General features: G+C 36.6%; 3 protein-coding genes across 3 annotated transcripts in view; all 3 read right to left on the reverse strand.

Annotated features, from left to right (window-relative positions):
- Positions 1-1,949, reverse strand: part of LOC139138692 (uncharacterized) — a 7,506-nt gene extending 5,557 nt beyond the window's left edge. Inside the window, exon 1 of the mRNA XM_070707188.1 lies at positions 1,816-1,949. Within this exon, the coding sequence (XP_070563289.1) occupies positions 1,816-1,866 (51 nt within the window). The 5' untranslated portion in view covers positions 1,867-1,949. The remainder of the gene's footprint in view (positions 1-1,815) is intronic.
- A 24,739-nt stretch (positions 1,950-26,688) lies between these two features.
- Positions 26,689-35,978, reverse strand: LOC139138691 (uncharacterized). The gene is made up of 5 exons (XM_070707186.1): positions 35,844-35,978; positions 29,981-30,023; positions 29,038-29,664; positions 28,109-28,168; positions 26,689-27,715 (listed from the first exon to the last, which is right to left on the reverse strand). The coding sequence occupies exons 1-4, from the start codon at positions 35,892-35,894 to the stop codon at positions 28,146-28,148; spliced, it is 744 nt and encodes a 247-aa protein (XP_070563287.1). The 5' UTR covers positions 35,895-35,978; the 3' UTR covers positions 26,689-27,715; positions 28,109-28,145.
- Positions 35,979-48,738: 12,760 nt separating this feature from the next.
- LOC139138693 (uncharacterized) lies at positions 48,739-60,454 on the reverse strand. Its single transcript, XM_070707189.1, has 5 exons — positions 60,298-60,454; positions 58,678-58,720; positions 51,018-51,647; positions 50,080-50,140; positions 48,739-49,725 (listed from the first exon to the last, which is right to left on the reverse strand). The coding sequence occupies exons 1-4, from the start codon at positions 60,349-60,351 to the stop codon at positions 50,118-50,120; spliced, it is 750 nt and encodes a 249-aa protein (XP_070563290.1). The 5' UTR covers positions 60,352-60,454; the 3' UTR covers positions 48,739-49,725; positions 50,080-50,117.
- Between the last annotated feature and the right edge of the window lie 494 nt (positions 60,455-60,948).

Here is a 60,948-nt window from a genome sequence, read left to right on the forward strand (position 1 = left end):
CAAAACACTAAGATGGTGAGAATTGTTTCTTACACAATAGCTTTATAATAATCCACCACCAGTGGTATATCGAAAGAGAATTGATAAAATTTGAAAGCCCGAATATCTGTCCCCGAGGCACGTTCTATGCCTTAAACCCCGGTTTGAAAGGCCCGGGATCGCGATTAACTGAGGTGTTGAGGAGATTATGAGGCGTTTCTGTCTTTTGTCTTCTTTTGAAATTGGAGTCATAATATTAATAAATATATTTTGCTAGATTTTTGGATAAAGTCAGCAGGGGGATTTAAGTCTTTCTAACATCACGTCTTACGAGTCAGGTTTTAACAAATAAGCAAACATGATTTGTAATGATGAATATTTGTTATCTGCATTGATCACTACACCCCTGCTTTGTGGCAAACTTTGAACATGAAAAGTCAGTCGTTGTCATTCAGTTATTTGCTAAAGCGCATACATAGGTTTGTGACACTAAATGCAGTGGTGTTTCACCACTTTGTCATCCGGGATAATAACATCATTAAACCCACTGGAAATGAAATTAAAAATGTTTCAAAAATCACAAAACTATTTACAATATCACCATATCAAGACTCGTCATCTTCTTAAAATATGTTGCATAAAGTAATAGCACGATGTACTGTATGACAAATCACAGAGTTTAATTAAAGGGCTTACATGAAGTTAACAATTCTCGGGGGAGATTCAATTTGGAAACAATCCTCGCTTCCAACTTCAGGATAATGCTGTTGAAATTGTCCTTGTATCCCTTGTAATATCTTCTTTTTACTTTTACGAAGGCGAAGTTCTGAAGGCAAATCCACATATCTTTATAACGAATACTGCTCACACGTCATAACACTTTCCTGAAGCAATAGTCGGGAGTCGAAAGTCAAGATTAAGTCCTTAACTTGAAATTTGGCGTGTCACAGAGGTTAAGCCATGGCGTGATAACAAAAGTTGTGTTCACCTAAAAGCTAACATCACAATAGACTGAAGGAACATGTTGTATCGTTTGAGTAGTTTTGAGTGAGTGAGTGAGAGCTTGGTGACGTCGAAAGAAGCACTACTAATCTCCGAAAAATTCTTAATGTATGAGGGATTTTCAGTTTCTATGAAATGTGCATCTGATAAGTATTTAACCTTGCATCCGCATTATAACCCTAAACATATGTACTGGATTACAAAGTCAAAAGATATGCTATTAGTTCCTTATCCTCATCTCTGAACATTACCGAGCGGTTTTGACTGTGGCGTCTTTGCAAGGTAACTGGATACCGTACGTTGTCAGTTCGAACCAGATGTAAAATTTACTGTATTTCACAATCGTGTTTATGGAACTTCCTTATAAAATAAAGACGGAGAGAGTACCTTATACTTTTAATGGCATCTTGTACCCTTGAAACTGATCCGCTATATGGTTGTAAATCCATTGTCCAAAAAACATCCCGTTTTAGTCAGAATTATTTCAATTATAACACGTTACATTAAGAGAAATGATTTCCGAAAGGCGAGGAAATGTCTTTAATTCAAAACATACAAACTATGCACAAAAAAGCCATTTCAAAACGGCTGACGCTTACAATCTTAAATGTGACAGGCAAAAATTAGTTGCCGTATTCTCAAATGTACTATCCATCCTTTGGATAAAACCAACATTTCTGACAGGATGACGTATGTCGTGAGTTCGAACCCGATTGAAAACTTACCATATATTCTAGTGAGGTGAAAATTATGAAAATACGAACCGATATTTGAATAAATATATAAACAAAAACAGGCAAAAAGCAAACAAGTAAGGTAATATGAACATTTTACCTTTTGGAAGAAACAGATCACTCCAAATATCAGCAATGTGGAGACTTTCATCTTCGGTGTCACGGCCGAACAACGCTGTACATATGATAACAAACCGGTTCAGTCGTCGCTAATGAATAGAAAACTGACGCTCATTTCATTTAATAGGCATTAAGGAATCGATAGTTACGCCCCATTAGCATGTGTTATATGTAAGCCAACAGGTTTATCACACACCATTGGTTCATTACACGATCTGCGAGCCGTTATGGACGTCTTTTAATTCTTATTACCAACTGTTTAATGAACGGGGATAGTATGTTAAACTTAAAAATAATTTCTTTTTTTCAAATTACAAACTGTATTCAATTTAACTAAAGGAAAGGGCTCCATATGGCTATTGTCGATGAATTTCAGATACTTTGACCCAGCGATTAAAAGAAGAGGGGTCTCTATCGGTTTTCTCTTCCATGTGAACAAAGTGCTTAACTCGATCCGACTTCGAAAGCTAAGCTAAGGACGAGCAGCATGAACGGAGTCACAGTCAACAAGACGCGAGTTCCAGGCATAGAGAGCAGTGACATATAACTTGACAGGCCTTTTAGTCTAAGCGTACCAATATCGGCAAGGGCACGGCTGTGCTATATTGGTAAGCCGATGCTATAACGTAAAGACTGCCTAATTTCGGTAACATTTTGCGACATCGCAAAAAAGGGCGACTCCTATTAGCATATTGTTTTGTCGAGTATTTTCTACTCCTTAATAAAGTCAGGCAACCTTACACGCACCTTTGATCTCAAGGGTGTGCTGGAGAGTGTTGCTAATAATTGTGTGTTGACTGCGAGAATACAGTTTCAAACTTACTGCTGAGTACGAGGGATTACTATTTATTAGATCACTCTGTTTGTATCGGCTCTTAAACACGCAACGCTTCTATTAACACAACAGTATGGCCGGCAAAGGTTAATTTTGTTCATACTATGAATGTGAGAAAGCAGCTGTATTTAAAGAAGTGTACAAGAATATGCATCTGCTAAAGTATTTTGTTAAAGTTTACTTTTTTATTGATATCTTGTAAAATGTTGCTCCTTAATAATACGTTACTTCAGTTGCACTATCATTATCTAAGACTCTTGCATCTTACCCTCTTTTTATAAGTTTCTTTTCAATCCCCCATAGAGATGCTTTGTGAATATTTTCCTAGCAGCTCTAATCATTAAAGTAACATGGTCTTACACTGTGTTATTTCTGAGACACAATTAACAAAAGGCTTCGGTTGTAGAGTTCAAGTCCCCCCGTGGGGAGTACTCCCATAGAAAATGTGTACGGGCATTTGCCGCCCGAATGAGTCACTTTTTCACGAAAATCTCTAAACATCAGTTTTTCATCTCCAAACAACCGAAACATAGGTCGCTAACAAAGCAAATATCCGATGCTTTAGGAAAACCTTCAGATGCAATAGAATAAAGGTGGAAATTCCCCAAACTTGTCAAGCAAATCCCTAAGAATGTGTCATATTTTTGGAATATACATGGGTAGATGTTTGCAATTTGTTCGGTACCCCGCCCCACGAAAATTTCAGGAGTACGCCCGGGCTTCAGATAGATACATGTTCGACACGATCACCAACATCGCGTTGTACTCTCACAAAATATTACATACAGTCATATTTCCTCCACGTGGACAGACGATAATATCTTCTCCTGTTTGGAAAATTTAGTGATCCTGAAAAGTTTCGTTCGGCATCTAGTCCGAAGAAGACCTGTTTCATGCCTATACTTAGCGATGTCCGACGTCGGTTGATCTTGGGTTTGTCGGGTTACCGGAAACACAATCTTATACGAGTCTCTACATGGATTCGAATAGTCAGCAATCCAAGAGGACAGAATTCAACTTGCGACATGCATCATTAGGCCTAGGCCCTGTGTAATAGTAGTAGCAGCTGTAGCAACCTCCCAGTTGTGTGGGGAAATCGTCAGACCTCGTATCCGTGACCGCATAAACCTTTCAATTTGAAGCACTTCAGCAATACCAGACACAAAAGCTTTCGACAACACGCCATTCTAGCAAAAACAATAGAGACATCGCAGTGTAAGTTTGCGTTCGAAATCGTTCAGATTTTCCTCTATCTGTGTCCAAACATGAAAGATCATAGCATACAAATTCAATGTACACAGTGATTATCATTTCTGTTGAATTAAAATCAAGCTCTTTTGTTGTCAGACGCAACGTCTTATCAGAGCGAACTCCGATAGCTCTTTTCAGCTGCGGGCCTACTTGGCAGCCTCCGGGCACAGGTGAGTGTCCCTTAGACTTAAGTCAGACCACAGGGCGTGGCAGGAATTATTAGTGTAGAAGTTATGAATATGATCAATAAATGTCTTGTATTAAACCATTTTTCATTATACAAGCCTTACCTGTGTCTAGTGTGTGCCTATATATATATATATATATATATATATATATATATATATATATATATTATATATATATATATATATATATATATATATATATATATATATATATATATATATATATATATATATATATACAGGACAAGTGGATATCGTTACCTGGTCACCCACAGTATGCCATTTTTCAGTTTTGTAAATGGTGCTCTTTCTTTCATTGCTCAGTTAATTGCGTTTATTAAGCTACCCTAAATTTTGTAACGTATATGATGATCTGTGCAGTGTGTCCCTTACATTCTAAAAAGCTAACAGCTCGCACCGCAGAAAAGTTTTGCATCTGAAACTTGCCATTTAAGTGCTTAGAACGTCAAGGGTTGTTCTTTCTTAAATAACGGAAACAAATGAAAGCCAATTCACGTCTGATCCTGGACAACCGTCCTCATTATTTGCTCATGTGCATACGTAGCTTCATTAAAAAGCGAAAGCTGTAATCAATGATAACTTTGTCATCCGGGATAATGACATCACCTAATCCGCTTAGAAACGTAATGGTTTATGTTTTGTGGGTCTTATCTAAACCAGCCTGCTCATAAATAATTCGTCACTTCTGAAAAGTAAAGCTGAATGTATTACACGTGTCTCGACAAAAATTGTTTTACTAGTCTAAGCTTTCAGTGTTTGGTGCATGTGTAAATTCCAATGATTTTGATCACATCAGCTCAAATTATTGATTGAGAATATTCTAACAACAACCACCAAGGTTCGAATCTGGTCAGTCATCCTTTAGCTATCATCTAGGTAAACATTGGTATTCAAAATAATACGTTACATTCTACACATCGCGACGTGAAGTGGATTTATTCATTAATTTAGCAATCTATTGATTGATTGATTGATCAAGCAATAAAATAAATTACTTACTTACTTAATTAATTCAGCAACTGATTAATTTGCAAATTAACGCAAATTCGTTTTGTTTTACTTGTCTCGCTTAATTAATTAGTCACTTAATTAATGTGATGTCTAGCCATGCTTCCCATTATTATGAAACTGCATTGATCTACTCACAATACTGTATCGCTAACAAAGGTATAAACGATGTGTGATATTGCCGTAATTAATTAATTTTTTCATTCATGACGGCTACTTCACTCACAGGTTCTACCTTTGTTAGTGATATGGTATGTTGAGTAGATCAATGTTGTTTCATAATAACGGGAAACATGGCCAGAAACCGGTTATATTCCTCCTATTAGTAATTCGTAACCAATGTGGAGTCACTTCATCTGTCACTCGGATCGTTTTTCTATTCCCAATGTGTTTACTTTGATGGTAACCATTGTTCATCAAAGAGAGATGCTAAAATTGTTATATTGTGGTCTGGCTGTTGCGTGGATTTTGGCTGAGAGCATGGTATTTAAATTAGTATCGTGTTTTATCTTTACTTGAATAAGGATGTCTTTCATGTTTTGCATTCGATTATATACTATGATATGTTTCTCTAGAAAAACAGCGACTTATGGTTGGTCGCCCTTTATCACTTTCCAGTTCCTTATTAGACATTGTTTGAGAAGGATGGTTTTGATAAATGGACAAAAGGTCGTCGCGTAGGCAATTGTCGTTCCGCCATAATTCCTCTTATGAAGTATAGCTAACATATATATATATATATATATATATATTATATATATATATATATATATATATATATATATATATGGAGTCTACGTTGTTGTTGCATATGCGCGCATATCTGAGAAAATTATCTTCGACGGAGTCTTTGAAGGTGTTGCTTGGGTGGTCTTCTTAACAATTGTTAGAACTTGTCAATTAGTTTTGTCGGGGTTTAAATTTTCAGCCTTCTCTCTCGATTATACCTCTTACCTCATAAATTACCAGGTAAAGTTATGAGATTCTTTCGATAGAATGTTCGAATGTGAATTATAACGCATAATGTAGGTGTTGCACTCCTCGACAAATGTCTGTAGTTCATGTTCTGTTCCTGTGTAAACCATGAAAATGTCGTCTCTGTGACGTTTGCATAGGAATGTGTGTCTGAAGTGATAGGTGAGCCAATACTACATTCACGGATTAGTTTGCAGTGTTCTCGGTTGAATTTAAATGTGCTATATTTCAGAATAATCGGCAGTAGGGCTTTCATGTACTTTGTTGGTGGTTTTTTGATGTCATGTTTGGGTAGTACTTTTTAAGAGTCCAGCGCCACTGTGCTTGTAGCTTTATTTTGTGGTGTGTTTGTGTACATTGATACAACGTCTATTGTTACCAGAAAGGAGTTTTCTGGTGGATGTATTCTAGCTTGCTGATGTAGTCTTTGCGTCCTTCACAAATATTGTGGTCTTTCTTTGGCCGGTTTGTTCAGGAAATGGTCTAGAAATTCCAATATTGTTTGTTGGGCTGCAACAGCCACTATTCATAATATTTTTGGTTTCAGGTACCATCATGGTGTGAGCATTAGTTTTTTTTATTGGATTAAGGTCTGCAAGTCAGCTTCTCAATGACTTTCTAGTCAAACATGTTTTAATGATTTCACGTGCCATTTCCACCTTAATGATTAATGTAACCCTGTGTTGCTTGAAAGTCGTAATTTTCATTTGGTAGCTGTGTATTACTTTCTTTGCTGTAATCTAGCGTTTTTAGAATTCCTCTGCCGCTTCCTTCATCGTAGGGTTTTCTTGTTAATGTTGTTCTCATTCCTATCTTGATTTAAACGTCAACAATCGTCTTTATGGAACGTGTTCGTGAAGCGAAGATGAACAATATAATATACCTTATATCACATCTTGGGCCTGCGAAGTTATGGGATTGCTGCAGCATAAACAAATCAAAGACGACTGAAAAAGGTAACTAAAAGAGTCAGAGATTTAGTCAAATGTATATCAGTTATGGTACCTTACATTAGGAATAATTACCGAAAACAGCTGCAGGTTTAACGTTTGATCAATTACATACATGTTACACAATATACTCAAATGATCACGTCAAAGCGTGTGCAACTGACAAGCATGAAATGCAACAGACTAATATAGTTTCAATATAGTCCAATTTACTGTCTATTATTGAAACAAAAAACAAACTTGTATTCAGATCAACGTGTAAATTTAAGAATAAGTACAACTGTATTAAACATTTCAGCCTTCGGAAAAAGAGGTCACTCCAAATATCAATTACATAAAGAGTTTCATATTGTAATTTCAAGGCCGAACTATGCAATTCATAAGAAACGAACCTATTTCTATTGTCTTTAATGAACAGAAGGGGCTTCCTGGTTACTTTTAATAGGAATAAGTAATGGAACGCCACACCCATTTGGCATATGTTACATCTAAGTAAACAAATTCATCACATACCGTTGTTCATTAAGCAAATTTCGAGCTATTACGGCCATCTGTGACTGTCCGCGTTTCGAATGCTGTAAATAGTTTCAGCGATTGAATGAAATTAGTCATTTTTTTAAAAACAACTTGCAATCATTAATAACATTCTGTTTTCTATACACATTACATTTAATATTAAGTGCCTATGCCTGTTTTCAATGAAATTAAGATATCTTGACGCAGCACTTGAAGACACAGGTTTGTTTATCGGGCTTTCTCTCCTCCGAACAAATTGATTAACTTGCTCAAACTTATGTAAAGGACAGCTTGCGCGAGATTCTGAGATTGGCAGTTGTGGCTTCGAGCACTATAGGAGTTTTCGATCAAAAATACCAGTGTTGCCTTGGGCACTACTGTCACACTTTAAGTCACGTCTACTTTACGTGTAGGTCATCGCCATTGGGAGAATATACAGTGTGAAGACAGCTTTAATACTAGATAGTTTGCGACATTATATATAAACTGGTGGCCCACTTTGATCGTTTTGTTTAGTCAATCGCCTTCATTTCCTAGTTCTTCGTGTAGAACGATGAAAAACATTCGCGTCACGATTTTGCACAATGCTTACTAAAGTTGTACTAACGATCTGAGTCATGGGTTAAACAGTCGTTAATCACTCCTAGCGAGTATAGCAAGATCAATGATGATTGAAATAGCTGAAGAATGAAGTCTGATGAAAGCATGAAAAACATTTTGACAACATCGCGCAGTTTAGTTTGTGATGGATTTTCAGAAAGTATGCGCTTTTACTCGATATCAAAATAAAGTGCATTGTATGGCTGTTTTCTAGTGAATTGAGATATCATCAGGAAGTGCTTCAGAGGAGCAAGCTGTTGATTAGATTATTCAAGGTCTGAGAGGGTTTTTTAAGTGTAGTGAAAAGTTTCGTTTGGTATCTTGTCCTGAGAAGACCTGTTTCATGCCTGTACTTAACGATGTCCGACGTCGCGTTGATCTTGGGTTGGTCGGGTCACCGAAAATACAGCTCTAAATGGATTCGACTTGCAACATGAATCATTAGGCCTAGCTCCTGTGTAACATCTTTCCAGTTATGTGTGGGAATGCGCCAGACCTCGTAACCGTGACCGCATAAACCTTTCAATTTGAAGCAGTTCAACAATACCAGACACAAAAGCTTGTCGGCAACACGCCTATAGCCAAAACAACGGAGACATCGCAGTGTAAGTTTGCGTTCGAAGTCTTTCAGATTTTCCTCCATTTGTGTCCAATCATGTAAGATCGTTTCATACAAATCCAGTGTACAGTGATTATCATTGTTGTTGAATATAAGTCCAGCTTCTTTGATGTGAGACGCAACGTGTTATCAGAGCGAACTCCGATAGTTTTGTCCGCTGCGGGTCGATGTCATGACGTGCCTACGTGGAAGCCTCCGGGACAGGCGAAGCCTGATGGGCCTGAGCCAGGCCACACAGTCCATCTCCACACAGCCTTCGGGAGTCGCTTCAGTATCTGGGCGAGACCGCGTCGGTGCGCGAACGTTACAAATGTAAACCTTGCAAATACTGTGATTCTGTTTAAAGTAAGTCCGGGGCTTACTCTTGATAATTTCATTTGAAAACGTCTACCCATGTATATTCTAAAATCCCCGTTATTAGGAATTTGCCTGACAAACGTTGGGAATGTTCACCTTTATTATGTTGCATGTGAGGTTTTCCTGAAGCATGAGGCATTTGCTGTTATCGACCAATGCATCGGATTTTTTTGGAGGAAATATCAACAATGTTTAATGATTTTTCCGTGAAAAATGACCCATTCGGACGGCACATGCTCATACACCTTTCTATGGGAGTAACCCCCGGGAGAAATAGCACAGATGAGAAACGTTTGCGATAAATTGTGTATCTAACGTTAGAGCAAATCAAAACATTGCAACCAACCTAGTGTTTGCCTGGGAGGAGAACTCACTGATGCAAGACCCGGCCGAAGGGAGTAAGAAATTGCGGCTTAAAAATATAAGAGAATGCTGTTTTTCAGATGTTTGCTTCAGATTTTCAAAAAAGTGAAGCAAAAATGTAGAGTAAAAAGGGACTGCGATGAAAAAAAATAGTTCATATTTGGTGCTTACATATACTGGACAAGGGACTGGTCACGCTTAGTTTGAAAAGTTTGCAGTTTCGTAAATGGTGCTCTTTCTTTTATTGCTTAGATAATTCAAATTATTTTTATTAGGCCACCCTAAATTTTGTAACGTATATGATGATCTGTGCAGTGTGTCCCTTACATTCTAAAAACCTCACAGCTCGCATCACAGAAAAGTTTTGGAAAACTTGCCATTTAAAGGGTTATTCTTCTTCAAAAAAGAAAGCTTCGTGCTTTTCCGATTACTGTATTTGTGTTTGTACTGTGTCTGTGTGTCGTCTGCTCCATGCACACTGTGTTGCTCGGTCGCGCACAGGATTGTAACATCTAAGTCGGTTGCTGTGACCAACCTCTTTTGGGTTGGAAACGGTAGCCGACTTGTTTTGTGTGAGGCCTAGCAGCTAGGCGATGTTGCCGTGAGTGTGTGGGGGTTCGAATCCCGTTTGGGTTATAGTAAAAAATATATTTCAATAACGTAAATAACTAAAAGACAATTCACGTCTAATGCTGGACACACTCATTATTTTCTCATGTGCATAAGTAAGGTCGTTAATAAAGCGAAAGCTGTGATCAATGATCACTTTGTAATCCGGGATAATGGACGTCACCAAATCCGCTTAGTAACATAACGGTTCATGTTTTGTGGTTAATATCGAAACCAGCCTGCTCGTAAACAATTGGTCACTTCTGAAAATTCAAGCTGAATATATCACAAGTATTGGTTTTACTAGTCTAAGCTTCTAGTTCTGGTGCATGTCTAAATTCCAATGACTTTGATCACGGCGGCTCAAAGTATCGATTGAGAATTCTCTAACAACAAACTGGATTCAAATCTGGTCAGTCATCCTTTACCTGTCATCTATGTACACATTTGTCCATTTTAACGATACGTAATGTTTTACAGACCGTGAAATGAAGTAGATTTATTCATTATTTTATCGATCTATTTATTTATTGATTGATTGTGATTGGAGACTCGAAATATACACAGTGATCTCCTAAAAACATCAATAGTGACATCGCTGACGTATTTTTCAACAATTAAATCACTTTTAAAAAAGCGATAAATGTCTAGCTTTGAATATGTTTCCAAGTTCGTTTTCCATTGTTGAATGTCTATATCAATTGTTCTCTGTTTGAATTTAGACAAGAAGATAGACTAATTGCCTATACTGAATGCATGTTGTAAATTATACCCAAATCGTATGAAAATAAGAGATCTTTGACTTTTTTGGCCCAGCAATTAAACCCTTTCTCTGCCATCTCAAACTGGTAATTGTAGCATTGCTTAATGTACCTTTTATTTTCTACATGTAACAATTTTAACCAGTATTTGATAATGCTAGGAAATCTGTTTGTTTTTAAGCAATGACTATCAAGTTCACCTAAGACAGCAGAGTTGCATGTGGTATAGCTAACCTGGAGTAAGTATTTACAAAACGATATATGGACCTGTTCTATATCATTACCACGGTGAAACCCCCAGATTTCACTGCCATACATCAATATTGGGAGGATTTTTCTTAAAGATATTTTGATATAATTTTAAATTTTTAAAAATACTTCTCAACATTGTAAGTGGCTTTTTTTACCTTGTCTGGCAAGGTTTTCTTGTTCCATTGACCAGATCCCAATTGAAGACAACGTTATGCCAAGGTTATTAAAGTATGAAACTGTTTCAACTCTCTCCAAATTCCATTTTCATAGTTTTTTAATCTGCCCCTCTTCTGAAAACAACATTTTTGTCTTGGTATCATCAATTTTTAACTTCCACTATTTTCAGTACAAAGAAAATTTATCAAGTTGTCTCAGTAAACCAAATACCGTACTACTCGTGAGTGAAAGATCATCGGCAAAAGAAAGATAAAATAATTTTAACATACCTACGTAAACACCATCATATAAGCCACTTTTAAGTCTTTCCCCAATGTCATCAATGAAAAGGTTGAATAAAAGAGGAGAGAGAACGGAACCTTGTTGTACACCATAAGTACAGTTAAAGAATTCAGTGGTGCCATGAGGTGTTCTTACACATGACTTAAAATTTGTATACATAGACTTTAAAACTGTTAACATTGTTCCCTTAATTCCTAACTTTAACAATTTATAAAAGATTGAATTGTGATCTATTTTATCGGAGGCTTTTTCAAAGTCAACGAATGCACATTACAAACGTGATTTGTATTTTGACAGATATTTCCATATTGCTGGATCTAATACAAAAATATTATTAATCGTACTAAAATGCTTTTTAAAACCAGCCTGGGCTTCCACAATAGGACAGTGGATTTCTACATATGTCGATACGAGGGTAGACATGATGTTACAGAATATTTTACTGATAATTGGAAGCAATGCAATACACCTATAGTTACCAACAGAATCTCTGTTCCCATTCTTAAACAAAAGAACAATCATTCCTTCCACCCATTCCAAAGGAAAACAACCACTGTTAAGAATATTTAACAGAATCTGTTGAAAATCTTTACTACTATACTTAAAAAATTCTACGGGTATTCCATCAACTCCGGCTGTTTTCCAAAGTTTAATTTTATCAATTGCAAAATTTCACCGGATGTTATCTCTCTTTCTGAAATGTTAATATCTATATCAACAACCACTATTGAAATATCACTCATAGAGTCTTGTAACGAAAATGACTCGTTAACAAAGTCATTGACTTGAGAGCAAAAATCATCAAGACCTTCATCAACATTACTGGAAGTGTTAAACAAAGAAGAAAAATAAATAAACCAATCCTCTGAAGTTGTAGACTGTGATGGTCCTGGAGTGTAAGTTTTCAACATGAACCAAAAACGTTTTGAATTTTGGTCTTCAGCAGCTTCCTCAGACATTCTTTGCTTCTGTACATCATGATTTTGTTTCTTCATTTTAATAACTTGACGGTAATGTTTTGGAATAACTTTCAAGTCATCATACAATGTAGTAGTAAATACAGACTTATTGATCTTCAGTGCCCGTTTCACTTTAGATTGAATTTCATTGCACTCTTTATCCCACCAATCACTTTTTCTTAACCTTCCTTTCTTCTATTCGGTTTACAGATTTTCAAAGACACTATGGATTGAGAAATTGCATCATTCAGAAGTATAACAGCCGCACCAATATTACCCTGAGTGATAAGTTGTTGGATCTTTGTTACAGTGACATGGACAGATAAATTATTCCAAAAACTATTTACATTATCAAGAAGGTCGTTGTTCTATTTATAGCTTAACAAATTATTACCTGGCGTTACAGTCTTCTGAACACAACTATCAGGCTGGCAAAGCAAATCTAATTCAAAAACAAGTGGTTGGTGGTCAGATTCGACTTTCGTATCAACAGATATATCTTTTAAAAGGTATATATCACAGGAAGGCAACAAGAGGTAATCAACAACGCTCCCACCATTTCTTATGATACAAGTAAACTTGCGACTTCCGTGGTCTTTAAACTATGTGCCATTCATTATTTTGAAGTTGGTACTGTTACAAAACTCAAATAAAAGTTTACCATATTCATTGACAATAGTATCACATGACTCGCCTGATGGCAAGTCATAATTTTACCATATTCATTGACAATAGTATCACATGACTCACCTGATGGCAAGTCATAATTTTACCATATTCATTGACAATAGTATCACATGACTCGCCTGATGGCAAGTCATAATTTTACCATATTCATTGACAATAGTATCACAGGACTCACCTGATGGCAAGTCATAATTTTACCATATTCATTGACAGTAGTATCACATGACTCACCTGATGGAAAGACATTATTTTACCATATTCATTGACAATTGTATCACATGACTCACCTGATTGCAAGTCATTATTTTACCATATTCATTGACAATAGTATCATATGACTCGTCTTATGGCAAGTCATAATTTTACCATATTCATTGACAAAAGTATCACATGACTCACCTGATGGCAAGTCATAATTTTACCATATTCATTGACAATAGTATCACATGACTCACCTGATGGCAAGTAATAATTTTACCATATTCATTGACAATAGTATCACATGACTCACCTGATGGCAATTCATAATTTTACCATATTCATTGACAATAGTATCACATGACTCACCTGATGGCAAGTCATAATTTTACCATATTCATTGACAATAGTATCACATGACTCACCTGATGGCAAGACATAATATTACCATATTCATTGACAATAGCATCACATGACTCACCTGATGGCAAGTCATAATTTTACCATATTCATTGACAATAGTATCACATGACTCACCTGATGGCAAGACATTATTTTACCATATTCATTGACAATAGTATCACATGACTCACCTGATGGCAAGTCATTATTTTACCATATTCATTGACAGTAGTATCATATAACTCGTCTTATGGCAAGTCATAATTTTACCATATTCATTGACAATAGTATCAATGACTCTCCTGATGGCAAGTCATTATTTTACCATATTCATTGACAATAGTATCACATGACTCGCCTGATGGCAAGTCATAATTTTACCATATTCATTGACAATAGTATCACATGACTCGCCTGATAGCAAGTCATAATTTTACCATATTCATTGACAATAGTATCACATGACTCGCCTGATGGCAAGTCATAATTTACCATATTCATTGACAATAGTATCACATGACTCGCCCGATGGCAAGTCATAATTTTACCATATTCATTGACAATGGTATCAGATGACTCACCTGATTGCAAGTCGTAATCGAGATCGTTATTTGCACCAGGCAAATGTTTATCATTGTGTATAGCATCGGAAAGAGAGCTTGTTCGGGCGTTGAAATCGTCGAAGATGATTACAGGAATATTATATGTTGCAGAATAATTGGCTAACTCATCATCTAACACCTGAAACGTACGTTTCGTTGCTTGAATAATTTGAAGAGCCTTGGGAACACAAATAAATATGCAACACAAATTAACAATTAATTAATTATACAGTCACCTTTAAGGTGAAGGGCGACGAATTCGGACGCGCACACGCTTTAGAACGTTTCTGCGCAGATTTAATTCCAGCCTGCCGCAAATGGGCTATTTTGTATCGCATGTATTTAACATCACCTGTCATTGTTGAAATTGCGCTTTTACCTAATTTTTTGACCCAGTGTCTTAGAAATGCATGTAACCTATAACCTTGTCATATTTTGACCCCCTAGGAAGCTGGTTTTTATTCAATATGAGCGAAAAATTAACATTTCTCTCCCATTTAGATGGCGCAAATTACCCATTCACCTGGAGATATTGTAAAAAGTTCGAAAATTATATAGTGATATAATTTCGATATCGTCATTTTGTAAACGATACTTATGTTAAAATTTCTTCACAAACATCATGAAAACTATACATTCAATAAATATGGATCTTAAGTCTTGGTATTTATTAAAATTAACTCATTTGCTAAGCGTTTTATAATTGCTTTCTTTAGTTTAAGTGAATTATATCATTTTTATTTATTTCTAACGACGCCATTTTAACGTCCGTTTCCATGGAAACAAGCGTGGTGACCCCCATTTTTTATATCATTTTTGCACTTGCACAACTTCCAAGAATATTTGTGCAAAGTTTCAAGAAAATGACACCACAACTTAATTTTGACGTAATTCGTAGTACTTCACCTTAAAACATATTTTCACCCACAAAAGATCGTCTGTTCTATTTGCCAGTTGTTTTACGCTTTCACAAATGGAATGCTTTGCAAGCAGAGAGAAAACCACCGGAGTATCTCCCAAATTGCATACGCTTTTTCCTGGCCAGGTTTACTGAACAATAATTCGTCAGATCAAAATCAACAGTACTACGAGCCCACGTTTTGGTCAAGCAAATAACATCACATATTGATTTGAATAAGAAAGAAAATCCACATAAGAAAGTTTAGACATGATTCCATTTATGTTCCGACAAATAAAAGGAGTTAAAGTTTTATTTATACTATGTTCTGCCTCAAAATATCAGTATTCACTGGGACAGTAGTGTGGTACTCTTAAGTCAAGTTTACTTTTCAATCTAGGTCACCGACCATTGGAAGAATATAATGTTAAGACAGCTTTAATACTGAATTAAGATATTTTGCGACATTACATATTAACTGGTGGCCCATTTGACCGATTGTTCAGTCGATTGCCTTCATGTCCTAGTTCTTCGTGAAGAACGATGAAAAGTATTCGCATCAAGATTTTGCACAAAGCTTTATCCGGCTGTAAACATAATTTTAGTCATTGATTATACAGTCGTTAATTACTCTGAGCGAGTATAGCAAGATCAATGATGATTAAACATAGCAGACGATTGCAGTCTGATCAAAGTGTGAAAAACGTTTTGACAAGATCGCGCAGTTTAATTTGTATAAATATTGAATCATCCAAATAAGACCGATTTTCAGAAAGTTTCTGAAAACCTCCTTTTTACGATACTAGTATGCACTCTTGTTCAATATCAAAAGACAGTGCATTGTAAGGCTGTTTTCCGAAAGAATTCAAATATCATCACAAAGTGCTCCATAGGAGTAGGCTGTTTGCTTGCTTTACCTTGGTCTAAGAGGTTTTTAAGTGTAGTGGAACCTTACATTTTGTTAAGGTAGAACGCGCCTTGGGGACAGATTTTCGGACTCTCAAACTTTCAGAGTTCTTTTCTGATATACCACTCGTTGGGGTTCATTTTAAAACTCTTGGTGATAGAAAAAGTTTGACCGGCTTAGTTTTCCGAATTCCAAAAGTTTATTTTTCTCCATAGAGTTAATACCGGGATCGCGGCCATTTTAAATTTTAAATATGGGTAAATCTTGAGTTATTTGCTTTTCTATAGTGCCAAAAATTGCGGGGTGACCCCCGATTTTTCATTCTTGAATTCGAAAGTGAATCATTGAAAGAGTCCTTAAGGAAAGTTTGAGCAAAAGTTTAAGTCTTTCACTTTCGAGGTGCATACTACCTTAATTAAATCAATTTAAAGAACACGTGTTTGAAATCGATGAATATTCTTTGGTGAATTGTTAGGTATACTTTTAATTTTTCTATTCAATCCATTCTGCGTTTTCGTTTTGATGGTATCATATCTCTTTACTACCGTAAAGGATGGGCAAGGAATTGCATTTATTTTTAGTAACTGCAATCAACATCGTGGATGATAGGAAATACGGTTGCTCCTGGCGCGACATGAAACCAAAAATGCGAATATTAATGAAGCGAAACGATCAGCGAGTGTGCCAGCTGCTGTTGCGGTAGTGCGAAGAATTACATAAGGGATGTGTGTCGATTAAAGCCAGAGTAATGTACCTAATACAATACTGTAGTGAATGCTTACATGCAGATGATTTTTCATGCACCAGCTTCGAAACCACTTTTAATAATCATAAGTCTTCGTCATTCCTGGAGATTCAATTGTTTTATTTTCGTTGCTGAATCGAAGTCTTCTCCATAGATTGCGAGTAGCATTGCCTATCTCTTAGAGGGATGCAGTCGTCGGAACTGCACTGAAAGGTCGTATTGGGCCCATGCGACCAATGGAAACACATTATCCAAGGTACGATGGTGATTGATGAAAGTTTAAACATGTCTATCATAAATTACATCTTGTAATTTAAATGTTGCCGCTATGATGATGAGGTGCATCTAGACATCGTGCAAGAAATACATTGTTTGTAAACAATAAACTCGCACAGGCGCAGTTCTGACGACTGTTTCCCTCTAAAGATGAAGACAAGTCATGTAGTATAGTTATATTCCCGTATTTTAGTCAGAATGAAAATCTAGGGTGTCAAGCTTACAGCATAAAAATACATGATGTTTAAGGTTGCAAACATTGGATCTATCTCATGATTACTAGTTATCACAAGTCAAAAGTTATTTGAACTTGCTGTTCACATAAATGGAATGCGTTTTTATGGTTACATGGTTGCAACCACTTTTTTAAAGGCCAATAAGCTGCAACTCTGCGAAATTTGTCCAACCATCAAGGTACCTCCAATTTCCTCGGATATTCATTGCAATATGCAAATTGAAATATATAGTCATTAACTATGCCTCAGCAACGTTTGCTTGTGGAAAAATAGGCAAGAAATTGAACCGATTGTTGTTCATTTTAATTTCCTGAAATCTTGCCATGTTATGTGAAAAACGGTGAACCTTTTGCCAAAGTGAAGTGAATCCCTTTCCTGTTCTTTCAGTGGGTCGCACCACGTTGTATTTGTGAAGATTCAAATGTGTCAATGCACCATTTATGCTGTTTATGATGACATGTATGGAAGCGGCCATATTTGAGTGCGGCACGCGTTAATTATTTGTCGTACTGAAACCTCCCCATGAAATCACACTTAGTGGAGAAATATATTTGAGTAAACACCTCTGAGTAAGAACATTACTTTGAACTAATTTTAATATAAATATAGAATTATGAAAATATTGCCAAACGATGCAGCTCGTGCCTTTAATTTTGTTAAACAACAACTTGAATATTCATAAATCTTACAGTCAATTTTCACTAAATATACGCCATACACTTACAAATGGGTTAATTTGCATATCTAACTCTGCTAAATGACCACGAGGTGGCGCTTATGGCACTTATTCCACATATAGAAAGATAACTATATGCCCCATTCTGTCCAGTCACGTCAAGGCACGCAGACATGCTCTCCAACTTCCATAGGATGGGTATTATTGTTTGTGAATCTGTGCTCGCTAACCCAATACATGCAAATGCTTTGACAAAATGTGGCGCTGTACCACCTGTTGCAATACAAATATCTTGTCATGTAATGTAAAGCGATCAAGTCTGACAGCAATATAACAAAGGTAAGAACAGGTTATTTACCACAAGCAGCAGTATTACCTTTCTAAAATATAGCTTACAGGCACCTTTGTATTTGTATTTATTATACAATGAAGAAGACTGATTTTAACTTGTGTTTGATAATCAAATTTTCTTTTTATTTTATGAAGATCATACGATAAATAATTACTACAATTTCCTGTAGTGGTAGTTTGTTATAGAGTATTACTGTCTCTATAACTTTCTGAACTGAGATAACTTCACACTTTTATCTCTCAAATTGCATACGCTTTTTCCTGGCCAGGTTTACTGAACAATAATTCGTCAGATCAAAATCAACAGTACTACGAGCCCACGTTTTGGTCAAGCAAATAACATCACATATTGATTCAAATAAGAAAGAAAATCCACATCAGAAAGTTTAGACATGAGTCCATTTTTGTTCCGACAAATAAAACGAGTTAAACTTTCATTTATACTATGTTCTGCCCCAAAATATCAGTATTCACTGGAACAGTAGTGTGGTACTCTTAAGTCAAGTTTCCTTTTCAATCTAGGTCACCGACCATTGGAAGAATATAATGTTAAGACAGCTTTAATACTGAATTAAGATATTTTGCGACATTACACATTAACTGGTGGCCCATTTGACCGATTGTTCAGTCGATTGCCTTCATTTCCTAGTTCTTCGTGAAGAACGATGAAAAGTATTCGCATCAAGATTTTGCACAAAGCTTTATCCAGCTGTAAACATAATTTTAGTCATTGATTATATGTCGTTAATCACTCTGAGCGAGTAAAGCAAGATCAATGATGATTAAACATAGCAGAGGATTGCAGTCTGATCAAAGTGTGAAAAACATTTTGACAAGATCGCGCAGTTTAATTTGTATAAATATTGAATCATCCAAATAAGACCGATTTTCAGAAAGTTTCTGAAAACCTCCTTTTTACGATACTAGTATGCACACTTATTCAATTTCAAAAGACAGTGCATTGTAAGGCTGTTTTCCGAAAGAATTCAAATATCATCACGAAGTGCTCCATAGGAGTAGGCTGTTTGTTTGGTTTACCATGGTCTAAGAGGTTTTTAAGTGTAGTGGAGCCTTACATTTTGTAAAGGTAGTACACGCCTTGGGGACAGATTTTCGGACTCTCAAACTTTCACAGTTCTTTTCTGATATACCTCTCGTTGGGGTTCATTTTAAAACTCTTGGTGATAGAAAAAGTTTGACCGGCTTAGTTTTCCGAATTCCAAAAGTTTATTTTTCTCCATTGAGTTAATACAGGGATCGCGGCCATTTTAAATTTTAAATATCGGTAATCTTGAGTTATTTGCTTTTCTATAGTGCCAAAAATTGCACGGTGACCCCCGATTTTTCATTCTTGAATTCGAAAGTGAATCATATTGAAAGATTCCTTAAGGAAAGTTTGAGCAAAAGTTTAAGTCTTTCACTTTCGAGGTGCATACTACCTTAATTAAATCAATTTAAAGAACACGTGTTTGAAATCGATGAATATTCTTTGGTGAATTGTTAGGTATACTTCTGCGTTTTCGTTTTGATGGTATCATATCTCTTTACTACCGTAAAGGATGGGCAAGGAATTGCATTTATCTTTAGTAACTGCAATCAACATCGTGGATGATAGGAAATACGGTTGCTCCTGGCGCGACATGAAACCAAAAATGCGAATATTAATGAAGCGAAACGATCAGCGAGTGTGCCAGCTGCTGTTGCGGTAGTGCGAAGAATTACATAAGGGATGTGTGTCGATTAAAGCCAGAGTAATGTACCTAATACAATACTGTAGTGAATGCTTACATGCAGATGATTTTTCATGCACCAGCTTCGAAACCATTTTTAATAATCATAAGTCTTCGTCATTCCTGGCGATTCAATTGTTTTATTTTCGTTGCTGAATCGAAGTCTTCTCCATAGATTGCGAGTAGCATTGCCTATCTCTTAGAGGGATGCAGTCGTCGGAACTGCACTGAAAGGTCGTATTGGGCCCATGCGACCAATGGAAACACATTATCCAAGGTACGATGGTGATTGATGAAAGTTTAAACATGTCTATCATAAATTACATCTTGTAATTTAAATGTTGCCGCTATGATGATGAGGTGCATCTAGACATCGTGCAAGAAATACATTGTTTGTAAACAATAAACTCGCACAGGCGCAGTTCTGACGACTGTTTCCCTCTAAAGATGAAGACAAGTCATGTAGTATAGTTATATTCCCGTATTTTAGTCAGAATGAAAATCTAGGGTGTCAAGCTTACAGCATAAAGGTACATGATGTTTAAGGTTGCAAACATTGGATCTATCTCATGATTACTAGTTATCACAAGTCAAAAGTTATTTGAACTTGCTGTTCACATAAATGGAATGCGTTTTTATGGTTACATGGTTGCAACCACTTTTTTAAAGGCCAATAAGCTGCAACTCTGCGAAATTTGTCCAACCATCAAGGTACCTCCAATTTCCTCGGATATTCATTGCAATATGCAAATTGAAATATATAGTCATTAACTATGCCTCAGCAACGTTTGCTTGTGGAAAAACAGGCAAGAAATTGAACCGATTGTTGTTCATTTTAATTTCCTGAAATCTTGCCATGTTATGTGAAAAACGGTGAACCTTTTGCCAAAGTGAAGTGAATCCCTTTCCTGTTCTTTCAGTGGGTCGCACCACGTTGTATTTGTGAAGATTCAAATGTGTCAATGCACCATTTATGCTGTTTATGATGACGTTGTATGGAAACGGCCATATTTGAGTGCGGCACGCGTTAATTATTTGTCGTACTGAAACCTCCCCATGAAATCACACTTAGTGGAGAAATATATTTGAGTAAACACCTCTGAGTAAGAACATTACTTTGAACTAATTTTAATATAAATACAGAATTATGAAAATAATGCCAAACGTTGCAACTCGTGCCTTTAATTTTGTTAAAACAACAACTTGAATATTCATAAATCTTACAGTCAATTATCACTAAATATACGCCATACACTTACAAATGGGTTAATTTGCATATCTAACTCTGCTAAATGACCACGAGGTGGCGCTTATGGCACTTATTCCACATATAGAAAGATAACTATATGCCCCATTCTGTCCAGTCACGTCAAGGCACGCAGACATGCTCTCTAACTTCTACAGGATGGGTATTATTGTTTGTGAATCTGTGCTTACTAACCCAATGCATGCAAATAATTACTACATTTTCCTGTAGTACTAGTTTGTTATAGCGTATTATTATCTCTATTATTTTCTGAAGTGAGATGACTTCACACTTTTAATGGGTTTTTCTTTTACTATGGTGATATTTTTAATTTTTTACCTATAAACTAATAAAGATAACATTTATTGTAATAATTAGGCGTTTTCAATGTATATTTTTTGTTTTTGATATTATTTGATGTATCTCGAAACAAAAGTAAAGCAAATTAATAAATTGACCATTTCTGTAATGTCGTCTTCCGTTTTCGATTTGATTAATATCGTTACGATTGTGATGCCCTGCACGACACTGGCTCATATTGAATTTATCTGAAATATAATAATCAAATTTTCTGATAAATATTGAATAGATACAAAATCATGATTAATCAGGAAATGTTGCTGAGTTAAAGGAACATAAGCTGTAACTTGTGGCAAGGTTTTCAGTATTCTTCTTCTGTATATCAACCACCGTGTCCGACCCCAATCCGTTTGTCATGCTGAAAATTCGAGTATTCCTTTTGTCAACACAGCTTGTATGTGTGTAGTGATCATTGTGTACTGTTTACAAATGAATTCTAGTCCGGACTTGAATACAATTTTCAACAATACCAATGGAGATTATACTCATATAAGCTGTGTTGATATGCTAAATACGTGGCATTAAATTACAGTTTTTGGATTCAACAAAAGTCCTAAAAAAACCCCAAAAGCTACAGCTTATTGAACTTTAATAAACAAATTAAAAATATAATCTCTGCGATAAATACTATGACAAAACACCACTACTTGATTGCATGATTTTTTGGGTGCAGAAATTATGTTAATTAGTGTTGCCGTGATATTCTAGAGTTGACTTTCAGGAGCCAGGGAAAATAGCTTCTGTACCCGACAGATAGCGGGCTGAGGTCGTGGCATTATTGCATACGTTCCTTCAAATTAGATGAAAATGGACATTTCGGCTGTGACCACTACAACAAGTGCCTGAATAGTGATACATCACCATCTTTATTCATGAGGCTTAATTATTGTGATGAAAAGTAAGATCACTGATCAGAATTGTTTGTGTATAAAAGCCTCTGTGAATTTTAAGTTTCCTACACCGCTTTTGTTTGCAGTTATACACTTTGTAAGCTCAGCTCTATAAACAATTCTATTTCCTTCTGATTTCGTTTGCACAGATTCCTCAATATCCCCGGAGTTATTTACAAAAGCGTAAGTCTTCCTAGTATTATGTCTTCGGTGTTAACGTTGTAATAGACGTATACTATTTAGGACATAAGTTTGTGTCCTAAAACCAAGCGTCGCTCACGTTGATTGGTAGGTCTTATGTCCCTATGTCCCATCTGCGTTCATTCATTGGCTTCCTATATGTCCTCAAGTCTCATTAATATTTACTGTTCCGAATCCAGTTCATTCATTGGCTGCCTTATGTTCTTTTCCCTGCCTCACTTTCGAGTGTTACTTGTCTCGCTCTGCCATGTGCTCATCACTGTAATGTACAAATGTATCTGCGTGCTTAGCAAAGCAGTCCCAGACTCCAGGTGTATCATTCATCACTTTCAAACAATGACTCACAGTAACCTTTGTGAAGCCGCCAATTATGATGGATTCAAACACAACGTATCGCCATGACACACTTAGGTCAAATACGCACCTCTTTACGATTGCTAAATGGTCATATAATCCACCTCCCATCTCCTCTACCAAAAGCATAGTCAACATAGAGCTTCAAGGGAAATATATAGGGTTCATTATATAATTCAGTAAGCCGTTTACCATGTTCCAAAGATCGAAAATAGTGACCGTGTGACAACAGTTGTTCGCAGCCAACTGACTGCAGCTGGTGCCAGCCGTCATAGATTCTTGTGGGTCAGTCGTACCGGTCGTAACCTACATATACCTATCTTTGGACAGACATGTATGAATATTCTTTCTCTCAAACTCTTGGAGAAATGCAAACTTGACTTGATCAAGAAATTTATCAGAGCCATTTAGCTCACCTGGGAACTATGTGCTGGTTCGTTTAAAGAAGTAAAATTGAAAACAAATAATACCTGTAAAGCAACTAATGAAGTGACCAAAGCAATGCTATTCTAAGATTTATTTGTTTTGATCGAATGAATAACACAGACTCCCTATTCAGCCAGGTGTTACACGAAGTGGTGCGGGAAAGGCATTACGTAACAAAAATTACGTTAACGGTTTCAGGCGTCAGTAGCTCATTTCAACCAACTACCGCAGGGAAAAGGACAACATTTTTTCTGGCAATATATAATTTATGTATAATTCACAATATCCTATAAAATGCCATGAATAGTGAAGGAACTCTCGATCACGGTCAAATCTAACTAGATTTTTGACAAATACTCGGCATGAGTACCTAGGTGATTGGGTACCGTACGTTGTGAGTTCGAACCCGATTGAAACCATCGTATTCATATACTGGGATCGAGCTGCGACCACGTGCAGGCATCATCGAAAAGTACATGGGCTCATTGCACAATGAGGTAGTGAACACTGGAGGACCGGACCTACACATTAACCAATCAGGAAGCTGTAAATTGAATAATACATAATAATGAGACCTAACACATGAGGTCCCTCCAATGACTGCTCCGGAAGTGGATCTTAGAGAAGAGGATTAACCGATCGGGAGCATGCAGTACATGTGTGTAGGACGTTTAATGTAGGTCATTTTGAAACAGGACTAATTGGCCGTCACCGTGACACTTTTGCTCGAAAGGTAAAAACAATTTTACCACTACGTAGTCTGAAATTATATTCTCTGCCTCTTTTCTTCTTGTCAACTCAGCCTTCAGTTGCTCACTGGTTTTCAGTTCTTGCTTGGTTAAATCAGGTGTTACATCAATTTTCTGAAATTCTGAATTCACGCTGCCTTTCAGGGTGTTGTACTGGCTCTCTGTGACACAGTATAATGTTACTCTCTATCATGGAGTTGCACCTGAATAGTTCTTGCATAGTTACTACTAACTCACCTTTTTTAGCTCCGCTGTCAGCGACGCGGAGATAATCAAATATGTTGATTTTCCGTCGTCGTCCGTCGTCGTCCGTCGTCCATCGTCCGTCAACAATTGCCTTCTCCTCTGAAACCGCAAGTCCGATTGCTTTGAAATTTTATATACAGTTCACTTGGGGTGACCTCTCTTAAGTTTATTCAAATCGTGGTGAAATTTGCACATTGCGATTTTTGGTAAAAAATTCTTCTTCTCTGAAACCGCTATCTGATTGCTTTGAATTTTAATATGCAGTTTATTTAGGGTTACTTCAATTAGATGTGTTCAAATCGTGATGAAATTTGCATATTTGTATTTTTAAGGCAAATTTTGTCGTTTTTGGGAAAAAAAATCTTTAAAAATCTTCTTCTTCAAAACTACCCGTCAGATAGCATTGATATATGATACATAGGTCCCTAAGGATGATCGATTTCAGATTTGTTCAAATTGTGCAGAAATATGCAAATTTGCATTTTTTGGGCAATTTTTGCCATTTTTGGTCAAAAAATGTATTTCTCAAAAAGTACTGGTCTGATAGCTTTGTAATTTGGTATACAGGTTTCTATAGATGAACTAAGTAATATGTATTGAATTTCTGATGAAATCTGTAATTCTGTATTTTGGGGGCAATATTCGCCATTTTTGGTAAAAAAATGTGTTTCTTAAAATGTACTTGTCTGATAGCTTTGAAATTCGATATGCAGGTTCCTACAGATTAACTAAATGTGATATTTTGAAGTTATGATGAAATCTGTAATTTTGTATTTTGGGGCAATTTTTGCCATTTTTGGTCAAAATAATTTGTTTCTTAAAAACTGCAAGTCGATAGCTTTGATATTTCATATACAGGTTCCAAGGAATTATTTTAATGTATGATATATTGAAATTATGGTGAAATCAGCAATTTTTATTTTTGGGGGGATTTTTTGCCATTTTTTGGTCAGAAAATTTCATTCTCAAAAAGCTACTCGTCAGATAGCTTTGGTTGACATGTTCTTAGGGGTTATCCAATGTGATATATTCAAATTATGATGAAATTTTCAATTGTCTATTTTTGCAGCTATTTTAGTAACTTTTTTCTGGCCACTTAAATGAGCTATCAAAGATTTCCACCTTCTTCATCAACATGTATTAAAAATAATTATTCTCTACATGAACACAGCGAAGCTATATCGGCCGTTAGGTCGCTTGTTGTAAATTTCAAAATTCCCTGGTGCTACACAAGCATTCATGCTTTGAATCTCAAAATTCCCTGGTGCTACACAAGTATTCCTGAAAATATTTTCAACAGTTTCTCTCTCATTTTTGGCCAATTATTCCCTGCGATTTCTCATTGCCACTTCATCTTTCTTTACCTAACCCTTTTTAAACACTGTCAACATTACTTCTCTCATGTCTGATACACTTTACTTCATATCTTCGAAATTTTATTTTAACCTTGACTGACAGCACTGCTGATGTCTTTTGTCTCGTCTTGCATTTTGTTCTATCGTTTCATCTATCTTTGTAACTGTGGCCAGTGTATTGACACCACGCACGATCGTAACACTCAAGTTTCAATATTTAGGAGTTATGTCTTCACACGTTTTAGAAAATAGAAAATTGAAAACTTCCAACTTAACACTTTTATCGAAAAACTTAGTTCCAAACTTGACGAATTCTGAACTTCAAAGCGGCAAAAGGATACTGAACATTTTGCAATAAGAACCACAAACACAAACTGCACCTTTTTCTCTTCATGATGACAGCAACGATGGCGATGAGGATGCTGGTGGTGATGATCATTATGAGGATAATGATCATCATCATCATCATCATCATCATCATCATCATCATCATTATGATAATAATGAGAATGATGTGATGGTGAAGATGGTGAGGAGTAATCGCAGGAATAGGAAGGTAAGTAAAATGGCTATTAAAAACAAACTTGTACGCTGCTGATGCTTATTGTGGAAGTTTTATTTACTATTTTATACCATTCAAATACTTACAGGAATTTCTCAAGTTTAAGTCTATTCGTCACAAGGAACACCGGTTTCTAAATCTTACGTTCGGTTTCTCATTTCGTGTTTTATCATGCGATCAAACATATCTGTCACCCAGTGGTAGGTCAGAGTAAATGGGTACCACTGCGTGGTCCCAAACTCAAGAAAAGGCTGATGTTGTTAATCAGCACGTTTTAATCAGAGGAATGATGTTTTCCAAAAACATGGTTCGTGAAGGGATAAGAATACCCATCGACAACACAAACTCGCAAAAAATAATTTGCGGTTTGCCAGTTTTAGAACTTTTCAAGACCCAGTTCGTTGAAAGCTGGCAAAGGCGACACTAATATGACACAGTACGATATCATTGAAAAGAGTGTTCTACTCAGTTGAAAAGAGTGTCTACTCAGCATTGACTTTGCTGAAATTGTACCGTGAAATTCTCTCTCCCTTTCCTACATTTTGTAAATTAGGTCCCGGGGTGTTCCAAGCTCAAATTTCTCGAACATGTATCGAGGGGGTAGCTTGTTTGGTTGATATGGCCCGAATAATGGTATTTTTTACGAAAATGGCACGAAAGCCCAGCCTTCCGAGAGTGCCATTGCCGGGTGCTATAACCAATGAACAATTATTGTTTGAGCATGGGGATTGATTAGATTGGTGGGCGATGCTATATTGTTAGGGGTCAACAAAAATCCATACCACCTTTCCTTAGAATACATGCATAACCTCTGTGGGCCCAGGGTAAAAATCTTGTAACTAATAATATAGTTTTAAAAAATGACAATCCATTCACCCTCATACGAGCCAATATACTTCTACAATAAAGTGTAGACATAATGTCAATGTGCACCTATATCGTTGAAGGCCTTGGATTCAATATGAATGTATGAAAGCGTATAGGTCCAATATACATCCAGAATATAGTGAGGTCCGATACAACTAGAACGCAGGTAGGTCGAAGTCCGTTATATATCAATCTAGGGGAGGAAATAGAAAACAATGGGTACTTGTAAACCATGTTTAGTAGTCCAAGAGGGTTACATGTACGGTGATAATGATTCAGCGGAACAAGGTGGACGTTATATTCATTCTTGATCCTTATATTTGTCACATAAAGTTTAAGTGAAGTATCCCTTTATACAAATTTAGAGGCACAATATTGTCGGATTAAATTTCGTTTTGTAAAAGAACGTACGTACCATGTAACATTAAATTTTCTTTCTGTGATATACTGTAGTCATTCAATTTTCACTCAAACATGGGTGACGATTCCTTAAGATTATGGCAAAGTGAAATGTGCAAAATGAGCAGCTGATTTTCCTGAGGCAGTCATCTATTCTACAGGACTGTAAGCGCAGAATGAAACTCACCTTTGCGTTTTCATGTTCAATTCCTTTTTACCATGAATCAATTCTCTTGCAACTCAATAACTGTGAATAACAAAGAGTAAAGCAAGCAAGACAACATGTGAATATGACCTTCAAACCAAGAAAATCACCTTTTATATGTAAAACGTATTTGCTGTCAATCATAATAAGGTTTAAGTGTCTTTTTTTTCTGAGGGTTTCTTCAGATTTTACAATGCAGAAGTTGAAGATATTGCGTAAATTCCAGAAGTAGAATATGCCTTCTACATCGGGAAGGTTAACCGTAGACAACTCACTCATGAGCGTTTTCAATTTCGAGAAAATTATTCAAATCTATTCAGATCGTCGATATTGTGCAATTCTGAATGAAATAAATTAACAATCTCTATTGAATTACAAACAGAAAGTTTTTGACCAGGCGCTGTTGTATTTTGACAGTTGCGTTCGTCTATTTTGTGTACTGTTCTATATCAAAGGTCATTTAAAATCGAACAATACCCATGCTTAACTTCTTTCTTCCGGTATCTTATTTAAAGTGTCTTAATCAATGATACACTTAAAATAATCGTTCAAAAACCAAGGACTTTGGATCAGATTTCTCACGCTCATTTGGGAAATTTTGTCTCTCACAAATAGTAACTTGTGTGATAAGTCTGATCCCAGGTCCTCGATTTGTGAGATTCTATAGATTTTCCATGTAGTGTATTTTCACATGGATTTTATACCCTTATTTTAACTGAACGCCTTAATTCTTCCGACGAAAAATTTGCGTGCATAAAGAGAAACATAATTATCTTTATTTGTGATTGATAGTGATGTTTTACTTTACCTAGGGGCAAATTTCAATTCACAAGATCAGTTCAACGACGTTCTCGATTTCATAATTCGTATCAGTGTAGAGACAAAAAGAGAAATTGAATACCGGTACCAACCTGGATCTTCACCTTCGCCAAGTGATATTAGACAATTATCGTTCAAACTCATGTAGGGTACCCATGACATAGTACCATGGTCAAGTTGGTAGATTTCGCATCCATCCACAGAAAGACCAATTGAAATATCGTCTTCATCCAAATGAACGACGTCTCTGACTAGAGGCCCTTCAATTTTGAGAGTTTTCCATCTTCCGGTGAAAATATCAGTCTTCACTTTAATCTTGTTGTTCCGGTTGACGCCATATATCCGACCGTCATTGACGATCTCTATGTTTTGGTAGCAACAACCTTTGGGTAGTTTTCTCCACGCTCCTCCCCTGAGCGTCGACCTAACAATGAGCCTATCATCAGTGTTGACCCCGATCAATTGTCCTCTTGTGCCCGTTCTGACAGATTTCACACAACAGGTGTTTTCTACAGGGCCAACCCATGACCATTCACCACCCCTGGACTTCCACTCATAGAGCTGGTTGTCCGTACCGACTCCGATAACGATTCCACCAGGTTGTACCGCCACGTTAATAACACAACAACTGTTTTCAATCGGATCAGTCCACTCACCGTCTTCATCTTGCACGACCATTTCATTGTTCTCGGTAACCCCAAGTAATGTTACATGGTTGTCTGTCAATAAAGAATTCGAAAGACTCTTCCTAATTATAGCAAGTTATCTGTCTGTCTACTAGACTAAGTCTGTCTTTCTGTCTTTCTGTCTCTCTGTGTCTATCTGTTTGAATGCATGTATGTATGTATGTATGTATGATGTATGTATGTATGTATGTATGTATGTACGTACGTACGTACGCACGCACGCACGCACGCACGTACGTACGTACGTACGTACGTATGTATGTATGTATGTATGTATGTATGTATGTATGTATGTATGTACTTCCGTTTTATTGATGAAAACGTCGTTTACTCTGTATATGACACTTACCGTTTCCATCTCTTCTTAATAGTCCAACACTTGATGTTCTCGTCTGTAGTACAAATAAAAGCAACTCTGGTAAACTATTTTTAATCATGTATATGTAATTCAAGTCAGAAAAGGTAATGAGAACGATTATCTCGCTGTTAATAGCATAACTTTCAGTACTACTTTATTGTTAGTCCTTTGGACCCTGTGGGGTCCAAAGTACTAATGTGATGGCCTGGCGTATGCCGTTTACAGTGTGCCGTACGCTGTGGACGGAGGTATCTCAGGAACGCTTCAGTAACTTTTTCTGAAATTTGGTCTGATGGTCACTCTGGCAAATATCTCAAACGGTTTTTTCTTTTTTTTTGATTGAATCATTTTAAAGTCACCTTTTTAAGCTATTTTGTGAATATCAGTATTTTCAATTTTACCTCAAAACCACTGATTTGATCATTTCGTTGTTTGGCATGGGTGTTCGTATGGTTGAAATGTGATCAGAAACTTTCAAATTGTGGTGATGTATGCCTTATTTTATTTTTAAATACTATTTTTATCCATTTTACTTGATTTTAGTTTATTTTTAGTCAATTTTGCTAAAGCTACCATGTGCGCTTTCACTGAATGCAAGAACTAAATCAGAGTTGAGGAATAAAAACCCACGCCATCTTGTTTTTCGGTCTCGTCCGATTTATTAGGTTGAACTTTTTCATGTGTATTTCATTGTGCCTCGTAAATATGAAGTTAACAGTGATGGTACTTTCGTCACCGTCGCTTTTTTGTACTAAAGGCTACTTTAATCGACGGAAGAACGATGGCCTCCGTAGACCCTGCTCACCGGGTACTGGCAAATCCATTTCTTTGGCGGCAGAACTGTCAGTTCTACCGTAGTCTGGTTCCCTGACCCATTTCCCCGGTAGAGGGCGTGGGGAAATATAGGGTCAGGTACCGGGTAGCCATCTTGAACAGAATTTTGTTCAAGATGGCGGAGGTTAGTCACCTGACAGAACATGCTACAACAAATATGGCTGCTACCATGAAAACGCCGGTCAAAATTCGACTGGATCAGAAGTATATTCGAACACTGGTATCCGAACCAAAAACATTGGCACACAAGACGGGAAACATAAACTGAAAGGATTAATCCAGAAGTACGGGTAAATAGAGGTGATCGAAGGCTGGCTGTGATATCGCAGCAGTACTTGTTGCGTGTATCGAACGCGCTAGGGTCATTGAGGTCATCGCGGATTGTGGCGTGACCCCAATGACCCGAGCACGTTCGATACACGCCACAAGTACTGCTGTGATATCACAGCTAATTGAAAGCAAACTTTGTTGGATTTGTGAACGACGATTGACTTCGATGGATAGAATGGTGTCCGAATTTCGTGAAAAATGCCAGGCATCATGTCGACGTTCTAAAAGTATTAAGAGGTGTGCTAAGTCACAGTGGCTAAATCATGGAGGTAGAAAGTCTTTCTTTCTACCTCCACGGCTTTGTGGTACAAACAAGAAGTTAGTGTCAAGTGAGCCTGAAAGTGCGAAACCCAAGAAAAATGAGAAAAAGTTACAGGTGTTACTTTCATCCAATCACAGCTTGTTTTATTTTAACCCAATAGCGTCCATGTTTATATTAGCCGGTACCTGACCCTATATTTTCCCACGCCCTCTACCGGGGAAATGGGTAAGGGAACCAGACTAGTTCTACCGAGGAAGGCAATCCCACTGGCTAGTCTGGTTCCCTGACCCATTTCCCCGGTAGAGGGCGTGGGGAAATATAGGGTCAGGTACCGGCTAATATAAACATGGACGCTATTGGGTTAAAATAAAACAAGCTGTGATTGGATGAAAGTAACACTTGTAACTTTTTCTCATGTTTCTTGGGTTTCGCACTTTCAGGCTCACTTGACACCAACTTCTTGTTTGTACCACAAAGCCGTGGAGGTAGAAAGAAAGACTTTTACCTCCATGATTTAGCCACTGTGATTTAGCACACCTCTTGATACTTTTAGAACGTCGACATGATGCCTGGCATTTTTCACGAAATTCGGACACCATTCTATCCATCGAAATCAATTGTCGTTCACAGTTCCAACAAAGTTTGCTTTCAATTAGCTGTGATATCGCAGCAGTACTTGTGGCGTGTATCGAACGTGTTCTGGTCATTGGGGTCACGCCACAATCCGCGATGACCTCAATGACCCTAGCGCGTTCGATACACGCCACAAGTACTGCTGCGATATCACAGCCAGCCTTCAATCACCTCTATTTCCCCGTACTTCTGGATTAATCCTTTCAGTTTATGTTTCCCGTCTCGTGTGCCAATGTTTTTGGTTCGGATACCAGTGTTCGAACGTAATTCTGATCCAGTCGAATTTTGACAGGCGTTTTTATGGTAGCAGCCATATTTGTTGTAGCATGTTCTGTCAGGTGACTAACCTCCGCCATCTTGAACAAAATTCTGTTCAAGATGGTTACCCGGTACCTGACCCTATATTTCCCCACGCCCTCTTCCGGGGAAATGGGTCAGGGAACCAGACTATCCCACTGGCCTCGCTCTGGCCCAGCTCATGCCAGAGCGAGGCCACGCTTAGTATGCGCATGTTACCTGTTGTATCGGTTTTTTGCTGTCGGGGATATGGGTGATTTCAACATAGCGATAACTTTTGAATTTTCCGTCTCTTATTTTGGTAATTTCATAAGTTGTGTGATGATTTTGACGTCACTGTTGACTCCAATGACGTAGAGAGTTTATGCTTATATTTAGATCGATTTATGTAGGCAGAAGGTGCATGTCAGACTATGAGACAACGAATCGTATTTTCGCCAAAAGACCATCAGAATTTCCTCATGGCTACTTGAAATCGCGCACCAGCATGCATGTTATTGTCAACATCACAATGCTTGAATGTGGTAGACTATCATACTTTGTATGAATACGTCGACTGCATATGTGCACGTCACTCACTCCGTATCATATCAAAACATTTTAGTATCGCGACGTTAACTTTGTGATATCCGAAGCCAGAATTTACAGTTAACGCGAAAGTTATCTTAAAATTTCTACGGTGGACAAAAGTGCAAGCTATGTTGTATGACTCTCGTGAATAGCCGTATATTATAGATAGTTTTGTACTGATCACTGTATCAGAAAATCAGAAGGAAACGAACCAGTCATAGCATTGATGTACAAAAATAGACAGAGTAACAATGGTCAGGATAATTGATGGTATTATTTATTCCCAATATTAGTATTAGTCTCTTGGCACACACCAGATACCTATGCCTGTCAGACAACATTTCCATATCATTTCATTCATTTTTTATTATATTTAGTTCGTTTTTCACAATATTTTATGTTGTTCCTTGCGTTACGTAATTCAAAATTAAATTTGTTTTTTTCCTCTACACACTTGAAGAGGGGTAAGCTTACTTATATTTATTCACATAAATTAAGATGTACTGTTGACTTGCAGTCTCTTCCCACAACTTCTTTTGTCATTGAACATGCATTGTAGATTAAGTGTATGCTCCAGATATACATATGCCAAAGTACATGTAAACTGTGTAGGAACCAAGCAAATGTTTTTTATCAATGACCCAAATTTATTTTCTATGTGATGGACGATAGATACATTTGTAATAAATGCCAATAATCAAGTTTAAGGTGAAGTACTACGAATTACGTCAAAATTAAGTTGTGGTGTCATTTTCTTGAAACTTTGCACAAATATTCTTGGAAGTTGTGCAAGTTCAAAAATGAAATAAAAAACGGGGGTCACCACGCTTGTTTCCATGGAAACGGACGTTAAAATGGCGTCGTTAGAAATAAATAAAAATGATATAATTCACTTAAACTAAAGAAAGCAATTATAAAACGCTTATCAAATGAGTTAATTTTAATAAATACCTAGACTTAAGATACATATCTATCGAATGTATAGTTTTCATGATGTTTGTGAAGAAATTTTAACATAAGTATCGATTACAAAATGACGATATCAAAATTATATCACTTTATAATTTTCGAACTTTCTTCCTGTCGCTTTGAATGGTGTCATTTTGACCAAACTTGGTGAATAAACTCCTGACATAATACCATTTAGTTTACACTTTTAATAAAAGGGTGTCACCATGCTACTTTTTACAATATCTCCAGGTGAATGGGTAATTTGCGCCATATAAATGGGAGAGAAATGTTAATTTTTCGCTCATATTGAATAAAAACCAGCTTCCTAGGGGGTCAAAATATGACAAGGTTATAGGTCACATGTATTTCTAAGACACTGGGTCAAAAAATTAGGTAAAAGCGCAATTTCAACAATGACAGGTGATGTTAAATACATGCGCTACAAAATAACCAATTTGCGGCAGGCTGGAGTTAAATCTGCGCAGAAACGTTCTAAAGCGTGTGCGCGTCCGAATTCGTCGCCCTTTACCTTAACACCAATTTTTATTATGTGCACGTCTACCCTCAGTTCAGGTAGGGCAAGTAATTTGGTGTAGATAAGCCATTGTCCATTATGATACAATAGTTTGAGGCCAATTTTTCTACCCTTCTGCGTTATAAAACTTCACCATTTTCCGTTTTAGATATTTTTCACCATGTCGAGTCCCATGTCTTAATTCACTTTCACAAATGTAAAGGCTATTCATACTTAGATTCCACACTTGAATTTATATATTTCAGCTCCTGACAATAAGATTATTTGTCTGTTATGCTGGAGCAGTAACCAACCAGTTCAAGAAACTTTCATTCATGCCAAACAATTTGACTTTTTTCAACAAACTTCACATTTATGTCAAATAATAAACACTGAGGAGGTACAAAGGACGTCGGTGCCCCCGGGCCCCACGTTAAATGAATGTCATTTGTAGCAGTATTATGCCTTCTGCATATCATAGTCTTACAATCCATGTAGATGCAATCATGCAAGTAGTCAAATTTGTGTGAAATTGCTAAATGTGTGAGTGTCTGCTTTTTGAGACATGAATATACAAAAATGGTATATTTTTGGTACTTTTGCATATCGATAATGATGATTGTTGCTACAGAGGTCATTCAGTAGACATCAATTATGCATAAAGGCTAATAGTCAGGTTAAGAATTGTAAAAATGAAAAATCAAACAATTAAATAATTGTTCTGTATAAGAAATAAACGGTGTTAACTTTTCTTTACTAAAAGCTTCATCTGTATACCCCGATGCTCCACCGTATATTAAAGCTAACCGTCTCCCTTCGGGGAATAACTAGCGAAAGGACGTGCCCCAATACGAGCGATCCCCAGTGCGAAGGTACGCTGCAGGACGTATCTGGAGGTGGCCATCATTGACGCCACAAACTGCGCACAGCGTATCGAAAAAGCTAAATATTTGTTTTGAAGCAAGTTTTCCTTAGCAAGTTGCATGATATATTCAATAAAATGTCATTTAACAAGAAAGGATCCATAAGGTAAGGGTGGGTACAATTGGCGACAGGAGAACATGAAATATTGGGGTCGAAACGGACAGGGACCGAGGTGACTTACTCTGAGTCCTACCGCAGCTAACATTATCGCTCTGTCTCCAAAAATCTCCAATCTTCCAGAGAAGCGCAAACCGTGCGGGGCCATGTGTAACATGCACTTCCACTGGAAATTGGAGCTTTTTGAGACAGAGCTCGCTTTTCTTGTGTTCAGTTGTCCTTTGATCTTTCTTGTGGAACCAACAGACTTCAAATACAACCGAGAAACATTCGGCTGTTTTGTGGTACTTCTACCGTCAACGATTGGGACAAAAGCCAACATTTCGACTTCAGTGCCAGAAAATGGCGAATGACAAACCCAAATTCGAATAAACACGTGAAGATGAACAGCGAACAAGTGAAAGTCATGGGGAACACTTTACCTGTTGGAAGAAACAGATCACTCCAATTACCAACAATACAGAGACCTTCATCCTTGATTTCAAGGCTGGACAGAGCAGTAGATGAGATTATGAACCAATGCACTCGTCTTTAATGAACATGAAGTGTTTACTAATTGCATTTAATAGGATATTAAGAAATCGAACGCCCTGCCCACTTAACACGTGTTACATCAAAATCAACAGATTTCTCCAACACCATTGGTTAACTACATAACCTGCAATCCGTAACGGGCACCTGAGAACTTTTCAGTTTCGAAGGCAAATTCCAAAAAAGTGGATGACACCGATTGTTTTTTTTAAATTATCCAATCATAATTTCTTGTTTTATATTTTGTTTGAAGATAAAGCTTTATTAAAGTAATGTTTTGTCACACCAATGATAATTTACTAACACGTTTTTATTTTCTCTGTTAGCGGAAGGATTTTGTTTTTCCAAAAGGCTAAAATTAATTGGGAAAAAATTGCGTAAATTATGGCAAAAGATCTATCAGCTGTCAATGTAATTTTATTCAAGGGGTTATATAATGAATAATCGCTATTAGTGACATGTGTGTCAAGATCAATGTTGATTGCACGAAGCCAAAAGATTATTATGTGATAAAAATCGGACAAACATCCTAAACAAGCCTTGCAGTTGTCAATATGTTAAGTAATAGGTACATGAACTTGTTTATTCTGTTGACTCATCTGATAAAAATATAAGTTCGACGTAAATATTTCGACAGGGTGAGTTGATCCCGGAGCATACTGACAGAGATATCCCCATCATTTTCTAAGGAATTGGTAGATCTACGTACGTTGAAATTTAGGTGAAGGATAAAAGGTTAAGTTGTGTGAAAAAAAATACACATGACCTGTCAAGTGCCAGCAACAATATGTTTCTCAGGTAGCAAATAGACTAGATTCATCAAAACTTTGCACACAAACGAGATACAATGACATAATCAAGAAGAAAGATGAACTTCTGCGGTCGAAAGCCCTCGAACTTTGCAGTCTTGAAATAATTCATCATCGTACATTTTGTAGATCGGCGATATATATTTTGACGATAGAGGGACGAAGCAAATCTTTGATCAAAAGTGAAATTTAACTTAATCTTTTATAAAAAGTGGGCCGAAAATGGACTTTTGTGCTCATTTCAAAGTTGTTTTTGTTAAAAGTTTTGGTTTTCATAGGTCAATTATAAAAAGAAAAAAATTTCTTTCTCAGGCCAGGAAGAAAAAATAAATTGTTCATCGGAATCGCCGCTTCTACTTTGGCATATTTGGAATTTTTTTTTTTTTTTTTGGATCGCGGCAAATTCTTACTTCCGCATTAAAAATATTTTTAGTACTGCCGCTGGTGGCGCCCTACACTGTGTAGGGTTTTCGCGGGCACGGGATTTTGAATGAGACTTCATACGTGTTCGGACTTTAAGTACGACCGCCAACACGTTGTTGTGACGTCTGAATTTGGCGAATCACGACGCAAAGTGGGTCGATTTGGCCAGAAATTTGCTCGTTTTGCAAAGGTTAGTACATGTCACATCACGAGTATTAATTTGATCGCCAACATTCGACGTGGTGGCCAACAGTTAGTTCCAGAGACGCTATTCAGTGTTTGTCCTGATATTACGTTCGGCGATTTGTTCAACAAGATCGTGACAGCAGATGGACGGTGCATCCGATGGAATGAAAATTGCATCGGAAGTATAAAAATGTACGGCAATGACAAAACACATGGTTGCGTCGATTTTAAAGTACGATCTGAATGATGACTATATAACTTCACTCCGATCACAGTACAGTGTTTAAAATGTGTATATATAGACAGTGGTAAAGAGGCCAAAACATGGGGCCAAAGTAAAATGAAAAAACTCAGATGCTAGGTCCTACCAGGACAATATTAAAGGACACTACTGAATTGTTGAATTTCAGTGATTTGCTGTACATTTCAGTTTTATTCTGAGAGAATGTTGAAATGCTCAGAATATGTTGTGCAAACACTAACTGTGAATGTAATGGCCTATGTTATTGTTGGGAAATATAGTATTGAATTCAGTTACCAGTATCAGTGTTTCTTGTCTGAGATATTTCTGGTAAAAAGGGAAACAATTATCTTGCCTTGTCTGCATCTGTGCAAAAATGCCAGAGAACCGAGTTTACCTTCGGCCTAAAAAAAAATAAATAAAAAAAAATTTCGCTCGCCGCTCCTGGGACTTGGTCCAAAAAATCCGATGAACAAGATTTTTTTTTTCTCTGGCCTCATCGTTTCCTATTTTTTGACAAACAAATATCATTTAAAACAAGTGTTAATTTTGTGGATTAAAGTCTACAAGAATAAAATTTCCATTGTGTAAACCTATGAATTGATGATATTTGTAATTTTTCCCACAGTGGAATTACATGGAAAATTAAATGGAAAGGTCACTTTAAGAAATACACACACACAATTTAGATTACTGACTAAATGGTGCCTTTAATATTCAAGGGGAAATACAGGAATTTTTTATATAAAAGTGTGATTTCCCAAAAGTCAGTTATTTTTAAGTTTCCGAGGAAATAGTGCTTTTCATATTTATAATATCTTAATGGTTTATCAACATTATTATTAAACTTAACAGGCACTTATGACTACGATTTGCTCAATTTTGTTTGTGAATTTTGCTATCATTTCTTATCTCCAGCTATGCCTAGTTCTTACGTAGTATTTCAAATACAGAAGAATCACATTTTTCCAAACTGAAGTTACTTAGCTAGACTATAACTGCTTGTGTACTTTATCCCATTATGATTGCTTCTTTCAATTGTGGTCAAAGTTTCGATGACTTGAGGAACAGTTTGCAAATTGTATTACTTCTTTGTCATATTAGAATCCCAAATACTGTTACACATCTGACAATAAGACCAACTTTACTGCAGCATCTACATGGCCCAATTATCTGTCCCCCAAACATGTAAACAGAGGCTGTTGCATTACTTTTGCATTTACATTTTTCGACATGACCTAAAAGCATGCATATTTTAACGGTAAAATTAGCTAAGCTGTTCACACATGATTTTTATAACCCTAAAATATTAAAACTGTAAGTCAGCAAACGACGTTTAGTCAGACAAGGACTTTGTTCATCGAGCTTACTATGCCTAGGAACTTTAATTACCAGCGGATGATGGACCGGAGGAAATTCAGGTTTGTTGATCACGGAAAATATAAGCTTCTCCAATGCTCATTTCTAAAGTGTGACCAACCTTTTCCAGCTGTTTTAAACATGGCCCTCCCTAGCTTCAAATTTGAAAGCTTGGAATGAGAGTATGGCCTTGATAGAACTGACCAACTTAGTTTTAGGCCAAAATAAGTACAGAACTGTTCAGCTATCTCGGAAATGCCCACGCTATTAGTTGGCTTCCGGTGATTACTCTCTTATTATGCGGCTTGATCCTGGCCATATTCTTAATGCAGTTGTAACTCACTTTAATTGCGTTTCCTATCATTGCTTAACATCGTTAATTGGATGGTCTGGACATATTGAATTTGGTCGGTATAACCACTTGACTTCAACGCTGTGTTGTAGTTACTTTAGTATTTATCAAAGATATATATCTGCTTATCCGAGTACCTAATAGCGTTGATCGCGATTTCGGGTTTGTTACTAAATATAGCTGCACGCGCGCGACTTTCGGACAAACATGCTGAAATTCGGACAAATTTTGTCGTTGTATGCGCGGCTGTTGTTGCAGCTTGTAGTCTCAGTCATCAATTCATACGAATAAGTGTGACGCTAAATAGCCTTTCTAACACTCGCAGGTTTTATTTTCGTCGTTTATGCGGAAAATGCGGACAAATGTTTATTTATGCATATTAATGAGAGAGAACAGTGACGTCATTTGCGATCAGCGCTATTTCTTGCCGCTACAGGTTGTGATACGTCACAACTCTGATATCCGGGAATGACATAACCAAATCCGCTTTCCTTTACAAATCTAAGTACATAACACTTGATATTTTGGGCATTATTGAAACCAGCCTGCTGGTAGTCGATTGGACACTCTTGCAAACGCTTAGTGTATCACAATAAACCCTTTAAATACGCCCCGATGATGTGGCTAAGCTACCTTTAGGGGTGGTACAGTTACTAAGTTGAGTATGACAGCATTTTAAAAGGAAGATTTGGTTAGTCGCCCATAAGAATATCTATTACATTATCACCATCAGATACGTTTGATACAACTGTGATAAAGTTGATTGATGTATTAGTATATCGACTGATTGATCTATGACTTGATTGATTCATGGTATGATTTTGAGTTGGTAAATCGTTTGCAAAAGATAACCGAAATTATATATAATCTTTTGATCGAGCCACGCCGCCTTAGTTTTAGTCTATTTCATTAGCTTGTTATGCTGCGGGCGAAGTCGTACTATAAAAAATAGACATGCGCACTTTATCTGTTCTACAAATACCCACAAATGAATCGGCACTTATGTGTTTCGTTGGAAAAAGCTGTATGCCATTTGTGAATTTTTAACACATACAAGTATTGACATTTTTAAAACGAAACACGCATGTGAGATGTGTCTGTTTGACTGTCTACCTTCATAGTTGACATTTTCATCATGTGATTTTAACTTGTGCTCCACAATGTCCTGGTGACAGTTTTACATAATTATTATGACAAGTGCTGCAAGATAAAACAAAACATCTTGTCTATTACCCTATGATTAAAATCAATCACCTAACAACGCATGTTATTGGTCCATTAGTATTAAAAAATATGGCATTATTAGGACTGTAGTCGAGAAAGAGTCTTAAATATAACCAAAACTGATAATCGAATTTCGAAATTTCATCCTTAGCCATTTTAGGTGTCACCATATCAGGGTCGTCATTTGGATGGACAAATTAATAAAGATATTGCGACATGTGGACTTGACCAATCACTGAGTAATAAAACAGCTGACATGAATTTCACAATACGAAAATAGGTACCATTTACCAACAACACCATCGTGCTGCTACAGGCGGAAGTCATGCAATGACTTTGTTGTTTAGCAATCACACATATGTTCAACATTTTTAATTAACGATGCAAAGATTAGTACAGAATTAATCACGAATAATAATGTTGAAACGGAGTTCGAGAAAGCAAAGGCGTAAATAAATATTTCGACCTTGCATTAAACACGATTGGAACTAATTGTGGAGAATTCGATCTTTTAATTGATGCAGTTTATCAAAAATGTCAGATGAAATTAGCTGAAAGTTGCGATATTATTAATTATCCATAAAAACAATTGTATGCGAAAAAAAACCCAGATGAGGTTACATTTGCAGATTAAACCAACATTGGTACACTATCCAGTTATCCCAAATTAGTTCCAATCTTCCGTTGATTAACATCTTTGGTGAAGACACATTATCCATTGACCCTTTTACAAGATGATTGCCGATGTGTCTTTAATCACTAATTCACATCACGAATCATACTCATATTGACCATTTCTGAAAATTATTTCATGGGGGGGGGGGTCCGGAAGACTTAAATTACGTAATTCACTCAGCACGCGGATATTTTACTGAATTATGTTTGTCGCACCTTTTTATGAAAAGTGACAAGGCGTTGAAGTTCGATCCGAACATTTGTAACAGTAAAGATAACCATTCGAACATGTTTAGGAGTGAAGATTTTTTCTGAAGCGATGATGGTGAACCGAAATTCCGGATTCAGTGCTAAAATCGAAGCACAGCATTTAATAGAGGCAAAAAGAGAAGTTCTGTTCACACAGAATGCTAATATCGGGCTATTTTCAATGAGTATATACGGGCTTGCCGACGGCGAGAATACGCTCATGTCCCAGACTAAACTGATCAGTTTGCAGAAAGTTGTTCAAATATTCAAGACGATTAGCTCAATTTACATCGAACAATGTCTAAAAATCATTATAGCCATTGATTTCTGTTCTGCGAGTATACATTTAATTCTTGAATTTTTCCTGAACAATACTGAAAGCACCGGGTTTTTTCGCGCCGACAAATGTGCAAAAAGATTTCAATTAGCAACAACAGCATTCACGAGGGTTCATTTACTCTGAGAGGTACCCCTGGTTGCACTCTGCGACAACTGCGTGAGATAACACTCAAACGTCGAGCTGGTTACAGTTTTTCGTAGAAGGCCATGCATAAAACAAATACGACAGGGAAACGTGTAAAAATGTATTCGACAATATCCAAGCTGCTTCTCAATGTAAACTGTGTGCCACACTAACAAACCAGATTGCTTACGATGTTAAGATGAACTTTTGAAATGGAAACAAACAAACAATCAATCCGAACGATCGCCATCGCGAACAGACCTCTGCAAGTATCAATATAACGGAGGTTTTATTATTTGACTTCAGAGGACCAAACAACGCGGCAAATATAATAACGAATCAATAGCTTTTCTTTTTGAAATTCAGATATTTTGATTAAGTTCTTAAAAGGCGCAGGCTGTTTAATGGCTTTTCAAATGTGTAAAATTGTTTTGGGGTGCAACTGTACGTTTTCGGAATGGTATCGTTTTAGATCACGCTGCTTTTAATCGGCTGAAGTGGTAGAATTACTAATGAGGTTGGCTCTCGATTTGATTTGTTTAATCTGCTTTACGATTACGTCACTGTATAGTATCGTTAATAAATATCCACAGCCTGCACAGGGCAGTATGCATTACATAATATAAACCATCAAATCAACTGGCAAAATATTCAATTTCAGGAAGGTGACCAGGATAGGAATAACAAGGAGAAGAAAAATATTTCTTTTCTATGACATGGATGATATGAATCCGATATGCTTGATGTAGCATAAAATATTAGACCAATGTACATATTTATGAATCACAGAGATCGACGTGAACCCCAGCTGTTCTTGCCAGTTGAAGAGTGAGAACGATATATCTTGATCTTTACTTGTGTCAATCGAGCGAAAGTTATGAAGGTGCGATAGATTTCCATATTCTTTCTTGAAGATTTCATGCCGAAAAATTTGTCGCACCAGTTTAACCGATATCTATCCCATTAATTATGACTCATATTTTGATGGTTTTCGCATGTATGTAAGTATTTGACTAATCATATATTGAACTGATTAACAATAAGCTTGATATAGTGTGTAGTTGGCTTAAATGTAACACTTGTCAAGTGGGTTAGGCGTGAGTTCGTAACACCTACTTCCCATAATTGGGAGCACTTTCTGTACAAAACAAAGGACGCCCGAATAGGTTCGTTGTATTATTTACTGCTTTGTACGGTCAAGAGATGAAAATAACTACATTGTTGGTATTTGCAGTGACCTGCTTCTTCTACATGATAAATTAGAATGCCGAGGTCCCATCCTCCAAAAAGAAAGTATAATTTTGTAAGCAGTGTGCGAAATTAAGAGAAAATAGCTTCAGGTCATAAGGACCTGCACCGAGCCAAAGCTTCAGGTCCTTACAGAAAACTGCCGGTCCTCAATAAAGGCAGTTGTTAACGACCATAAAAGTCAACTTCTCCACCAAAACTATGCTTTTGAATGTTGTAATAGTTAATTTTTCATGTCCTTTTATCAATAGAGTTAGCAAGTATTCACTCCAAAAGACCATTGTTCACATAGATTGCATAATATTGTAAGTCAATGCATCATTCATCTACATGATCTGGAATCTGAAAAAGATCACATCCCTCATCTTCCTCACTGTCATGCGCACACATTTATCAATGTTTTCCGCCAAGGAGGGGGGGGGGGCTAAGGGATTAACAGGAGAATTTGACATTTTTCCTAGTCATGTCAAATCCCCCGCTCTCGGGCTATAAAAGGAGATCAAACACCTACGTCCGGGGAATACAGGCTCGTACACTGGCTACATGTGGATGATGAAAGCGAGAAAGTTTGTCTCTCAAAACTTTCTATGGGGAATAGTGTTTTCTCACATTCCTGGCCGCGGGGAGTGCGGGATCGACGGTGTGGGAAAAATCGATCCCACACTCTCAGAAATCGTCCCACACTCTGCAGTAAATATTACACGAGCTCTGATTGGATGATAAACAGTCTGTTTTGTTCCACGCGCAAAATGTTATCCAATGGCACGACGAGTAACACACGGGCCGGAACTACAAAGTAAGCAGGTCAGAGTACAGTGGCAGACGATAGAGTTTTCACGATTTTGGATAATGTTGTACGTGTCCAATGTGAATTTAACGCATTTTATGGTCATATGAGAAAAAGAATCTCACACACCAAGGACCTGGGATCAGTTTCTCACACTCGTTGGGGATATTTTGTCTCACACTCGCCTGCGGCTCGTGTGAGAAATCTGATCCCAGGTCCTTGGGGGTGTGAGATTCTATTACTCTACATTGCTGTACACTACACCAGGGCATGTGATATCGTGATTTGAAAATGGTTGGCGAGCTGAAAATCACTTCTGAAATAAGCCCACGCAAGTGGTAGAAGAGTGAGTGAATGGCTTAGTATCCTGAAAAACAGTCATGAGTAAGGGGAGTGTATGAATAATTATTTTATGCAAACATCGATCGTTACGACTTTTTTTATTGTAATGTAAAACAGAAGGGAGAAATACTTGGTATGTATTTGATATGACGTATGGATTACTTTAAAATTTTTCAAAAAATAAACATGCTTATATGTGGCCTCTGTTGCAAGCATGAAGAAATAGATGAAGTTATACTTTTGATTAAAAGGACAAGTATCGTAACTTTTTCTCGATTATAGAAATTGCAGGCAACATGTATGGCACACGTCGCCACTCGCGGAAATGAATGCATATTTTCTGATCGAAAAGTTTTGCCTGAGCGATTGCTCGGTCTCATCGCCCTTTGAAAGCTTAAAATTATTAAAATGACTCTGAAAAGTTTGACAGACACTCGATACTGCTGAAAACCATCGACACGATCACGACCGTAAAATCTTAAAAGACGTAATTTTTTGCAACATTTAGGCCTACAGCCCAGGAAGACGGTGAGTTTTGCATGCCTGTCCTAAAACGGTATACATCGAAACAATTTGAAGCCCTATACTCTCGGCCTCTGAGAGTATACATGACGGATCGTGCAACTCGACAAAACTGTAAATGATAAGGCCGCTCTGTTTTATAAAATGTACACTTGTTATCACGATATATCGTGGTAACAGTCGGCCTTGTGAACTTTTGTTAAAGACCAACGAGCAAGCAAGATGTTGTAGCGGTCCACAAACAAACGCAGCGAAACTTGAACTTATCTGTCGACTGCAGGTAGCACAATTTGGCTGTCGTGTAGCATCTAGTCCTTGTATCGGGCGTAGTTCAAAACCATAGCAGTAAAAAATACCTCTATGTTCAAAACCAAATATGTTTAGTCAACAGCACTGTTCTCGTAGTAGATTTTTGTCTTAAACTCTTCTATGAACCGTTTATGTTTTGAACGCTTCAATGGAAAATCACAGCAAAGAAAACGGAGTCAGTTTGATAAAATGAAGGGCTGTGTTATGTACATTTGTGTACATGTAAATTCCGAACACTTAAAGTGTAGAACTAGTGAAGGATTTTGGTATCATATGACACAGATATGCTAACATTACCAGGGTTACACTCACTAGACGAGTATTATTATAATATTGTGTCACATTGTTGCACCAAAATCAATCCATTCCATCGTATCATTGCCAGAATCTGCATGCACGGACGTAATTCATACTGATGTGAATGTAATCAGCTGCACCGTGCTATGCGCGTCGATCGGAGGCATTAGACTCTTCGTAAATGTAAAAAGTCGCAAGACAAAAATTACTATGTTGCGACATTGTCAACTCCCCAACCCCTGGTCTGGCGTACCATAGAGATCAAATTCCCCACTACCAGGACACGAAGTGCGATCAATATCCTCTGTTGCCCCGCACTCCCACGGTAGAAAACATTGATAGTTGCATGACATTCAAGTCTGAATCACATGATTCAGAGTCAGTCATAATCTGCATCTGTTACAGGTCTTGACGGAGAAATTTTCATCATTTATTCCAAATTTCAGTCGGTCATAAGGACCGACATGTTGCTAAAAACTTTCGGCCCGACGAGAAATCTGTCGGTCTCGGACCGTCGGACCGACGTTAATTTCACACACTGTTTGTAAGACTCTATTAGATTTGTCGAAAATCATTATTTTAAATTTCTCTGTAGTTACTTTTAGTTTCCAGGTTTGTTGTATCTTGTGATAGTTTATCTATACAGTTTTGCAATCCTTCTTTCGATCTGGATAGAATGACAATGTCATCTGCAAATATTGGGCAGCTAATTACATGGCTGTTAGGAGTAGGTGAGTCACGGTTTTCATCATCAAAGATGTCTGGCAGATCATTAATAAAAATGTTAAAAAGTGTGGGGCTTAAATTGCATCTTTGTTTTACTCCTATGTGAGATTTGAATGGGTTTGTTAAGCCTTCCTTAGTTTTAAATTGTAATTAATGTTAAAATGCATGTTTGTCGATAATATTAAACACCCGTCCTGAAATATTTTTTAATAACTTTAGCCATAATTACAATTCTTTATGCCATACACGTACACATCAAAGGTTTTCTTCAGGTCAATGAAAAGGCAAATAGTTTCTTACATTTACTTTCATTGTGTTGTGAGCTATTACTATTAAGGTAATTATTTATTTATGATTTGATGCATCCACCTGAAGAAGAAGCAAAATCAGTGAGGCCAACGTTTGCAAGGATAAAAAACGTATACGCCGTTTAAAACCCTGCAACGATAAAAATGCATTCGCTGTTACATATAATTTAACACAGCCTCATTAAAAGGGGTACATTGAAAGGCTACGTTGCTTGTCATATTTTCTCATGAACTAATGTTAGTCCGAAGGTACCGATATTGACAGAGACGCTGCTTGGTTGTTTTGCAATTATTCATTTATTTATTTATAGTGCGGGTCACTTGCCAGGGTAAGACAAGGCTGAAATTTGAAGACAGCTTGATAACGGAGCTCCACTCTTTTATTTGCTTCTTTAGTCGAGGCAAATATTTTTCCCTTTATTCTTAATAAGTTTTCATAAAAATACGGATCATACAAAATCGAGGGTTATCATGCTGGCAACATATTGTCTGCTCGTTTGAATACATAGGCATAATTGTTATTCCCTCGCAAAACGACGTGTATATCCAGATCAATGACAATTACACAAGTAAAAACGTTCCAACCTGCTAAAGATCTGACTCATTTCAACAAACGAACCATTTCAAAATTCTCGTTGTTACAGCACCGTACGGCGGCATTCATTAGAAAACCAGCTATTTTAAGTTTGTTATGCAGCTTTTTGAAATCTTAAATAAATGGCCGTTGAGCAGCTCTCCCTTATGAAATTAGATAGCTTCAAGAAGTGCTCGAAAAGCGAAGGTTTTGATTGGCTTTTTCAAAGTCCAAGACGTTTATTTTAACAGACATGGAGCGGCATATTTTGTTCACAATCATTTAAAAGCACGAGTGCCATCATTTACAAATTTGATGAGTAATCGGGCAGTCACTTAATTTGCTATTTAAATCACTCAGTGTTTACGTAATTTCTTGTATAATATCTCTTAAATATGTTCATCAACATTACCATAAGAGTACCTTTTAAAACATTTGCATTCAACACAATAGATGATATTAGTTATGGACTCCTGATGTGCATAAAATATGCAAAGCAATGTACATAGTAACGTGTACGCCACTGTGACTGCAGTGGCACCGAGTAAAATGAAGGATTCGGTTTGTTTTCATATGTGTCCATGAACACCAAAGTGATGTAGACGCGGTAGTTATTCTACACACCCGAGTGAATAGTGAATTTTTGTTGCACCGTCTCATGTGAAGCGTATTGACTGTTCTTGCATAATTCCGCTAATTTCGACTCACATGTTGACGACATTTCGTGGGGATTTGAGAACATCGTTTTCGTCAAGGAATCGTTTAAGTGTCATGTGTTAATGCAGGTAACATTTCCTGTCCATCAGAGATGAAAAAAGAAGTCAGTATATTTCAATACTGATTGTCGGTGTCGGGCGTCCAATTAAAATAGAACTACGCTACGCTCCTGTTGGCATGCTCAAACTACAGACGAAACCACTTTTAAATAAAAACATGTGTCCATGTAATATAATACCAATGCAATCGCTTACTTAAAGCCCCAGTGCTGCTAACTTTTGATGATAATTTCATCATTTTTATTTTGAGTGTGAACCATAATTCCTTGTTCTTCTCCCCAAAAGAATGTTGGTATACACAGTATCCAGCTTGTCAACTCAGCCCCTATGGTTGTAAACTGCATTGTTATTGTTAAAAACTGACTTCTGGTCCGGACTAGCATTCAAATGTAAACAATAACCATGCATCTTACACACATACAGGATGAGTTGACAAGCTAAATAATTGGTGTTTCAATATTCTTTGGTGAGTAGAATAAGAAGTTGCAATTGATTTATAAAATAAAAATAATAAAAAAACCATCGAAAGTTAGCAGCACTGGGGCTTTAATAATACGACAGCTGTCCCTGTCTCATAATATCTTGTACATACTCAACTGTAATGATTTCATTAGCTTTGACAATTTATGTTCCAGTTATGTCTCGAAAGTTATTCGAGTAAAGCAGGTTTCCATAATAATTCTCTTCTTGAAAAATACCTTGAAAACCTTGTCAAATAATTGTACGTGATTCAAAGTCTCTAAATGTAACTTGAAGTAACGAAGGTAACACTTCGTTCATTATAATACCTTAGGCGCGTGGTGTAAACGGCTACATGACGACGACGGCAACGATGATAATGATAGCGGCGGCGATAGCGATTATTGTGATGAAAGAAGACGAGAAGGAGGAAGTTAATGGTGACGACAGCACATCATTTTTACTTTGCGGATGATAATTAAGAATATTTTATTGACTTTCTAACACCATTTAAACATTTCAGAAAAAATGTTAAGTGCACTTTTTCTTCTCCTAGACTAATTGGAACACCGTTTATTATATCTTACATCACTCGGTCGTAGCGCTCTCACCGGTGAAAATAAATATCAATACGTGCTCCGAATTCATCACGGAAAGGGGTTTTAATTTTGTTCACCATCTTTTCAAAACCCTCTCCCGTGACATTATGAGCAAACCTATCAAATACTCAAAACCCACAAAATTGTAAAGTTTGTGTCTCTTACTTTTAGACCTGTTCAAATGCGTCATCACTATCACTTTGTTTCAAATTAACTTGTTTGTATTTAAGGTTTGCTTGGAAAGACGCCAATCGCAGACTAATTGTGAAAACAGTATCATGGCTCTATTAAAGCATTGATACACTATACTGTTATATTTTTTCTACCTCTTATACATTATGTTAATCAGAAATTGTGTTTTGTGCTTTAATATTCCCTATCTTTATTCGAAAAGGGTGTCTTCTCCGCGGGAAAACACCTGAAGAGGAAGGTCCTGAAATCATGTCGCAGAGCATGGTTCCAACAGCCATCCTGGGAGAGTCCATCATAAATAAACAGCCATTACTTCAGTGAGGTGGATACACAGACGTATCGGTTGTCTAGGTCTAACAACATTCCGTGTCGATTTTCTTTGGCGTCCATCCTAAATCGCTTTGGGTTACAAGTCTTATTCAAATATACAGTTCAAACAACATATTCACCAGTAATATCAAATTCACTTCTACTTGTGGCTAAAGGCTGAGGTGCATGTAAAGTTATGTACTTGTAAGCAATAGGTCAAATGTGAAAGTATGCAACCGTATAGGTACGATAGATAGTCACAATAGAATTAAGTCTAATCCAACTTGAAAGTATGCACGTCTAAGTCCGGTGTATGTCGTTCTAGGTCAAATTCATTCAAAAATCTGCAAAAGGGAACAGAAAACGATGGCACTTAATAAATGCAGCCTATAAGTAGGATCTAGTGGTTTGCCACTAGTGATAATGGATGTTGGGGAAATAAAACGGATGTTAAATCCACTTTCAGACCTTGTATTTGTAGCAAAACCTCTTTGACTAACTATGTTCTCAATGATAATGGACATTATTTCAGTCAGTTTAAATTTCGGTGTAAATAAAAATTTGACCCACAACTTCTTTACATTTTCTAATAGAGTTATTTATCTTTTACTCCAACGGTGATGGCGTTCTTTGAAGTTTATTCAATGCGAAGGGCAAGTACCGACAAATTTCCGAAGCATAGGTAAAATTAAACTCACCTATGCGCTGTTCTTCTCCAGTCCCCTTTGACAATGCTTCAGTGGCCGTGTAACTCAACGACTGTGGGTAAAAAGGGAAAAAATGCAGTAGAAGATTTGAATTTGACCTTCAAACCATGCACATCTACGATCTTAAAGATCTATAATATATTACCATGCCCTGTCCGTCGCATTTTAATTGTTCGAGCTGAACCATGTGACCGACCACAAATACACAATAACGATTTGTTTATGTGCCCGTGAATATGAATAACATTGTAAAGATCGCAACTTTTCAGCTAAAACGTAAATTGTTATGTTTACAGAGATCATAGTCAATCGCAAAATAAAATGGAACACTTGTGAGCCAAATTTAGACACTTTTTTGAATAAATCTCCGGATTTGCAAAAATTTTTACAGCGCGCACTTCTCACTGACAAGTTCTGGGCCCCGTTGTCGTTCGCGTGGGAAATTTTCGTAAATTTTGACGGTTTAGGGTGGGGGTTCGTATATAATATAATGGAAATAAGAGATTCCGCGCTGACCCGAGCCGAGCCCGTTAATTTTGGCTTTCCTCTTACCAATAAAAAACATTAATGGTCAGCGCGTTGCCCCTTATTTCTATAGTCAACAATTAATCAGTTCAGTGAGTGAGTAGTGTAGCAATATTTACAGTTAAAAGGAAATGTCTGCTAAAGTTTTAATTTAAGAGGGATTCTTCAGATCTTACGTTATAAGGGTTCAACAAATTATGTCATTTCCAGAATGATAATTTTATCAATCTATCTGGAGGCGGTGAAGCAGCAATTTCTATACCAAATACGGTAATGGGTATGAATATAACTGAAAGTGATAATCGGACTACACTAAGAGAAAGATTTCAACCAGTGACATGGTACTTTTGTCCATATTCATGGCGGTTTAGAGACAAAAAGTTATTGGAAATACCAATACCAACCTGGATCTTCCCCTGCGCCAAAAGACGAAAGACACTTGTCTCCAAGACTAACAAAGGGTTGCCAGGACATTGTATCCAGGTCTAGTTGGTAGATTTGACACCCATCCATGGAAAGACCAAGTGAAATATCATCTTCATCTAAATATTGGATATCCTTCATATCAGGTCCTTCGATGTTGACATTACCCCAGTTGCCGGTGTAAATGTCTATCTTCGATTTAATCTTGTAGCTCTTGGAGAGGCCATACACCGTGCCATCTCCAGTGGTATCGACAGCTCGGAAGCAACAACCCTTGGGTTGTCTCTTCCACGTTCCTGCCCGGAGCGACGATCTAGCCAACAGCTTGTAATCGGTACCAATCCCAATTAAGCGCCCTCTTGTAGCCATCCTGACAGATATAACACAGCAGCTGTTTGGCAAAGGGCCAACCCATGACCATTCACCACCCCTGGACTTCCACTCATAGAGCTGGTTATCTGTACCCACTCCGAGAACGATTCCACCAGGCTGGACTGCCACGCTGAGAATGCAGCAACTGTTTTCAAGCGGATCAGACCACTCGCCGTCTTCATCCAGGACAACCATTTCATTGTCCATCGTTACCCCAAGTACTGTTGTTTGGAGCTGGTCTGTCAGCAGGAAATGAAACTCCTTTTTAGTTAACGTTTGTGCGTGAATTTTCCTCTTATTATTCAATAGCATCAACCACAGTAGCAACGGTACAACACTTAGTTTTAGTCCGTGGGCTGGAGGGGCCCACCGTGCACCCCCCCCCACATCCCTACTTCTTGGGTATTTTTTTGTTCTTTAGGACCTGCTGAACAAGAAAAAAGATGTTAACATTGGATATTTTGGGATGCACTACCTATCTGGGCTGGTTTTTGATTTGCATGTACCGCAAAAAATGGCGAAAAATGGGTAGGGGTAAGGGGTACTATATCCTCCCCTACATTGAGTAAACTAGCATGAAATAGCACAAACTATACATTTTTGGAAAGCTGAGATTCTGCTCTTTATGAGAAACACCAACTTTAGCAAAATTAATTTGTGTACATAGAATAGGACGACTTTAAAATGATTTTTTTGACAATTTTGAAATTTTTTACCCAAAATACCATGTAACAATTGTGATTTACTTGTTATTAAGCAAAATTTTGACAGCTTTTTGTGTTTGAATTATTTATTCCCACATATTAAACAAGAAAAAAGTGTTAACATTAGATATTTAACTATACACTACTTCTCTGGAGTCAATTTTGAATTGCGTGTATCTGTATGGGGTGTGCAAAAGCTAGGGGTAGGGGTACAACATTCTTTCCTTGATGAAGTAAACTGGCTTGAAATGCCATATACCTTATAGTTTTAGAAAGCTTAGATACTGGTCTTTCTAAAATGCATAAAGTTTTAGTGAAAAAATATGACGTCATAGAATTGGATAACTTTAAATCGATTTTTTCTGGTAATTCAGTATTTTTAACGGGAAGAAAATACGATAACTATTGTTTCCTCCTTATGAAGCAAATCAAACACATTTATGGATGTTATTTACTAATTGCAATGTGCTGAAGAAGGAAAATAAATGTCAAAATTGGGTATTTACCATGCATTATTGTCTCTAGTCACTAAAATAGCAAGTTTTGCTACATTGGTATATCGTGAATGGGCATTTTATTGTTATGCAATGAACTAATGCACAGCCTTAAAAAGAAGACTCGAAAACGTGCACACATAGTCACATTCCATTTTCTCCTTCAAGTAAATAGATTATTGAGACTGTCTATTGTTATAATTTAATTTTTAAATATTTTTCCATAAAATAATTTTGTTTAAGGCGTATTTGGAAAATTGTCTATGCCTCCTTGTCTTACTTTATATACAGCAAGCATTACTAACAATCTGTTAGGCCGAGGCTAGAGGGGGCGTCTACGTGCACCTCCCCCCCTCACCCCACAGGATAACAAACCTGTAATTTTCAGAAGCCTTGGGATCCCTAGAATAAGAAATGGGATTTTAACAGACAAAATATAGGGACTCAATAGCTGTTACGGTCATGTTTTGAAGGGTACCACAAAATCACGATTTTGTGACCCATGTGGATTTTTTGTCGAATCTGTCTTCTTTTACGTGATCTGCTGAGCTTTCTGTCTAACATGACCTAGGTTATGGGGTATCATTAGAAAGCTGATTTATTCTTCTTGAAAATGGTATATAGCAATATGCAATATCTTCTATAGTTTTCATGAAATAGGGCCATAATTTACCCCATACCCCAAAGTTTTATGTCACAAATTACTGTCAAAACTAATCTAAATTCCACCAATTATTTACCTATACATAATACAAAAGGCAATACTGTGTATTAACTTTGTGTTATTTGCTACAGGTACATGTTAGAAACTTGGAATAAACTTTTAACAGAAAAAATATTGGGATCCTGTAGCTGTAACAGTCATATTTTGAAGGGTACCGAAAAATCACAGTATTACTGACTCGCATTCGTGTTTGTTAAACCTGTCTTCTTGTAAGTCTTCTGCTGAGCTTATTTTGAACATAACGAGGCCAATGGGGTACCATTAGAAAGTTAATTTACTCTTCTTTAGAATGATATGTTGCAATATGCAATATCTTCTATAGTTTTCATGAAATAAGATCAAAACTTACCCCATACTCCAACGTTTTATGTCGCAAATTACCATCAAAACTAATCTCAAATTCTACCAATATTTTCCTAGACACATTACAAAAGGCAGTTCTTTGTATAAAATATATTTTATTTGGTACAGGGACATGTCAAAAATATGAGTTAGACTTTAAAGAGTCAAAATATTGGTATTGAATGACTGTTACTGGCATATTTTGAAGGGTACCGTAAAGTCAGAATATTACCGACTCGCACATGTTTTTGTTAAATGTGTCGTCTTGTAAGTTTTCTGCTGAGCTTACTTTTTACCATAGTCTAGATTATGGGCTGCCATTTGAAAGAAAATTTATTTGGCTTTAAAATGACATATTGTAATATGCAATATCTTCTATAGTTTTTATGAAATAGGACCAAACCTTACCCCATACCCCAAAGTTTTATGTCACAAATTACTGTCAAAACTAATCTTAAATTCTACCAATTGTTTACCTAGACATTATACAAAGGGCAATGCTTTGTATCAAATTTGTTTTATTTGATACAGGTAAATGTTAGTAACTTGAAATAAACTTTTAACAGAAAAATATCCAGATGCTCTGGCTGTAACAGTCATATTTTGAATGGTACTGCAAAATCACAGTACTGCCAACTCGCATACATTTTTGTTAAACCTGTCTTCTTGTAAGTCTTCTACTGAGCTTACTTTTTAACATAATATAATAAGTTGGGCATCATTAGAAAGGTAATTTACTCTTCTTTAAAATAATATATTGCAATATGCAATATCTTTTATAGTTATCATATTATTTCATGAAATAGGACCACAACTTACCCCATACCCCAAAGTTTTATATTCCAAATTACCGTCAAAACTAATCTCAAATTCTGACAACAATTGACCGGGACATAATATAAAGGGCAATGATTTGTATTAAATTTAGTATTTTTGCTTAAGGTTCATGTTAGAAACTTGAAACGAACTTTTAACAGAAAAAATATTGTGATGCTGTAGCTGTAACAGTCATATTTTGAAGGCTACCACAAACTCACAGTATTGCCATCTCGCATACGTTTGGTTAAAGCTGTCTTATTATAAGTCATCTGCTGAGCCTATTTTTTAACATAACCCGGCCATTGAGGTATCGTTAGAAAGGTAATTTTTTCTTCTTTGATATGACATATTGTAATATATAATATCTTCTTAAGTATTCAGGAAATAAGACCAAAACTTACCCAACACCCCTAAGTTTATATTGCAAATTACTATCACTACTAATCTCAAATTCTACCAAACTTTTACCTAGACATACTACAAAAGGCAATGATTTGTATGAAATCTGTTTTATTTGCTACAGAGACATGTTACAAATATTAGATAAACTTTTAACAGACAAAATATTGGGAATGAATGGTTGTTGCTGTCATGTTTTGAAGGGTACTGTAAAGTCTCAGTCTTGCCCACTCGTATGTGTTTTTGTTAAATGTGTCATCTTGTAAGTCATCTGCTGAGCTTACTTTTTACTCTTACCTATCTTATAGGCTATCGTTGGAAAGAAAATTTATTTTGCCTTAAAGTGACATATTGTAATATGAAATATCTTTAATAGTTTTCATGAAATAGGACCAGACTTACCCATCCCAAATTCGCAAACTGCAAAGTTTTCGAACAGATGTAGTTTGCAAATAAAACTAAGGGCTGGGGTAAGTTTTTTGCCATTTCATCACAACTTCAGATGATAATGCACTTTATCATATGCTAAAATAAAGAGTGATAAAAGCTTTGTAATGATACCCTATAATCTGCGTTACGGATAAACTAAAGGTTGGCAGATAAATTTCATGGAAACTTGTTTAATAAAATTTCACGGGTTTCAGCAACATATATCCTGCTATCCTTCAAACTATGATGCTAACAGCCATTAAATCACAATAATTATCCTGTTAATGGTATCTTTCATTGTTGGAAATGTCTCTGTAACAAATAAAATAGGTTTCATACAAAGTTTGTCTTTTTTATAAAATTTATCGAAATTAAATGCTAGTTTTGACAGTAATATACAACAAAAAACTTTGGGGTATGGGGTAAGGTTTGGTCCTATTTCATGAAAACTATAGAAGATATTGCATATTACAATATGTCATTTTAAAGCCAAATAAATTTTCCTTCAAATGGCAGCCCATAATCTAGGCTATGGTAAAAAGTAAGCTCAGCAGAAAACTTACAAGACGACACATTTAACAAAAACATGTGCGAGTCGGTAATATTCTGACTTTACGGTACCCTTCAAAACATGCCAGTAACAGTCATTCAATACCAATATTTTGACTCTTTAAAGTCTAACTCATATTTTTGACATGTCCCTGTACCAAATAAAATATATTTTATACAAAGAACTGCCTTTTGTAATGTGTCTAGGAAAATAATTGGTAGAATTTGAGATTAGTTTTGATGGTAATTTGCGACATAAAACGTTGGAGTATGGGGTAAGTTTTGATCTTATTTCATGAAAACTATAGAAGATATTGCATATTGCAACATATCATTTTAAAGAAGAGTAAATTAACTTTCTAATGGTACCCCATTGGCCTCGTTATGTTCAAAATAAGCTCAGCAGAAGACTTACAAGAAGAAAGGTTTAACAAAAACGAATGCGAGTCAGTAATACTGTGATTTTTATGTACCCTTCAAAATATGACTGTTACAGCTACAGGATCACGATATTTTTTTCTGTTAAAAGTTTATTCCAAGTTTCTAACATGTACCTGTAGCAAATAACACAAAGTTAATACACAGTATTGCCTTTTGTATTATGTATAGGTAAATAATTGGTGGAATTTAGATTAGTTTTGACAGTAATTTGTGACATAAAACTTTGGGGTATGGGGTAAATTATGGCCCTATTTCATGAAAACTATAGAAGATATTGCATATTGCTATATACCATTTTCAAGAAGAATAAATCAGCTTTCTAATGATACCCCATAACCTAGGTCATGTTAGACAGAAAGCTCAGCAGATCACGTAAAAGAAGACAGATTCGACAAAAATCCACGTGGGTCACAAAATCGTGATTTTGTGGTACCCTTCAAAACATGACCGTAACAGCTATTGAGTCCCTATATTTTGTCTGTTAAAATCCCATTTCTTATTCTAGGGATCCCAAGGCTTCTGAAAATTACAGGTTTGTTATCCTGTGGGGTGAGGGGGGAGGTGCACGTAGACGCCCCCTCTAGCCTCGGCCTAACAGATTGTTAGTAATGCTTGCTGTATATAAAGTAAGACAAGGAGGCATAGACAATTTTCCAAATACGCCTTAAACAAAATTATTTTATGGAAAAATATTTAAAAATTAAATTATAACAATAGACAGTCATCAATAATCTATTTACTTGAAGGAGAAAATGGTAATGTGACTATGTGTGCACGTTTTCGAGTCTTCTTTTTAAGGCTGTGCATTAGTTCATTGCATAACAATAAAATGCCCATTCACGATATACCAATGTAGCAAAACTTGCTATTTTAGTGACTAGAGACAATAATGCATGGTAAATACCCAATTTTGACATTTATTTTCTTCTTCAGCACATTGCAATTAGTAAATAACATCCATAAATGTGTTTGATTTGCTTCATAAGGAGGAAACAATAGTTATCGTATTTTCTTCCCGTTAAAATACTGAATTACCAGAAAAAATCGATTTAAAGTTATCCAATTCTATGACGTCATATTTTTTCACTAAAACTTTATGCATTTTAGAAAGACCAGTATCTAAGCTTTCTAAAACTATAAGGTATATGGCATTTCAAGCCAGTTTACTTCATCAAGGAAAGAATGTTGTACCCCTACCCCTAGCTTTTGCACACCCCATACAGATACACGCAATTCAAAATTGACTCACGAGAAGTAGTGTATAGTTAAATATCTAATGTTAACACTTTTTTTCTTGTTTAATATGTGGGAATAAATAATTCAAACACAAAAAGCTGTCAAAATTTTGCTTAATAACAAGTAAATCACAATTGTTACATGGTATTTTGGGTAAAAAATTTCAAAATTGTCAAAAAAAATTCATTTTAAAGTCGTCCTATTCTATGTACACAAATTAATTTTGCTAAAGTTGGTGTTTCTCATAAAGAGCAGAATCTCAGCTTTCCAAAAATGTATAGTTTGTGCTATTTCATGCTAGTTTACTCAATGTAGGGGAGGATATAGTACCCCTTACCCCTACCCATTTTTCGCCATTTTTGCGGTACATGCAAATCAAAAACCAGCCCAGATAGGTAGTGCATCCCAAAATATCCAATGTTAACATCTTTTTTCTGTTCAGCAGTCCTAAAGAACAAAAAAATACCCAAGAAGTAGGGATGTGGGGGGGGGTGCACGGTGGGCCCCTCCAGCCCACGGACTATTAGTTTTAATCATTTCACTTAATGTATGTTGCTTCGCTCGTTCACATAAAACATATGTCGTGATGTGCTCAATATGTCGTGGTATACCCCTTTGCTTGCGAATGATGCTTTTATCTTTTGTCGGGCTGAAATATCGTAATAACGTATGTATGTATGTATGTATGTATGTATGTATGTATGTATGTATGTATGTATGTATGTATGTATGTATGTATGTATGTATGTATGTATGTATGTATGTGTGTGTGTGTGTGTGTGTGTGTGTGTATGTATGTATGTATGTATGTATGTATGTATGTATGTATGTATGTATGTATGTATGTATGTATGTATGTATGTATGTTCGTGCGCACGCACGCACGCATGTACGTATGTTTGTATGTTTGTATGTATGTTGTAGTATGTAAAAACGGACAAGCAAGATGTGGTTATCTGAGAAAATATTACAATGTCTGCTTAAGTGTTGTGTAATGGTCACAAAGCAACTGTTCTAAAAAAGCCAGACTAGTTGTAGTGATTCCATTGGGCAACTTCTGACAAACAAAACAATGTGTGTACACAGTGGTAGCATCATTCAAAAGTTAATCTACTCTGTCTATACCACTTACTGTCTCCAGCTCTTCTCAGTCGTCCAAGATTTGATGTGGTCGCCTGTGGTAAGAATAAAAACCATTGTGACCCACGTGTAAATACATTACGAATATATAGTTCAAATCTAGAATGGCAACGAAATCGATAACTGTACCGTTAAATTGATTTCAACACTACTTCGTCTCTGAGTGGGAAACACCTATAGCAAGCTATCACCGCACCTTAAAGTTATCCTGTAAAGATTGTACATGCGACCAGAACAGTCCGTCATGTATTAGGTCCAGCCACACAAATAACTGAAAATGTTTGGTTAACTTGAAAATAGTCACGATGATATAATTGTCCTTTGTCTCACAGCCATGACAGTGACTTTGGTTGATGACATAACTTACTATGTTCTGATTTTTTGACAAACTTAACGTTCATTATTGTGGCATCACTCGTGACAACTTTTAATGATTCGTAACTGGCTATGACGGGATACCATTGAGAAACTGTAATGTTATTATTTGCAAAACAGCCTAAATTGCCCTTCCTCATTTGCAAAAACAAACTATTGCAAGGGAAAAATACAAAGAAGAAACAACTTTATAAAGAAGGTTAATCGAGAGGTTCGTTAAATTTGTATACCTACAGTAACTTTACGTCCAATTTTAAAAGGTGTTTCTGTATACGGCCACGGTGAAAATAATTTGCACGATATTTCCGACGAAAGCCTGTGATTCTGAAGATTTCTATAACATTCCTTGTACTTTGAACCGTTTTGACGCCACGTTATCATGACCCAAGGTGTGTTCTAAGTGGGTTACTTTAACCTTCACGAACTCATTTTTGGATAACATAAAGGTCCAGCATCTTCACGTCTATGAACATTTCCGATAATTTATACACTTGACTCACAAAATCATGCGATCGATACTAAGGTGTCAGTACACATAGTACAACGTAAGTTGCGTTGTAAGCCCCCTCTCTTTGCAACAAAATAGTACCGGTCAATCCGCAAAAAAGCTTTTGAACAGTAAAATGTTGAAAGGCCTGAAGAACTTTCATTTTTATGACGAAGAGTACCACTGAGAAGCATTCTACATTAATTGCACGTTAGAATCCTCCAAAACCTACACACCAATTACTGTTTCGGATAAATAACCCCATTTGTTGTTCGTATCCGCATATTCATTGTTAAATATGACGTTCACATTCAAATGTACAAGACTTTGATGAAATAAAGATAGGCAGTACTGACTGTACACCTTTAATGACATCTTTCACCTATTAAACTGATCCGCTGTATTATGGTTGCTCTATTACAAAAACCACAAGTACGAAACAGAATTAAATCAGCCACGGAACCTTAAATCTTTATGAGTAACTACCGACAGACGAGGAGTTTTAATTAAAATACATGTAAAAACCAATTTCAATAGGTGTGAAACCATGTATACAAATGGCGTTATCAAGCCGGGACGCTGACAATCTTTCAAGATGAACGAGCGAGCATTAGTTAAAATTGTCAAATTTACCGTCTATGATTCAGACTGGAGCTAACATTTCGACTCGCGTGCAAATGACGAAACACGCACTAAAATCGAGATAAACATGCGAATAAACAAACAAGTAAGTAATAGGGAACACATTACCTCTTGGAAGAAAGACATCACTCCAAGTATCAACAATACGGAAATATTCATCATTCTTTGTTTTCGAGTGCCAACAACACGGTATATAATGTGACGAACCTGTCCAGTTATTATCTTCAATGAACAGAAACGGACCCTCGATTGCCCTTAAGAGGGATTAGAGAACTGAACGCCCTGCCCACTTGGCAAGTGTTACATTTAAGTCGACAGGTTTATCACGTACCATTGGTTCATGAAACGACCTGTCGATTTTTATGGTCATTTTTGAAGTCTTTGTCTGGAAGGCCACTCTCATTGCCGAGGGTGGCTTTTGTTCGACAGCATAATAGTGGCTGTTTTTTAAAGCAAATAGTCTGTAATTTTCCATTTAACTACAACACTTTCTGTCACTTAAAATGAGGAGAACCTTATGTCTATTTTCAATGCAGTTCACATATGTTGACGCAGACCTTGAAAGAAGTAGGTCCTTCATTAAAGTTTTCCTTCATACAAACTGATTAATTCCATTACATTTCGAAAGTTAGTAATACCATCGAAACAGTCAATATCAACAGGACTAGAACGAGATCAGGGGATTGACGATGGCGTATTCAAACACCGTGGATCTTCGTGACTAAAAGTACTGATATAGACATATACACAACTATGGTT

Source organism: Ptychodera flava, chromosome 8, assembly GCF_041260155.1.
Source record: "Ptychodera flava strain L36383 chromosome 8, AS_Pfla_20210202, whole genome shotgun sequence".
Lineage (NCBI taxonomy): Eukaryota > Metazoa > Hemichordata > Enteropneusta > Ptychoderidae > Ptychodera > Ptychodera flava.

What these genes read in the sequence shown, in the direction of transcription:
- LOC139138691 (XM_070707186.1), bottom strand. Translation starts at nt 35,894, where the DNA reads ATGAAGGTCTCTGTATTGTTGGTAATTGGAGTGATCTGTTTCTTCCAA. An exon ending in TGATCTGTTTCTTCCAACAG is followed by an intron (nt 30,024 to 35,843) that starts GTAAAGTGTTCC and finishes TTTGTACTACAG; the next exon opens with ACGAGAACATCAAGTGTTGG. An exon ending in TGGCGAAGGTGAAGATCCAG is followed by an intron (nt 28,169 to 29,037) that starts GTTGGTACCGGT and finishes TGTTATTCACAG; the next exon opens with TTATTGAGTTGCAAGAGAAT.
- LOC139138693 (XM_070707189.1), bottom strand. Translation starts at nt 60,351, where the DNA reads ATGATGAATATTTCCGTATTGTTGATACTTGGAGTGATGTCTTTCTTC. An exon ending in TGATGTCTTTCTTCCAAGAG is followed by an intron (nt 58,721 to 60,297) that starts GTAATGTGTTCC and finishes TTCTTACCACAG; the next exon opens with GCGACCACATCAAATCTTGG. An exon ending in ACTGAGAAGAGCTGGAGACA is followed by an intron (nt 51,648 to 58,677) that starts GTAAGTGGTATA and finishes TCCTGCTGACAG; the next exon opens with ACCAGCTCCAAACAACAGTA.